Source organism: Triticum dicoccoides, chromosome 3A (assembly GCF_002162155.2).
Source record: "Triticum dicoccoides isolate Atlit2015 ecotype Zavitan chromosome 3A, WEW_v2.0, whole genome shotgun sequence".
NCBI lineage: Eukaryota > Viridiplantae > Streptophyta > Magnoliopsida > Poales > Poaceae > Triticum > Triticum dicoccoides.
In genome coordinates this window covers 663,356,631-663,423,318 of record NC_041384.1, presented here as the reverse complement: position 1 = coordinate 663,423,318, position 66,688 = coordinate 663,356,631, and the positions used below count along the sequence as shown (strand labels likewise).

The 66,688-nt window shown below is 45.5% G+C and overlaps 5 protein-coding genes across 5 annotated transcripts; 3 read left to right on the top strand and 2 right to left on the bottom strand.

Moving 5' to 3' along the window:
* Positions 1-14,948: 14,948 nt before the first annotated feature.
* LOC119272645 lies at positions 14,949-16,216 on the bottom strand. The gene is made up of 3 exons (XM_037554091.1): positions 15,636-16,216; positions 15,346-15,522; positions 14,949-15,275 (listed from the first exon to the last, which is right to left on the bottom strand). Exons 1-3 carry the CDS (start codon positions 15,696-15,698, stop codon positions 14,991-14,993), a joined length of 525 nt encoding a protein of 174 aa, XP_037409988.1. The 5' UTR covers positions 15,699-16,216; the 3' UTR covers positions 14,949-14,990.
* A 6,076-nt stretch (positions 16,217-22,292) lies between these two features.
* Positions 22,293-23,075, top strand: LOC119272807. The gene has a single exon (XM_037554192.1). The coding sequence runs from the start codon at positions 22,293-22,295 to the stop codon at positions 23,073-23,075; it is 783 nt and encodes a 260-aa protein (XP_037410089.1).
* A 4,494-nt stretch (positions 23,076-27,569) lies between these two features.
* On the top strand, positions 27,570-39,321 carry LOC119270064 (1-aminocyclopropane-1-carboxylate oxidase homolog 1-like). The gene is made up of 2 exons (XM_037552031.1): positions 27,570-28,834; positions 39,098-39,321. Exon 1 carries the CDS (start codon positions 27,753-27,755, stop codon positions 28,827-28,829), a length of 1,077 nt encoding a protein of 358 aa, XP_037407928.1. The 5' UTR covers positions 27,570-27,752; the 3' UTR covers positions 28,830-28,834; positions 39,098-39,321.
* Positions 37,969-39,274, top strand: LOC119270063 (1-aminocyclopropane-1-carboxylate oxidase homolog 1-like). The gene has a single exon (XM_037552030.1). It carries the CDS (start codon positions 38,013-38,015, stop codon positions 39,090-39,092), a length of 1,080 nt encoding a protein of 359 aa, XP_037407927.1. The 5' UTR covers positions 37,969-38,012; the 3' UTR covers positions 39,093-39,274.
* A 677-nt stretch (positions 39,322-39,998) lies between the features above and the next one.
* Positions 39,999-43,802, bottom strand: LOC119270062 (selenium-binding protein 1-like). The gene is made up of 8 exons (XM_037552029.1): positions 43,716-43,802; positions 43,435-43,597; positions 42,257-42,452; positions 41,957-42,184; positions 41,452-41,683; positions 41,260-41,367; positions 40,894-41,166; positions 39,999-40,477 (listed from the first exon to the last, which is right to left on the bottom strand). The coding sequence occupies exons 2-8, from the start codon at positions 43,595-43,597 to the stop codon at positions 40,193-40,195; spliced, it is 1,485 nt and encodes a 494-aa protein (XP_037407926.1). The 5' UTR covers positions 43,716-43,802; the 3' UTR covers positions 39,999-40,192.
* Between the last annotated feature and the right edge of the window lie 22,886 nt (positions 43,803-66,688).

The window sequence follows — 66,688 nt, the reverse complement described above, 5'->3', positions numbered from 1 at the left end:
GTCTCGATCCGCATAAAACAATAGATACTTTCGGAGATACCTGTAGTGCACCTTTATAGTCACTCAGTTACGTTGTGACGTTTGATACACCCAAAGCACTCCTACGGTATCCAGGAGTTACACGCTCTCATGGTCGAAGGAAGAGATACTTGACATTGGCAAAGCTCTAGCAAATGAACTACACGATCTTTTGTGCTAGTCTTAGGATTGGGTCTTGTCCATCACATCATTCTCCTAATGATGTGATCCCGTTATCAACGACATCCAATGCCCATAGCCAGGAAACCATGACTATCTGTTGATCACAACGAGCTAGTCAACTAGAGGCTCACTAGGGACATATTGTGGTCTATGTATTCACACGTGTATTACGATTTCCGGATAATACAGTTATAGCATGAATAAAAGACAATTATCATGAACAAGGAAATATAATAATAATACTTTTATTATTGCCTCTAGGGCATATTTCCAACAGTCTCCCACTTGCACTAGAGTCAATAATCTAGTTCCCATCGCCATGTGATTAACACTCACAGGTCACATCGCCATGTGACTAATACCCAAGAGTTTACTAGAGTCAGTAGTCTAGTTCACATCACTATGTGATTAACACTCAATGAGTTTTATGTTTGATCATGTTGCTTGTGAGAGAGGTTTTAGTCAACGGGTCTGAACCTTTCAGATCCGTGTGTGCTTTACAAATCTCTATGTCATCTCCTAGATGCAGCTACCACGCTCTATTTGGAGCTATTCCAAACAACTGTTCTAGTTGGAGCTATTCTAAATTATTGCTCCATTATATGTATCCGGTCTCTCTACTCAGAGCTATCCGGATAGGTGTCAAGCTTGCATCGTCGTAACCTTTACGACGAACTCTTTTACCACCTCCATAATCGAGAAAATTCCTTAGTCCACTAGTTACTAAGGATAACTTTGACCGCTGTCCTGTGAGCCATTCTTGGATCACTCTTGTACCCCTTGACTGACTCATGGCAAGGCACACTTCAGGTGCGGTACACAGCATAGCATACTGAAGAGCCTACGTCTTAAGCCTAGGGGACGACCTTCGTCCTTTCTCTCTATTCTGCCGTGGTCGAGCTTTAAGTCTTAACTTCGTACCTTACAACTCAGGCAAGAACTCCTTCTTTGACTGGTCCATCTTGAACACCTTCAAGATCATGTCAAGGTATGTGCTCATTTGAAAGTATTATTAAGCATTTTGATCTATCCTTATAGATCTTGATGCTCAATGTTCAAGTAGCTTAATCCAGGCTTTCCATTGAAAAACACTTTCAAAATAACCCTATATGCTTTCCAGAAATTCTACGTCATTTCTGATCAACAATATGTCAACAACATATACTCATCAGAAATTCTATAGTGCTCCCACTCACTTCTTTGGAAATACAAGTTTCTCATAAACTTTGTACAAACCCAAAATTTTGATCATCATCAAAGCATACATTCCAACTCCGAGATGCTCACTCCAGTCCTTAGAAGGATTGCTGGAGCTTTGCATACTTATTAGCATCTTTCGGGATTGACAAAACCTTCCGGTTGTATCACATACAACCTTTCCTCATTAAAATCGTCGAGGAAACAATGTTTTGACATCCTATCTGCAAGATTTCATAAATAATGCAGTAATCGCTAATATAATTCCAATAGACTCTTAGCATCGCTACGAGTGAGAAAATCTCATCGTAGTCAACTCCTTGAACTTGTCGGAAAACATCTTAACGACAAGTCGAGCTTTCTTAATGGTGACATTTACCATCATTGTCCGTCTTCCTTTTGAAATCCATCTGTACTCATTAGCCTTACGACCATCGAGCCGTTCTGCCAAAGTCTACACTTTGTATTCATACATTGATCCTCTCTCGGATTTTATGGCCTCAAGCCATTTATCGGAATCCGGGCCCACCATCGCTTCTCCATAGCTCGTAGGTTCATTGTTGTCTAGCAACATGACCTTCAAGACAGGATTACGTACCACTCTGAAGTAGTACGCATCCTTGTCATCCTACGAGGTTTGGGAGTGACTTGATCCTAAGTTTCATGATCAATATCATAAGCTTCCACTTCAATTGGTGTAGGTGCCACAGGAACAACTCCCTGTGCCCTGTCACACACTAGTTGAAGAGACGGTTCAATAACCTCATCAAGTCTCCACCATCCTCCCACTCAATTCTTTCGAGAGAAACTTTTCCTCGAGAAAGGACCCGATTCTAGAAACAATCCATATTGCTTTTGGATCTGAATTAGGAGGTATACCCAACTGTTTTGGGTTTCCTATGAAGATGCATTTTATCCGCTTTGGGTTCGAGCTTATCAACCTGAAACTTTTTCATATAAGCGTCGCAGCCCCAAACTTTTAAGAAACGACAACTTAGGTTTCTCTAAACCATAATTCATACGGTGTCATCTCATCGGAATTACGTGGTGCCCTATTTAAAGTGAATGTGGTTGTCTCTAATGCCTAACCCATGAACGATAGTGGTAATTCGATAAGAGACATCATGGTATGCACCATATCCAATAGGGTGCAACTATGATGTTCGGACACACCATCACATTATGGTGTTCCAGGTGGTATTAATTGCGAAACAATTTCCACAATGTCTTAATTGTGTGCCAAAACTCGTAACTCAGATATTCATCTCTATGATCATATCATAGACATTTTATCCTCTTGTCACAATGATCTGCTACTTCACTCTGAAATTACTTGAACCATTCAATAATTCAGACTTGTGTTTCATCAAGTAAATATACTCAACATTTACTCGAATCATCTGTGAAGTAAGAACATAATGATATTCACTGCATGCCTCAGCACTCATTCGACTGCACACATCAAAATGTGTTACTTCCAACAAGTTGCTATCTTGTTCCATCTTACTGAAAATGAGGCTTTTCAGTCATCTTGCCCATGTGGTATGATTTGCATATCTCAAGTGATTCAAAATCAAGTGAGTCCGAACGATCCATTTGCATGGAGTTTCTTCATGCATATACACCAATAGACATGGTTCGCATGTCTCAAACTTTTCAAAAACGAGTGAGTCCAAAGATCCATCAACATGGAGCTTCTTCATGCGTTTTATACCATTATGACTTACATGGCAGTGCCACAAGTAAGTGGTACTATCATTACTATCTTATTACTTTTGGTATGAAAATGTGTATCACTACGACCGAGATTCAATAAACCATTCCTTTAGGTGCAAGACCATTGAAGGTATTATTCAAAAATAGAGTAACCATTATTCTCCTTAAATGAATAACCGTATTGCGATAGACATAATCCAATCATGTCTATGCTCAACGCAAACACCAATCTCGGTGGTAGAGGGAGCGTGCGATGCTTGATCATATTAACCTTGGAAACACTTCCAACATATATCGTCAGCTCACCTTTAGCTAGTCTCTGTTTATTCCGTAGCTTTTATTTCGAGTTACTAACACTTAGCAACCGAACCGGTATCCAATACCCTGGTGCTACTAGGAGTACTAGTAAAGTACACATTAACATAATGTATATCCAATATACTTCTATCGACCTTGCCAGCCTTCTCATCTACCAAGTATCTAGGGTAATGCTGCTCCAGTGGTTGTTCCCCTTATTACAGAAGCACTTAGTCTCGGGTTTGGGTTCAACCTTGGGTTTCTTCACTAGAGCAGCAGCTGAATTGCCGTTTCATGAAGTATCCCTTTGTTCCCTTGCCCTTCTTGAAACTAGTGGTTTCACCAACCATCAACAATTGATGCTCCTTCTTGATTTCTACTTTCGCGGTGTCAAACATCATGAATATTTCAAGGATCATCATATCTATCCCTGATATGTTATAGTTAATCACGAAGCTCTAGCAGCTTGGAGGCAATGACTTTGGGGAAACATCACTATCTCATCTGGAGGATCAACTCCCACTCGATTCAAGTGATTGTTGTGCTCAGACAATCTGAGCACAAGCTCAACGATTGAGCTTTTCTCCCTTAGTTTGCAGGCTAAGAAAATCGTCGAAGGTCTTATACCTCTTGACGTGGGCACGAGCCTGAAATCCCAATTTCAGCCCTCGAAACATCTCATATGTTCCGCGACGTTTCGAAAACGTCTTTGGTGCCTCTACTTAAACCATTTAATTGAACTATCACGTAGTTATCAAAACGTGTATGTCCGATGTTCGCAACATCGACAAACGACGTTGGGGTTCAGCACACTGAGCGGTGCATTAAGGACATAAGCTTTCTACTGATCGCATAATCGCTACTATCAACTTTCAACTATATTTTCTCTAGGAACATATCTAAAACAGTAGAACTAAAGCGCGAGCTACGACATAATTTGCAAAAGGTCTTTTGACTATGTTCAGGATAATTAAGTTCATCTTATGAACTCCCACTCAGATAGACATCCCTCTGGTCATCTAAGTGATTACATGATCCGAGTCAACTAAGCCATGTCCGATCATCACGTGAGACGGACTAGTCATCATCGGTGAACATCTTCATGTTGATCGTATCTACTATACGACTCATGCTCGACCTTTCGGTCTCCGTGTTCCGAGGCCATGTCTGTACATGCTAGGCTCGTCAAGTTAACCCTAAGTGTTTTTGCTGTGTAAAACTGTCTTACACCCGTTGTATGTGAACGTAAGAATCCATCACACCCGATCATCACGTGGTGCTTAGAAGCGACGAACTGTAGCAACGGTGCACAGTTAGGGGAGAACACTTCTTGAAATTGTTGTAAGGGATCATCTTATTTACTACCGTCGTCCTAAGCAAACAAGATGCATAAACATGATAAACATCACATGCAATCAAATAGTGACATGATATGGCCAATATCATTTTGCTCCTTTTGATCTTCATCTTCGGGGCTCCATGATCATCATCGTCACCGGCACGACACCATGATCTCCATCATCATGATCTCCATCATCGTGTCTTCATGAAGTTGTCACGCCAACGAATACTTCTACTTCTATGACTAACGCGTTTAGCAATAAAGTAAAGTAGTTTACATGGCGTTCTTCAATGACACGCAGGTCATACAATAAATAAAGACAACTCCTATGGCTCCTGCCGGTTGTCATACTCATCGACATGCAAGTCGTGAATCCTATTACAAGAACATGATCAATCTCATACATCACATATCATTCATCACATTCTTCTTGGCCATATCACATCACATAGCATACCCTGCAAAAACAAGTTAGACGTCCTCTCATTGTTGTTGCATGTTTTACGTGGCTGCTATGGGTTTCTAGCAAGAACGTTTCTTACCTACGCAAGACCACAACGTGATATGCCAATTGCTATTTACCCTTCATAAGGACCCTTTTCATCGAATCCGTTCCGACTAAAGTGGGAGAGACTGGCACCCGCTAGCCACCTTATGCACCAAGTGCATGTCAATCGGTGGAACCTGTCTCACGTAAGAGTACGTGTAAGGTCGGTCCGGGCCGCTTCATCCCACAATACCGTCGAAACAAGATTGGACTAGTAACGGTAAGCATATTGAACAACATCAACGCCCACAACTACTTTGTGTTCTACTCGTGCAAAGAATCTACGCAATAGACCTAGCTCATGATGCCACTGTTGGGGAACGTAGCAGAAATTCAAAATTTTCCTACGTGTCACCAAGATCTATCTATGGAGAGACTAGCAACGAGGGGAAGGAGAGTGCATCTACATACCCTTGTAGATCGCTAAGCGGAAGCGTTCAAGTGAACGGGGTTGATGGAGTCGTACTCGTCGTGATTCAAATCACCGATGATCCTAGTGCCGAACGGACGGCACCTCCGCGTTCAACACACGTACAGCCCGGTGACGTCTCCCACGCCTTGATCCAGCAAGGAGAGAGGGAGAGGTTGAGGAAGACTCCATCCAATAGCAGCACAACGGCGTGGTGGTGGTGGAGGAGCGTGGCAATCCAGCAGGGCTTCGCCAAGCACCATGGGAGAGGAGGAGTAGGAAGAGAGGTAGGGCTGTGCCAGAACTTCGTGTATAGCTCCCATGCGCCTCCCCACTATATATAGGGGTGGAGGGGCTGGTTTCTTGCCCTCCAAATCCATTGGGGCGTTGGCCAAGGTGGGAGGAAAGAAATCTCATTATTTCCTTCCCCACCGATTGTTATCCCCCTTTTTAGGGATCTTGATCTTATCCCTTCGGGATATGATCTTATTCCTTCTAAGGGGGGATCTTGGTGCGCCTTGACCAGGGGTGTGGGGCCTTGCCCCCACTACCCACGTCCATGTGGGTCCCCCCATGCAGGTGGGCCCCACTCCGGAACCTTCTAGAACCTTCCCGGTACAATACCGAAAAATCCCGAACATTTTCCGGTGGCCAAAATAGGACTTCCCATATATAAATCTTTACCTCCGGACCATTCCGGAACTCCTCGTGACGTCCGGGATCTCATCCGGGACTCCGAACAACATTCGGTAACCACATACAAACTTCCTTTATAACCCTAGCGTCATCAAACCTTAAGTGTGTAGACCCTACGGGTTCGGGAGACATGCAGACATGACCGAGACGTTCTCCGGTCAATAACCAACAGCGGGATCTGGATACCCATGTTGGCTCCCACATGTTCCACGATGATCTCATCGGATGAACCACGATGTCAAGGACTTAATCAATCCCGTATACAATTCCCTTTGTCTATCGGTATGTTACTTGCCCGAGATTCGATCGTCGGTATCCAATACCTTGTTCAATCTCGTTACCGGCAAGTCACTTTACTCGTTCCGTAACACATCATCCCGTGATCAACTCCTTGGTCACATTGCGCATATGATGATGTCCTACCGAGTGGGCCCAGAGATACCTCTCCGTTTACACGGAGTGACAAATCCCAGTCTCGATCCGCATAAAACAATAGATACTTTCGGAGATACCCGTAGTGCACCTTTATAGTCACCCAGTTATGTTGTGACGTTTGATACACCCAAAGCACTCCTACGGTATCCAGGAGTTACACGATCTCATGGTCAAAGGAAGAGATACTTGACATTGGCAAAGCTCTAGCAAACGAACTACACGATCTTTGTGCTATGCTTAGGATTGGGTCTTGTCCATCACATCATTCTCCTAATGATGTGATCCCGTTATCAACGACATCCAATGTCCATAGTCAGGAAACCATGACTATCCGTTGATCACAACGAGCTAGTCAACTAGAGGCACACTAGGGACATATTGTGGTCTATGTATTCATACGTGTATTACGATTTCCGGATAATACAGTTATAGCATGAATAAAAGACAATTATCATGAACAAGGAAATATAATAATAACACTTTTATTATTGCCTCTAGGTCATATTTCCAACACAATTATATAGTTGTGACATGATATGGCCAATATCATATAGCTCCATTGATCTTCATCTTCGGGGCTCCATGATCATCTTGTCACCGGCTTGACACCATGATCTCCATCATCGTGTCTTCATGAAGTTGTCACGCCAACGACTACTTCTACTTCTATGACTAACATTTAGCAATAAAGTAAAGTAGTTTACATGGCGTTATTCAATGACACGCAGGTCATACAAAAAATAAAGACAACTCCTATGGCTCCTGCCGGTTGTCATACTCATCGACATGCAAGTCGTGAATCCTATTACAAAGAACATGATCTCATACATCACAATTCATCATTCATCACAACTTCTGGCCATATCACATCACATGATCAATCGCTGCAAAAACAAGTTAGACGTCCTCTAATTGTTGTTGCATCTTTTACGTGGCTGCAATTGGGTTCTAGCAAGAACGTTTTCTTACCTACGAATAACCACAACGTGATTTTGTCAACTTCTATTTACCCTTCATAAGGGCCCTTTTCATCGAATCCGCTCCAACTAAAGTGGGAGAGACAGACACCCGCCAGCCACCTTATGCAACTAGTGCATGTCAGTCGGTGGAACCGGTCTCACGTAAGCGTACGTGTAAGGTTGGTCCGGGCCGCTTCATCCCACAATACCGCCGAAGCAAGAAAACACTAGTAGAGGCAAGTAATATGACAAAATCCACGCCCACAACAAAATTGTGTTCTACTCGTGCAAAGAGAACTACGCATAGACCTAGCTCATGATGCCACTGTTGGGGAACGTTGCAGAAAATTAAAAATTTTCCTACGGTTTCACCAAGATCCATCTATGAGTTCATCTAAGCAACGAGTCAAGGGAGAGAGTTTGCATCTACATACCACTTGTAGATCACGAGCGGAAGCTAGCCAAGGGGATGGTGATGATGGAGTCGTACTCGAACGTGATTCGGATCACCGATGTCCAAGTGCTGAACGGACAGCACCTCCGCGTTCAACACACGTACGGGACGGGAGACGTCTCCTCCTTCTTGATCCAGCAAGGGGGAAGGAGAGGTTGAGGAAGATTGCTCCAACGGCAGCACGACGGCGTGGTGCAGTTGGTGCAGCAATACTCCGACAGGGCTTCGCCAAGCATATACGGAGGAGGAGAGGTGTTGGGGAGGGGAGGGGCTGCGCCTTGGCTTGTCTTGAGCTCCCATGCGCCTCCCCACTATATATAGGGGTGGAGGGGCTGGTTTCTTGCCCTCCAAGTCCATTGGGGCGTTGGCCAAGGTGGGAGGAAAGAAATCCCATCATTTCCTTCCCCACCGATTGTTATCCCCCCTTTTTAGGGATCTTGATCTTATCCCTTCGGGATATGATCTTATTCCTTCTAAGGGGGGATCTTGGTGCGCCTTGACCAGGGGTGTGGGGCCTTTCCCCCACTACTCACGTTCATGTGGGTCCCCCCATGCAGGTGGGCCCCACTCCGGAACCTTCTAGAACCTTCCCGGTACAATACCGAAAAATCCCGAACATTTTCCGGTGGCCAAAATAGGACTTCCCATATATAAATCTTTACCTCCGGACCATTTCGGAACTCCTCGTGACGTCCGGGATCTCATCCGGGACTCCGAACAACATTCGGTAACCACATACAAACTTCCTTTATAACCCTAGCGTCATCGAACCTTAAGTGTGTAGACCCTACGGGTTCGGGAGACATGTAGACATGACCGAGACGTTCTCCGGTCAATAACCAACAGCGGGATCTGGATACCCATGATGGCTCCCACATGTTCCACGATGATCTCATCGGATGAACCACGATGTCAAGGACTTAATCAATCCCGTATTCAATTCCCTTTGTCTATCGATATGTTACTTGCCCGAGATTCGATCGTCGGTATCCAATACCTTGTTCAATCTCGTTACCGGCAAGTCACTTTACTCGTTCTGTAACACATCATCCCGTGATCAACTCCTTGGTCACATTGCGCATATGATGATGTCCTACCGAGTGGGCCCAGAGATACCTCTCCGTTTACACGGAGTGACAAATCCCAGTCTCGATCCGCATAAAACAATAGATACTTTCGGAGATACCTGTAGTGCACCTTTATAGTCACCCAGTTACGTTGTGACGTTTGATACACTCAAAGCACTCCTACGGTATCCAGGAGTTACACGCTCTCATGGTCGAAGGAAGAGATACTTGACATTGGCAAAGCTCTAGCAAATGAACTACACGATCTTTTGTGCTAGTCTTAGGATTGGGTCTTGTCCATCACATCATTCTCCTAATGATGTGATCCCATTATCAACGACATCCAATGCCCATAGCCAGGAAACCATGACTATCTGTTGATCACAACGAGCTAGTCAACTAGAGGCTCACTAGGGACATATTGTGGTCTATGTATTCACACGTGTATTACGATTTCCGGATAATACAGTTATAGCATGAATAAAAGACAATTATCATGAACAAGGAAATATAATAATAATACTTTTATTATTGCCTCTAGGGCATATTTCCAACAACTATTGGGGAACGTAGTAATTTCAAAAAAATTCCTACGCAGACGCAAGATCATGGTGATGCATAGCAACGAGAGGGGAGAGTGTGATCTACGTACCCTTGTAGATCGACAACGGAAGCGTTTGGTTGATGTAGTCGTACGTCTCCACGGCCCGACCGATAAAGCACCGAAACTACGGCACCTCCGAGTTTTAGCACATGTTCATCTCGATGACGATCCCCGGACTCCGATCCAGCAACGTGTCGGGGAAGAGTTCCGTCAGCACGACGGCGTGGTGACGATCTTGATGTACTACCGTCGCAGGGCTTCACCCAAGCACCGCTACAATATTATCGAGGACTATGATGGAAGGGGGCACCGCACACGGCTAAGAATATGATCACGTGGATCAACTTGTGTGTCTAGGGGTGCCCCCTGCCCCCGTATATAAAGGAGCAAGGGGAGGAGGCCGGCCGGCCCTATAGGCGCGCCAAGGAGGAGTCCTCCTCCTAGTAGGAGTAGGACTCCTACTAGGAGGGGGAAAGAAGTGGGGAGGGAGAGGGAAAGGGGGGCGCCGCCCCCCTCTCATAGTCCAATTCAGACCAGGGGGAGGAGGCGCGCGGCCCACCTTTGGCTGCCCCTCTCTCTCTCCACTAAGGCCCATATGGCCCATTACTTCTCCCGGGGGGTTCCGGTAACCCTCCGTCTCTCCGGTTTTCTCCGAAATCACCCGGAACACTTCCGGTGTCCGAATATAGCCGTCCAATATATCAATCTTTATGTCTCGACCATTTCGAGACTCCTCGTCATGTCCATGATCACATCCGGGACTCCGAACTAAATTCGGTACATCAAAACTCATAAACTCATAATACAACTGTCATCGAAACCTTAAGCGTGTGGACCCGTATGTTAGAGAACAATGTAGACATGACTGAGACACGTCTCCGGTCAATAACCAATAGCGGAACCTGGATGCTCATATTGGCTCCTACATATTCTACGAAGATCTTTATCAGTCAGACCGCATAACAACATACGTTGTTCCCTTTGTCATCGGTATGTTACTTGCCCGAGATTCGATCGTCGGTATCTCAATACCTAGTTCAATCTCGTTACCGGCAAGTCTCTTTACTCATTCCGTAATACATCATCTCGCAACTAACTCATTAGTTGCAATGCTTGCAAGGCTTATGTGATGTGCATTACCGAGAGGGCCCAGAGATACCTCTCCGACAATCGGAGTGACAAATCCTAATCTCGAAATACGCCAACCCAACATGTACCTTTGGAGACACCTGTAGAGCACCTTTATAATCACCCATTTAAATTGTGACGTTTGGTAGCACACAAAGTGTTCCTCCGGCAAATGGGATTTGCATAATCTCATAGTCATAGGAACATGTATAAGTCATGAAGAAAGCAATAGAAACATACTAAACGATCGGGTGCTAAGCTAATGGAATGGGTCATGTCAATCAGATCATTCACCTAATGATGTGATCCCGTTAATCAAATAACAACTCCTTGTTCATGGTTAGGAAACATAACCATCTTTGATTAACGAGCTAGTCAAGTAGAGGCATACTAGTGACACTTTGTTTGTCTATGTATTCACACATGTATTATGTTTCCGGTTAATACAATTCTAGCATGAATAATAAACATTTATCATGATATAAGGAAATAAATAATAACTTTATTATTGCCTCTAGGGCATATTTCCTTCAACTGGGATGTGTCGAAAGTTGCTTGGGTGCCTGTTCAGTCTGATAATGAGTTAGGTGCCATGTTTGCAAATAATGCACAAACCATGTCATGCAATCTGGAAATCAATGTTATTCAGAGGCGTAGGCCCCCCTTTGGTTCAGAAAATAATTCAAACCCCCATGCTTCAAGGCCCTCTGATTCTAAAGCATCTGCAAAACCTAGGACTAACACAAGGGGAACAAGTAGCAGTTGCAGGCCACCTACAACCCCAAGTGCAAATGCTCAGTCTGAGCATTCTTGCAGTAAAACCCAAGCTAAACCTAGCATACCAGTTGAACCTGTTGTGGAGGAAGCAGAACCTGATGCAGCACTTTTGTGTGATGAAGAAGATGAGAAACTTTATCCAGGCTATGGCCAGCACAACAATGAGGAAGATCATGTAGATGAGGAGTACATTCCTGCTGAATTCTCTGATACAGATGAAGATGAGAAGCAGGAGGACCTGGACAATGGAGATTTTCAAGCTGAAGATGAGGACAGACCTGTCATGATGTATGACAGAGATAATCCCTCTATTGGGGAAGGTGTAGTTTTTCCATCAGCAATTGACTGCAGAAATGCAGTTGCAACTTTCTCAATTACCACTGAAACAGAGTACATCACTTTGAAAAGTGACCAAAGAAGGTTTACTGTAAAATGTGCCTCTGATAGATGTAAGTGGAGGCTGCATGCCTCTTTAATGAGGAGAAGCACATTATTTCAGGTACTAATGCATTTTCTGTTTTCCTTTTTATAATTATTGTTCAAAATTTATGTTTCATGTACTAATTGCTGTTTCTTTTTTAACAGATTAAGGTCAACCCTTACCCTCACAACTGTCCAAGTGTTAACAGATCTCAGAGATTGAGGGCTGCAAAGAGAAGATGGATAGCTGATGCTTCTATGGCTTGGATTAGAAAAAATCCAGGGATAGGTCCAAAGGAAATTCAGCACAGGTTGATAGAGAAGTATGGAGTGGAGGTGCCATATAGTAGGTGTTATTTTGGTAAAGAGATGGCACTAGATAAGATGTTTGGCAAGTACAGTGATAGTTTCAATCTGATTTATTCATTCAAGGCTGAAGTTGAGAGAACATCACCAGGCAGTGTAGTTGAAATTGACAAGCACACTGTGGAATACTCATTGAGAGGAAAGAAACTGCACAATGAGTGTTTCAGAGGAGTGTTTGTGTGCTTCAAGGCATGTCAGACATGTTTCTTGGAGGGGTGCAGGCCTTACCTTGCTGTGGATGCAACAACACTGAATGGTAGGTACAGGGGCCAGCTTGTTTCTGCTTGTGCCCTTGATGCACACAATTGGTTATTTCCAGTTGCCTATGGTGTCATAGAAGCAGAGTCAATTGAGAGTTGGACTTGGTTCTTCCAACAACTGAAGAAAGTAATAGGACATCCAGAAGGTTTAGTCATACATACTGATGCATGCAAAGGATTGGAGATAGCTGTTGATGATGTATATGCTGGGGTGGAGCACATGGAGTGTATGAGGCATTTGGCTCAAAACTTCAGCAAGAAATTCAAAGGCAAGTTCTATGATGAGAATTTGTGGCCATGCTCACTTACATACAACATTAAAAAGCACAACTATCATCTGAATCAGTTGCACAGTAGGCCCAAAGTTAAAGAATATTTAGAGGAGCATCACACAAAAATATGGGCTAGAGCACACATCAATGACATTTGCAAGGTAGACTATGTGAACAACAACCTTGCTGAAGCTTTCAACTCAAGGATTAAGAAATACAAGAGACTTCACATAGTTGACTTGTGTGACAAGATCAGGCAGTACATTATGCAAAAATTTGATATAAGGAACAGGATTGCCATTGATCATTTTGAAGGCCATCTCATTGTTCCATCTGTGATGAAGGCCTTAATGGCAAAAACAAAAGGTTTAGAGATGAGTTTGATTAGGAGAAGCCCAACAGAGGCTGAAGTTACTGCTACTGATAGAGAAAAAAGAGAATGGAGGTACCCTGTTGACTTACAGAAGTGGTCTTGTAGTTGCAGACAATGGCAAGTAACTGGTAAGCCATGTATCCATGCTCTGTTCTTTATCACTTCTCTTAGAGGTGAAGCCAGTGGAATAGATCAGTATGTGCACAAGTTTTATTCTGTTGAGAAATTCAGAGCTACTTATGCTGACAACCTTCCAGCTTTGGAAGGGAAGCAACAGTGGGAAATTGTGAATCCAGGATTTAAACTTTCTGCTCCAGTTCAAAACAGAGCACCTGGCAGGCCGAGGAAAACTAGAATTAGGTCCACTACTGAAGGAAAAGGACTAGGTCCTAGGAGGAAAAAATGTGGCAGGTGTGGAGGACGAGGACACCATGCCAACAAATGCAAAAATTCAGTTGATGCAGCCTTTGGTGAAGATGAACATTGCGGAGCTGAGAATGCAGAAGAGCCAGCAGTGCAAGTGGCAGCAATGGAAGTAGATGATGGAACAGATGCAGAAGATCCACCACAAGAGCAACCTATAGAGCCAACACCAACATCTACACAAGCTACTATAATCAGGTGATGTTTGTGTATGTTTTTGTATATATGTTTGTTTTCATGCACTATCATATGAAATGTGACATGCTTGCACTTTTCACAGCCCAAGAAAGAATTATAAGAAGGCAGCAGATAGAGGAGCTTCTCCAGCTAAGTAGCAGACAACAACAATTGAAGTTCCTGGTGTGCTAGCCCCCAACCCAGCAAAGAACACCAGGAGCAAAACAAGGCTAGCCCCCAATCCAGCTGAGAACACCAGGAGCAAAAAACTCAAGTTTTAGGTCTTCATTTGCACTTGCTGGTGACTGTTTGAGATGACTGTATGTTGAACTAGTATTTTCACTTGCTGTTGAACTACTGTTTGAGATGTCAGGATGTTGAACTAGTATTTTCACTTGCTGTTGAACTACTGTTTGAGATGTCAGGATGTTGAACTAGTATTTTCACTTGCTTTAATTTGAAGTTGTTTGATCATATGTGATGCTTGCTATGTCATGCTTTAATTTGAAGTTGTTTGATCATCTGCCAATATGAAGCAAATTGTCGTCGTCGACGACAATTTGGTCATCTCTCTAGTCATCTGCTAATATGAACCAAATTGTCGTCGACAACGACAATTTGGTCATCTCCCTAGTCATCTGCCAATAAGAACCAAATTGTCGTCGACGACGACAATTTGGTCATCTCCCTAGTCATCTGCCAATAAGAACCAAATTGTCGTCGACGACGACAATTTGGTCATCTCCCTAGTCATCTACCAACATGAACCAAACTGCAGAAATTTAGAACATCAAATAGCATTACATTAGGATTGGTACATTACAAAGTTCATCCATATCCTGCACTACAACAACAATAAACATACTTGCTTCACTTAGTGGCTTGATTCTGTGAAAACACTGATAAAGCCACAACTACAACACATACAACAATTCCACTAAACAACACTGCCCAAACATTGAGCATCTCATCTCTCTCCTTCAGTTTCTTGTTCAAAGCACGGTTCTTCTTTGATAGCTCCGTATTTTCCCTCTGCAATTTGTGGGACTTGATCCAGCTGCGTTCAATCTCTGCATGTAGATCTTCAAATGCAAGGGCCACACACAGTGGAGGAGGAGGGTCAACCCAAACCACCCACTTGCACTCATCTGGCAACTAATTAGATGAACAAAATTAGAAATTTCAAAATAACAACAACCTCCCAAATTGACAAGCAACTACTTACATGAAGAGGGCAACCCAAAAATCGTCGGCCCGTGCTAGCCCCTCCCCAAGCCACCCGACGAGCAGGAACTAGGCCATGTCCAGGGCAACGGTGCTTAGATCTAGGCTCCAAGCCGGAAAATGATTCGTCTGGGTGATGGTACTCCGAGACAAGCTCCACAATCCCCATCCCATCGATCTAAATCAGAAGAAGAGCAAAAAAATCCCCAAATCAGAGAAACCCTAGAATGAGGGGGTCAAATGGTTGAAACCCTAGAAAATCCCCAAATCCCCATAGAGTGCTCCACTTACCTCTACGGCAGTAGAACCAGCCGCCGTCGAGGAGTTTGACGACGGGAAGCTTGTCGTCCGCATCTTCTCCTCCCGCTCGGGCCTCTCCCACGGCGGCTCTCGATCCCGTTCTTCACGAGCTCTCCCACTCTCTGTTTGTTTCTGCACGAGAGCTCGAGGAGGACGAAGGGGTATCGGGGCTGGGGACACAGGGGCAAAAATGTCCAAAACGGAGCGCCGTATGTGGTCAAACGGCGCTGACCAAGCGGAGCCGTGACGGAAGGGCAAAAACGAAAGAATTCCAAAGTGGTGTGGACAGAATCGGTGACTTTCTCAAACTAGGGGTAAAACAGACGAGGGGGACACAACTAGAGGCATAAATCAAATTGTCCCTTAGAAATAAGCTAGCCTGATTCATTCCACCATGGATCAATCGGACACTACTCCCCTTAGTTATTAGCTACTCGCGGCTGCTGGTGTTGCTGGGCGCTCCGTCACTGCTGCTTCTTAGTCGCTGTTCGCCGCCACGCCGTCGAAGCTCTCGCGGTTGCTGGGCGCTCCCGCTCCGTCACTGCTGCCCTTGCACACGAAGAACACCACCACCTGCGCCACCAGGCCCGCCATCACCGCCGCCCACAGCGCCACCGCCATCACCACCCCCGCGGCCACCCGGTGCAAGACGCCGAGGCCCATCCTGTTGTCCACCACCAACACCCCCAAAGCAAGCTGTACGACCAGCACCGACATTACGCATGCGACGCGCCACACCGTGCCGATGCGCGCCGCCGCCGCTCCGGCGAGGTACCCGGCGCCGATCAGCAGCAGCATCGCCCGCGACAGCTGCGCGCTGCTCTCTTCACCCGGAGCAGCGGTGAGGAGGTAAGGGCGCGTGATCCAGGCGGCGGCACCGAAGAGGGTGGTGTAGCCGACGAGGTGGAGGAAGGCGCCGAGGCAGGTGGCCACGAGGCGCCAGGCAACCTTGGGGCCGGTCCAGACCAGGCCCGCGGTGCAGAGAGAGTTGCCCCGGAACACAGACACGACGTACCTGGCGAGGAACCCGGGGACGGCGCGGAGGTCGCGCGCGATTGAGCGGGCGTCGGGATCGTCGGTTACGCCATAGCGCGGGGCGACGGAGAAGATGCAGAAGGCGGCGGAGCCGAGCGACTGCACGAGGATGGCGAGGAGGCAGGCCGCCTCATCGAGGAAGAAGAGTTCCCAGTTCGTGGCGAAACGGACGAGGCCGGCGCCAGCGTCGGAGGAGGCGACACCGTCGGAGAGGAGCCTATAGAGGGCGCGAGCGATGGCGACGTGGGCGAGCAAGGACACGGAGAGCGTGATCACCATGCTGACCATGAAGGAGAAGCCCGGACGGCTGGAGCGGATGACGCGGACGGTCTCGCGGCAGATGCCGGCAAGCTCAAGAGCCCGGAGAGCGGCGTCCTCTCGGTCACGCTCCATGAACCGGTTGTTGCTGAGGAAAAGCGAGGAGCTGAGCAAAGGGGAAAAGCAACAGAGACGAGGGATAAAAAAAAGAGATCAGGCCAAGGGCTAATTCTAGTTGATTTGTTTATAGGAGAAACTCCACGAGGGCCGCGTGTTAGAGCCGAGACTCGAACCCGAGCAGGCTAGCACCGGCACAAGAGGTCATATATACACATTTGCTGTAAAATATGTGAAAATTAGTCAATATATAATTAGAAATGCGCAAATTTAGTTGAAGGTAACCACACAACTTTATAATGGTCAAATCTGAATTTTGAGATTTTTCTCAATTTTTTGTGGAAACTTTTTTTGGCCAAATTTGACCCAAAATGGCTCTGAATTTGATTTTTTTTCTACTTGGCAAAACTTGTTGAAACTTTCCCAGATTGGATATAATGGTTGCATGGATATTTGAGAAAAAAATCAACCTTTTTTGGAACGTTTTTTGGCAAAAATTTGACCCAAATGGCTCTGAATTTGAATTTTGGCTCTCATTTTTTCTCAGCTTGGCGAAACTTGTTGAAACTTTCCTTGATTGAATATAATGGCTGTTTGGCTTTTTGAGAAAAAAATTCAAAATTTCTGAGGACTTTCATTTTCTAGTTGAATATTTTTGCAGCATTATACTTAGCTAGCATTAGGCCATGACTTGGCGCTGACTAGGATGTTGACTGGTCAAACTGGTCAAAACAGTCAAAAACCACCCAGAGTTCCTTTTGTCCGGTCTTGAAAGTTCACGGTTGTAAATTAGATGGTTTCGTAGTTCAGAATTGTGTTTTAGACTTTGATGGTAGTTTGAGATTGTAGTATGACTTCTCTTTTGATTATATACGGAGTGAGATGGGGATGACCAAAGTTGAATGTTGATAAAAAGGCATAGAAAAGCAAAAACTTGTGAACTGATGGTCCATGTGTTATTCGTGTTCCAAGTGTCATCGTTTTCTCATGACTGCGTCTTCTTCTACCCCCAATGAAAATGGGAGGAGAGTCGACAAGAAGAGCAACGACGAGGGAGCCAAGACTAGAAGGGCTAGTTGTGGATAGGGGTTTTAACAGTTATCAAAGAAGAGTGTGTGCTCCATGTGCATCGAGACATGGCCTGCATACCGGCTATCGAGGCGGGTCATGTAGAGGGTGTGACAGAGAAGACGAGCGAACCGGTGGCTAAGGAACCGAGTAGGAGTCATGGAAAATTAGTGAAAGGACGGCCCCCGACAATGGAAGAGGTGCACCAATTTGTGTGCATTGTCCAATGTTGAAGGTTCGCCAATTTGTTCATTACATTGTGTGCATGATTCATGTAGACAATATTAAGCACCAAATATTACGAATCCGGCCGCCTTGTTATAGAGCAATGCAAATTAAAAAGAAACACTCTGATACGCGAAAACGGCACATCACTCTGATACGCGAAAACGGCACATCACCTTGACTGCTGAAACCAGAAAATGAGTAGTATAGGATTTCACCACAACGGATGAAACTTTTTATGGTATTTAGCCCTGGCCAGTAAGAGCATCTCCAGCCGTTCGGCCCTCAGGAGGCGCTAAAAATCGCCCTCTAGGGGCGCACCGGCGCAAAACCGCGTGCTGGGGCATGATGCCCCTCAGTCGCGGCGTCCATATTTTTTATATATTTAAATTCGGCACAAACACGACGCAAATTCAATCAAATTTCGGCGAGTTCATACATATTTAAAAATATTTTTAAAAAAGAAAAAAACTACTAGGCCCGCCGTCTCGCTCGTCGCGCCTCGCCGCCCGCCGCCCTTGCTCTACATGCCGAGGAGGCGGTAGAACTGCGTGTAGTCGCCGCCGCCGCCGCCGTCGTCGTCGTCACCTCCTCCGCGGCCGCCGTCCCTGCTGCACCCCTCCCCTGGTTGGCGCGGCGGGTTGGACGGTCCGGGGGCGTCCTTGTCGTCGAAGCTGTCGAGGATGATGACGCCGTGCTCGTCCTCGCGCCCACGCCTGCGGGCGGCAATCTCCTCCAGGGCCCGGCATTGCCGGACCGTCTCCTCGCGGAGGTAGTCGTCCCGCGCCCACCGCAAGGCGTCCTCGTCGGAGATGTCACGCCGAGCTATCTCCTCGTACTCCGCGGGAAGACCGGGCTCCGGCTTCGGCCTGACGAGGACGAGGCGGCCAGAGGGGGGTGGAGTCGGCGATGCGAACGCCGGAGCTACAGGTGCGGCGGCTGACCGGCGTGTCCTGGGGCTCCGGCTTGATGGGGTGGAGGCAGGGAGAGCCGCTGGACGAAGAGGAGGTCGCCCCCGGGTCCATGCGCCTCGGCGTCCACGAGCTCCCACGCCGGCGGGAGAAGGACGGGGGAGCGGGGTACTCCAGCCGTGGCGTGTTGCCGCCCTCGATGTACTCGAGGACGGCCTCCAGCGTGCGGCCTGGCACGCCCCACCATCGGCGGCGCCCGTCGGCGTTGAGCCTCTCGGAGGGCACGACGCCGTTGGTGGCCTCGAGCTGCTCGGCGTGGCGGCAACGAAAGTAGGTCTCCCACAGAGGGCTATCGGGGATGTACCGCGGCCCTTCCCTCACCGCCTGCGGCAGCGAGGTGCAGATACGCGCGATCTCCGCACGCCTCACCGCCCCGGTGGGCGGTGATGGCACCGGGACCCCGCCGGCGCTGATCCTCCACGCCCCGGACACCCGCATGTCCGGTGGGACCGGGTACTCGGCCTCGTAGAGGAGCCGAGCTTCATCTTCGTGAAGATTGCGGCGGCCGAAGCCGTTCGCCGCCGCGGCGTCGCCTGGGAAGTGCTCAGTCATGGGTGATGAACTGGAGACGGCGAGAGAGAGGAGAGGGAGGAACGGCAACGGCGAGAGAGTGCGAGTCTCCTCCTTCGGCGCGCTGGGGCGCGTCTTATATAGGCCGAGGCGCCGCCCGTACGCGTGCCGCCGTGTGTACGCGTGGCGGGCGAGAGACGCGCTTCATCCGGTCTTCACTGCGCCGCCCGTGAGGCATCAATGGCGCAGGCTGACCGGCGCGGCAGCGCGCGGCAGCTTTGGCATTGATTCGCCGCGGGAAACAAGGCGATGCGGACGACGAAGCGGCGACAAGAGAGATGAGTCGCTGGCGAGAAGGGCGCGCGGCTCCTTCGCGCCAATATGATTCGCCCGGCGACCCCGAGCGCGCCGGGTTCATGTTGGGTCCACCGGCGCTAATTTCGGCCCGAGACGGCGAAAAACGGATTATTGAAAACGCGACTAGACTAATTTTTCAATGTCGGTGGCCGAAAAGTGACCTGAGGGGTTTTGTTGAGGGCGCGCCTGAAGATGCTCTAACTAATACACCGTGTAAACTGGCTTCTTCGGAACGAGCCATCACGAATGACCTGTTCTGCTGGGCACAAGCCTAGAGAGGTACTAATGACACCCCACATGCATGGCCGGCCAGCAGCAGCGGCCATCATCGCGCTACTCACAAAACGAAACCAACCGGCTTGTGATAGCAGACGTGGACGGTGTCAGTTTCGAAGCTAAAAACGGCATGGCCTTTTGACTATGTGCACCACTTGGTGTTTGCAAGCCATCTTAGGAAGCCGGGAGGCCATATCCATGGACCAGCTCAGGGAGCTCACCGTCAGTCTTTCGGCGAGCGACCACTGATTAGTGGTTACTGTGGGCGCTGAAGAGTGAAGAGCGCCATCGCGACACTGTGGGCGGTGAAGAGCACCGTCGTGAAAAGAGAACACCCACATCGTACAAGATGGAAGCTCTTCCACGTCCCAACAAACCAAAAACTTGGCACGTCTCACAAGTGGGTGTATTGGGCTATGGGCCATTCGTAATGACGCTTCTGGTGAGACGAGCTATAAGTGAGGCACAACCCTAGATTCCGGTTGGAGGAGCTGAAGTCCAGGGGTGTGTGGCTCTAGGCAGTTGTCAAACATGCATTTAGGCTGGTCATAGTAGGGAGTAATTAATACTAGTGTCATACATATGATACTACACTAGTCTAAATTACTATTTTTATAGTGTAAAGTAATATAGTAGTAGTGTCATAGATGAGTTCATTTATTAGCTTGTAGACTTATCTTGTATTGGGAAGCACTATGTTACAGTAAAATATTATGTTACTACTTCTTATTAACTACTTGCCACATAAGTAAAAAAATTGGAGTGCGCTATGTTACTCGCTAAGTTACTCCCACTATGACTAGCCTTATATTCGTCGAGTAGTCATATGGATCAAGTCTGAAATATTTATGATGAAATATCTCAAAGACCTTTGTAGACTTATAATTTGTTCTTATGGAACACCTCAAAGATCTTTGTAGACTTATAATTTGTTCTTATTGTTAAAAATGTCAAATGTCCGAAGCTTAATGGTATATCATCGTAGTTTCATGGGGAAAATATCTGATACCAACCCTTACATGCTCCCATGATACCAATTAAAAAAAAGATGTTTCACGAATTCTAAAAAAAATCACAAGTGTTCACTAGACATGTGTCTACAATCCTAAACTTTTCAAATCAAAATTCAAAATACAGATGGAGAAACAAAAAAGAGAAATTCAGGTGTGAATAGTGTCTTTTTGTCTTCTTTTGACATTATTCATCATATATTTATCTTTTTTGTTTCTCAATGTGTATTTTAAGTTTGATCTGAGTTTCTTAGGGGTTTGGACACATGTAATCCGAGCATTCCCATTTTTATTGTTTTAAACATTTAAATTTGAATTTTTTAAATTGATAGCATGGGAACATGTAAGATTTGGTATCACTTGATACTTTCCTATAGTTTCTTACTAGCTTTTATTGATTATATGTGGTGATACATTGTAAATGTTGGTACCAATAAACTACGGTATATGAGAGCTTATGCCTCAATTTGTGGCATGAAAATGAAAAGAAGTTGAATGACAAACTACAAAAAAGATTGTTACGCACAACGGTTACACCGTCATGCGCTAGCAAACTTGTTCCACCTTAAGTATTTAACCAAAAACTACCATATTTCATGGAAACGTGTCGAAAAACTATCACTTTATAATTTTATGAGAAAAACTACCACTTTTTTTTCCTAATCCGTGCCAAAAAAACTACCAAGTCGCGAAATCGTTCGCTTCGCCCGTGCTAAGCACAAATCTGATCAGTTGGGCCCACGAACATGGTGCCACCGTGGCCATCCTTCGTGCTGGAGTTCACGGAAGCTTCCATGCTCTCCGACCGCCGCCAGCACGCCATGCTCCCTCTCGCCGTTGCAAGGGCCTGCCTTTCCTCCCCGGCGCCTCTGCCGAGACCCCAAACCCGAGCAGCGCCTCTCTCCCCCCTTCACCGTCGCCGCTCCACTGCCACGCTGCCCAGACCCGCCAGGATCCCCCTCCTCCGCCCGCTCGGGGCCACCATGGGCGTCGGCGCGTCCTCGCGGCCCGCGAGGGACCGTGTGATCGACTTTGGCAAGCACAAGGGCCAGATGTTGGGCACGCTGCCGCCGTCCTACCTGCACTGGGTGGTCGCGGAGCTCGACTATGGGGACACGCTGGTCTGGGCGCGCCTGGCGCGCGAGGTGCTCGACGACCCCGTCTACGTCGACCGCGTCGAGTGGGAGCACGCGCACCGCTTCCTCCAAGTTCGACTACGTCTACACGACAGCGACGGGCCGCTCCAGGAGATGGCCGAGCGCTTCGGCTGGGATCTCTTCGACGAGGACGGTTGGGGCCGCCTCGACTTCCGCCTCCTCAGCACCTCCTATGGTGGCCGCATCCCGAGGAAGGCCGACCGGCGCCAGAGCACCGACAGCGGCAACAACAGATCCCCCCACGGCGGCGGCGCCCTGTTCGACACCGGGGCGGCCGACCCGGACGGGCCGAGGGGGAAGAGGGACGAGAGGAGGGAGCGGATGCGGACGAGGAGGGAGGAGCAGGTGAGGACGGTGAAACTGGATGTGCTTGGCGTGAACTCCGGCGCGAAGGATGGCCACGGTGGCACCTGGTTCGTGGGCCCAACCGGTCAGATTTATGCTTAGCGCGGGCGAAGCGAGCGATCTCGCGACTTGGTAGTTTTTTTCCACGGATTAGGAAAAAAAATAGTAGTTTTTCGCACAAAATCGTAAAGTGATAGTTTTTCAACACGTTTCCATGAAATGTGGTAGTTTTTGGTTAAACACTCTTCCACCCGTTTCCATGAAATGTGGTAGTTTTTGGTTAAACACTCTTCCACCTTGGAGGTTAGCATCCAACTTGACAACTTCCTTAAAAATGTTTGTGATGATTCAAGACTCCAATTTGAAAGTGGTTAGTGATCTTTGTAGAAAACTAGTTGAGACAAAGAAATATACAAGTTTTACTTTAGTATTTCTTTTGATGAAACTAGCATTGATTTTGCCGGTCGCCACGCAGCAATTGAGAGAGCATTTTCTGCAATGAAATAGTATCAAGTCTAGTTTGCACAATAGAATAGCCGATGATTCCGTGTATTGTCATCTTGTTACATATATTGAAACCGACGTACTCCAGCCAATTAGTACCGTGCTGACGCTGGGTACATGCGAAAATATGCATGATCACAAATAGTTGCTACCAAAATATGTTTGTAATAAAGTATGACTTTTTACGTTCGTATTTAATTTTTATACAAAGTTTTCTAAAACTTGACGTCACAAGGTTTAGATCCTGGCATCACCATTCACACCTCCTCATATTGCTCCTAGCTATTCTCCTCTGCGTGTTTAGTTTTTCACAATGGGTGTTCAAAAACAAGGTGCTCTCGACAAACCGGTGGCATGTGCGGAGAGAAGAAAACGCCGACGTTACATCCGAAGAAGGTTGTGTATTGGATTGTGACCAAAAGACACCTCACCAATATTTTAGTCATGGTCATAAACTTGTTCTTAGTTTCGACCATGGTTTTTGGCATGTCAATGCCTCTTTGCACACCTAATTCATTTTCTTGCTAAATCATTGAATAGTAAAATATTGACCAAAACGTTATCAAGCCAAATGTATTTGGGAAGGCAAGCTTAGGCTAAAACCAAACACAACCGAAGACATTGACGCTTTAAGATGTGTGGTCCACGATCCATGAGAGTTTTTTTTTAAACCGGGCGAATCCCCTTTCCATTACTTGAACATAACGAAAATACAACCATGTTCAGAAAATAAGACGGGAAAGAGGAAAGCGGGTTCAAGCATCGCCGGGAAACCCACCATGAGCACTCGCCATCGAGATTACTCACCATGGGGCGAAAACCCAACGACACTATAAACCCAAGACCCCAACCATCTAACTCAGAGTTTTCAAAAGACCACTGCTCACATCAGAGCAACATGCCCCAAAACATCCTCACGCAGGAGGTATCTGACCAAAAGCAATGAAGCAAGACGCGGCACATTGTCTCCCTTCTTTTTCTTTCTTCAGCGCACTCTCCCATCCTGGTGCGCCGCCGCGCAGATCCTCATCATGCGAGGCATGTTGTCCTTCAGCAGAGCTCCTCCAGCCCTCAGTTTCGCCGCATCCTCCTCCTTCATCAGCCCTGCCCAATAACAAAAAAGTGCACATGTAGAAAAGATGCATTCAAACGGGGTCCTGAGAGGGGTGTGCTCAAAAGTAACTCGGTTACAGCAGGTCCAAATAGCCCAGCATATAGCTGCAATGCCAATTGTATAAAAGGTATCACCATCCGGGAAGAAAGCATAACACCAAACATATGCCTGCCACAAGTTGCCAGGGCACATATCAGTGCCAAATATGTATCCCACCACTCTCCAGGTAATCCTAGCAACGGGGCAGGTAAAAAAGAGATGCCGGGAGGTTTCTCTCCCCCCACAAAATGAACACTTGGGTTCCCCTTTCCATCCACGACGTTTCATCACATCTCTAGTCAGCACTGCATCTTGCGATAGCTGCCACATGAAAATTTGAATTTTCAAAGGGATACGAGCTTTCCATATCTAGCGATAATCGCAACCAGAAATGCTTTTTTCCAGATAAGAATATAGAGCTTTGGTAGTATAGTAGGGCTTAGAGCCCAGCCCCCATTTGATGCTATCGCTCTCTATAGGCACACAAGATTTTTCAACCATCAAAACCACTTTCTGCCATTGCTCATTAAGCTCATAATTCAGTCTTCTTTGGAAGAAGGTAACAGGATCAACCTCCAAATAGGCTTTCACAACACAATTAGGATATTTGCAGATAGCAAAGAGTTGAGGAAATTGCACAGCAAAAGGAACTTGATCGCCAACTGGATCTATCCACAGCCTAGCTTTGTCACCAGATTGTACGACCACTTTTAGATCAATCATATATAAATCTTTCACTTTCATAATGGCCTTCCAACATGCGGAATCAATAATTTTCCCCTTAACCGAGGCTACCGTGTCCCTACCAAGGTATTTGGCTCTGATAATATCTTGCCAAAGCCCCATTTCATCTCGAGCTTCCACCACCATTTCACCAAAAGGCAAATGTTTTGCCTGTGGAGATCTTTCACCCCAATCATCCTTTATCTTTGGATCTACAGATCCTGGACCATCTGACCAGGTAGTATCTTTTTCTGTTTTTAATTACTTGCCAGAAGAATCTCCTTCTGTGTTTATCCAACCTCTCTATGATGGTTTCAGATAAAAGGAAAATAGACATATAATAGTAGGCGATGCTGAAAATATTAGCATTCAATAGAGTCAGCCTGCCCCCCGAGGAGGCATTACTTCCTAGACCAGATTCACATCTTTTGACAAATTTTGCCTCAAGGTAGTCCCAATCCACACCCTTCATGTTCGAATAACTAATAGGGACCCCAAGATATTTCATCAGGAAGTGCCCAATCCGACAACCAAAAATATCAGCATATTCTTTTAGAATATTATCATCCCCTCCCACACTAAGGATTTCGCTTTTCTGAAAATTAATTTCCAGTCCTGGCATGAGTTCGAACATATACAGCAACAACTTCAAATTGAGTGCTTTTTCAGGATTATGTTCAATGCACATGATTGGGTCATCTGCATATTGCAGAATAGCCACTCCCTTATCTACCAAATCCGAGGCCAGCCCATCAATTAAGCCATTTGTTTGAGCTTGCAAGACCATCTTACACAGGCATTCAGTAGCAATGTTGAATAGGAAAGGGGACACCGGGTCTCCTTGCCTCACACCCTTGTGGCTCTAGAAGTAAGGTCCCGTGGTATTATTTAACTTCACACTAACCGTGCCATTGTGGAGAATTTTCTCCATCCAACTACACCAAGTTTTGCCAAAGCCTCTGATCTCAAGGCACTTTAGTAAGAAATCCCAGTTAACCTTATCGTAGGCTTTTTCAAAATCAAGTTTGATAATGATGCCAAATTTCTTCTTAATATGAGTATGATGCAAGACCTCATGTAAAGTCAGCACCCCATCCATGATACTTCTATGCTTAATGAAGGCATTTTGGTGCTTGCTAAATAGGATATCAGCATAAGGGGCAGCTCTGTTATCTAGCACCTTTGTGATCAACTTATATGGGCATCTAAGTAGACATATAGGCCTAAATTGTTGTATTTTGTTCGCACCATTGACTTTAGGAATAAGAGTAATGACCCCATAGTTTAGTCTTTGAACATCAACTGTTCCTTCATACATAGCATCAAATAGTTTCATAATATCACTTTTCACAATCTCCCAACAGTGTTGGTAGAACTCCGCTGGAATGTTGTCAGGACCGACCAGGGGCCCTGTTACTATTCATTCCAAACAAAGCATTTTTTACTTCCTCTTTTGAGAACGGCCTACACAAATTCTCATTGTCTTCAGCTTTCAATTTCTCCTCTTCCCCCCACATATTATGGTCCACCTGGAGCAAATTCCCAGGTGCCGGCCCAAAAAGATCTTTATAGAATTCAGTAGCATGATTTAAAAGATCCTTCGTCCCTTCTATGACTACATCCCCTACATTCAGAGAATGAATAGTGTTTTTCCTTTTATTGCCATTAGCGATTATCTTATAGTAAGCAGAGTTACTATCCCCTTTGAGTAACCACCTCTCTTTAGATTGTTGTAGTAAGAATAATTCTTCATTAACCAAAATTTCATTTAATTACACTAACAATTCAGTCTTCCTGCAAAACATGACTGGATCTATCATTCCTCCTTCTTCTTCCTTCTCAATAATGGCTAACTCTTCTCTTATGTTCTTTTTTCTAATCTTCTCATGCCCAAACTTGTTAGAGCCCCAACCGTTAAAGAACTTCTTGAAGCGTTTTAATTTGACATTTAACACATCAATAGGATCTGTAGCTTTAACATACTGGTTCCAAATCTTCTCCACCAAGGATAGGAAATCGTCAGATTTGATCAAATCTAAACTCTCTTTGCTGTGGGACTCTCAACATGGTTATCAGAGGACAGCAAAAGAGCATTATGGTCTGAAACGTCTCTAACAATCTTCCTAACATTAACTTGAGGGAAGAGGTCCTCCCAATCACTGCTCATAAGGACTCAATCTAACGTTTCCAGGGTCGGATGGGCTTGGTTATTAGTGCCAAGAGTTGGTTTGGTTTTCAGCGAATCCGGATAGACGTCGACGTACACACTGCCTGTCAGCAATCATGGAATGTACTGTACGATCAGTAAAGAGCCACGGCTACATCACTCACTACCACACACACGTACACAAACTGAATTCAAAGGATCGACACACTGCAGAAGCTAGCTCCAATCATCCATGGCCTCCGACCACCGCCTGGGCGCACTCAAGGCGTTCGACGACACCAAGGCCGGCGTCAAGGGCCTCGTGGACGCGGGAGTCACGACCGTCCCCGCCATCTTCCACCACGCGCCCGAATCCCTCGACGACGCGCCCCATCACCATGGCCACCAGTTCGCCATCCCAGTCGTCGACCTCGCCGGCCTCGCGACACCGTTCGGGAGAGCCTCGGCGGTCGGCGCGGTGAAGGCGGCCGCCGAGACGGTGGGCTTCTTCCAGGCGGTGAACCACGGTGTGCCGGAGGCAGCTCTGTCGGCGATGCTCGCGGCGCTGCGGGGCTTCAACGAGGAGACGGCGGATGCCAAGGCGCCGTACCACACCCGGGACGACAGCCGGCGGGTGAGGTACCATAGCAACTTCGACCTCTACCAATCGCCGGCAGCCATCTGGCGTGATACGCTGTACATGGAGATGGCTCCGGAGCCGCCGGCGCCCGAGGAGATCCCGCCGGCGTGCAGGGCCATCGCGCTGGAGTTCGCGGGGCTGGTGCAGGGGCTGGGGAGCACGCTGCTCGGGCTGCTGCCGGAGGCGCTGGGCCTCCGGCAAGGGCACCTGGAGGAACACACACAGTGCCTAGAGGGGCCGAGCCTCGCCTGCCACTACTACCCGGCGTGCCCGGAGCCGCACCTGACACTGGGCACCACCAAGCACTCCGACCCCGGCTTCCTCACCGTGCTCCTCCAGGACGCCGTAGGTGGCCTCCAGGTGCTCGTCGAGGATGACAAGCAGCAGCCGGCGTGGGCGGACGTGTCGGCAGTGGCGGGGGCCCTGGTGGTGAACGTCGGCGACTATCTGCAGCTCATGTCCAACGACAGGTTCAAGAGCGTGGAGCACCGCGTGGTGGCCAAGAGCGCGGGGCCGAGGGTGTCGGTGGCCTGCTTCTTCGGGGCGGAGGGGTCGACGAGGGTGCTTGCGCCGATCGTCGCTGACGGCGGCAACGCCCGGTACAGGAACACGACGGTGGACGAAATGGCCAGGCACTACAGGGCCAAGGGCCTCGACGGCGTCTCCTCACTCCAACACGTCAGGATCTAATGAATCTCACCCAAATGTATTTGTCGTGCTTATGACCGGACTTATTGTTTGGGCTTGAATCATGGTATGAATGAATGATCTGATTATCCAACAATTTGTTGATGTACAAGAGTTCGGGCTGTTGTTTTTCAACTAGGGGGTGTTGTTTTTTCAAATAAGATTGACTTCGTGCTTGTATCATTAGGGCATGTACAATGGTGCTATCTTAAGAGTGCCAAGTAGGATTAATGATGAGGTGGAGAAGAGAGAACTCACAAGAAAAGGTTTGTCTTCTCTTATTTAAGATAAGACAAGAGATGATCTCTTAGCACAATTTGTCTCACCATGTTTTAAGGAATGACTAGCTATTGAAGATAAGGTTAAGATATAACCCATTGTAGACATACTTTTTTGTCATCTCTAAATTACATGCAAGACTTAAGATAAGACTGTTTTATCAACCATTGTACATGCCCTTAGTAGAATATGGACAACTAGAAATAGACAGTGAGTTTGTATTATGTTTCTAGTAAATTTATTTTTGTGTCCCCTCGTTTGATCGATGCAGTTTTTATTTCCGATCCGGAGATTAGTATATTACTTCCTCTATCTCAAAATGTAAGGTGTTAGAGCATCTACAACCAGGTCTTTCATACCCGTCTCAAACATTCGAACAGGCTGTCCGGTCACTGCCCGGTCACAAAAATTCAATCCAACCGGACTTCTTAAACGGGCCTCAATCATCCGGACTGACCGACACCCCTCATATCCAGCCCAAATATAGGGCAGATATGGAGCGGCCCGGGCACGCCCGGGCGCATCCGTTTGACAGGTCCAGCCCACCACGGACCCCGCAAAAAAGCTCAATCCGGGCGGCGAGCTCAAACCTAGCTCACTCTCTCCCTCTCTCGCTCCGTCCGTCCACCCCTCTCCCTTTCCGGTTGCGATCCCATCCACCACCATGAGCAGATCCGGCAGCGACTCCGGCTCGGAGCTCGACTACGAGGAGGAGATGGCCCTCCGCATTGCGCTAGAGCGGTCCAAGGTCGAGACTGGCGGCAACTCCGGATCTAGAGCGTCGCCGCACCTCCCGGGCCGGTGCATCGCGGACGTGGAGCTGGATCCTCCCGACCCGCGCGCAACAACGCCCGGTCAACGCAGTCCGCGTCGTCTCCTTCTCCCGCCGTCCGCTGGGTGCTTGTGCCCGCGCCTCCGGGTCACATGCGAACTCCGGAGTTGGAGGCATGCACCGCGAGTGGAGGCGCGCACGGAAAAGGGAGGCGGCGGAGCAGTCCGCGTGTCACCGCCACGGGACGGAGACGGACGCCGACGAGGATGTGTGTCTCCTCGCCTGGGTGTACCTCCGCTCCCTCACGACGGCGGAGACGGACGCTCGTCGCCTCCGATGGAAGAACGCTAAGGTGCTCCGGCTAGCCATTGAGCAGTCGGAGCGCGAGGCGAAGGAGGCAGCGACGGAGAAGGCTCGGGTGGCAAGGCTAAAACGGGAGCAGGACAGGGCGGTCCGTCGGATGAAGGGGCTCATCGTCCTCTTCGACTCCGACTCCAACGACGACGACATCGGCACCTTGTCGTCGGACGACCAAGATCCTCCACCAGCCTCGGACGCCTATAGTTGCGCCTGTGACCGGAAGGGCAAAGGCCCAGCGAGGAAGTGGTTATTCTGCCCCCCCCCCCTCCTACTCAATGTTTATACAGTTTAAGTTGTAGAAGTTTATGAACTTGTCCGTGGATGAACTGTGATCTTTTGGATGTGGTGAAGTGTGTTTATGTCTGTTTGCAGTCGATCTTGTGTTTCTTTACGGCTCAATTTTGTTGTCCGTCGTCTGATCACGTAGAATAGATCAACGTGTGCATGTGTAGTATGGATATAAGACGCAAGATATGAGATACGCGAATGCGGGATGACAAATTTGAGGTGTGCCCGATCACTGCACGCGGATGCGCCCGGCGCGTCCGCGCGCGTTTGAGGGGCCGGATTTGTCATATATGGTTATAGATGCTCTTAGAAAGTAGTAGATTGCTAGCATGACATATCTTTTGTAGATTTTTTTTCAGGAAATATCTTTCGTAGATTGAAGCTGCTTAAAAGGCACACCAAAATACTGATGTTCTATCAACTTTCTCTGTCCTTCTAGAGGTTAGTGAATGGTTTAATAATCTGATGCTAATAATCAATTGTTATGATTAAACTGCAGAGGCTTCCTCTTTTTCCACATGGTTTTTATATCTGCTATCTAGAGTCATGCCTGGTCGTTATTTTTATTTTCCTCGGGCAAAATTAGTTATATGTTATTTGTATTTTTCGATAAAGGGCGGTTTTTATTGATTCATAATGTAACATCAAGGGGATACATGCACTATGAGCACACACCCGATCTTTGTATAACTAAGATGCACACAGCAAATATTAACACACACACACACAATCCTGCTAGCAGATAGCAAAGTCATACAAAACCAAAACTATGCCTGGGATGAAGAGAAAAAAAGAAGCAATCAAGGCAGTAAACGAGGAAAAACAACAGCGGCCATGGGCACCAACCACCACTTGACAATACAAGGACTACGATAAATGTCCTCCAAAAACAATGCCTTCAGGAAAGAAACGATACTCAAGTGTCGTCGTTGCCTGCTCCAACCACTGAAGGCTAGATCATGGGCTTTCATCTTGGAGATAAAGTCTGAGCACGATCCAAGCAATGTCTTCAACAAGATAACGATGGAAACCATCGCCATTGGCAGGTATAATAGACCAGGGTCACACCTAGGATTTTCACCCTGAAGCTCGAGACTGGGTACCTGAGAAGCACCACCAAAACCGAAGTCATCTTATGTTGTCGCTTCCACTTTTTGCTATTCCAGCAGCATTGCACACGCGATAAGGCCACTAACAAAAGTAAAAGGTCATCGGCATCGCCAAAATCCCTTGGGACGCTCTGGCAGCACCGCATCATCCTCACAAGCGGCAGCCGGTGATAGATATGTATCAGACGACACCACCATACGCCGCCTCTTGCTTTGCCGCCCTCACCAGTAATGTAAGTTCACAGCACGTCACCCGCGAGTCCAAACGGAGGACCGCCTCACGGGTACACAGATGGCTGCCATGGCACTGGCAAATCTTAGATCACGGGATCACGACTTCTGAGCGAACTAGACTCTGTCAGGTATGTTGCCGGTACAGCTACAACACGCATTACGGAGGAGAGCTGACACCACCGACACCATAGACGCGTGTGCGGCCCAAACGGCTACTATGCCTGAAGCCACCGGTGTGCCGCTCGGGGGCAACACTACTGCATGCGTGCACCAGACCGAATCCCATCGGGAGAGCGGCCACGAGGCCTCCCACTTGATCTTACCGGCAAGCGATGCATCCCGAATCGCTCCATCTTGCCGGTGAGTGGTGCATTGCCCTGACCACGTGATGCAACGAGAACCGCCTTCCAGATTGCAATGACGCCTATGTCCGGTGGTCCTCGCCCAGCTGTGGCCGCTGCCCCTTCTTGTGTACTGCTGCTGCCTGTTGTCGCTACTGCAAGTCTGTAATAGCCGCAGCAAGCAGTACGTACATCCATCTTTGCTCGTAGATTGATGCCGTGCCGCCATGAATTTCCGGTCGCTGCTGCTCACTGCTAGCCGCTGCCGCGGACCACCAGGGCCCCGCCGCCACCGTCGGCCGCATGGGCTTTGCCCCGCGGTGTCGTCCGGCAGCGGCGAGGGAGAGAGATCGGAGAGGGAGGTCGCAGAGAAATCGGATCGAGATCGCCTCCCGTGTCGCCCGTCCGGACGACGCGGTCTAACGCTATGCATAGTGTATGATCCTGTTTATTATCGTCCATAATTTTTGCTCTTATAGGGTTATGAAAATGCATGTCATGCTATTGTATCACAACATTCCTATACCAATAATTCGATGGCACTAGCTTCTCCACACGACAAAAAACTGGAAATAACTCTCGAACCAACACAACCAGTCCAGGAGTCCCCTGCCCGCAGCACGACCTTCTCTATCACAGCACAAGAAACTGGAAGAAATCGGAACCATTATGTTGTGGTTTACATGACCGTTGACAAGGCAGATCTCGCAACAACAGGATGGGCTCCGGCTGCGGGCCGGGAATATGATGTGAAGTGACCCTGATGCCGGTCACACATCCACAATGACAATATGTTGCGTAGCACAGTGAGGAGATTACGGCCGTTGTTGTCCATCCCTATGTGTTTGCTGTTTAATTTACAATTTCCTTGCGGGAGTTTAATTTACAATCTGAAGCTACCAAAATCTTTCTATTGAATTTTCTTTCATTTGATTAAACTGAAATATGTCTAATCAAAATTTTGTTATCACATATGTCGATAATCTTGTGGTTTTATGGGTGTTAAAACTTCATGTAGTCTTGGATTCGTCTGTTGATTTTGCAGCTTGAACATGTATATTTCATTCAGGACCAAAACCATTGCCGAAACACATTTTGTTTATTATTTAACAATTAAATATGCGTACTATATTCTCCGAGTTATTCAGCTATCTGGCGGGAGCATATGACACACATCATAACAAAAAATTGCTATCATTTTAGTTGACTCGAAATTGGATAATGAGAATGCTCTATGAAAATGGCGAAGACAACAAAGAACTTTGAGATTGTGTGATCTTAGACAAACTCATCTTACAGCATGGGGATTTCTAATATCATCATTTTTCTTTTCATCACATGACAAACGGACAAAAGCCAACTTATAATAGACAAATATTGCTTATATATAATTAGTTTAGATGGTTGTGTGCATCATAATAATGGAGATACCGAGGGTATCCTCATCTAGTAAAAATATATCAATAGTTTATACTAGTGCTTAAAACTAACCACGCGCGTGGAACAGGCGACCCCCCTCACCACCGACAACCGAGGTCGTCGACAGAGGGGAGCCGCCGCTGTCCAGATCCCTTTTCTTTCTTCAAAAATAACATTTTTATTTTTTAACACATGTCTATATTTTCATACACGTTATACATTTTAGTATACATCAAGAACATTTTATATACGTTGAACATTTCTCAAGTACATGATTAACATTTTTTCCAACATATGTTTTCATGCCTATTTTTTATACACATGTCCATTTTTCGTATATATCTAAAACATTTTTTTAGACATGATTATTTTTCATATACATGGTTTTGAATATATATTCTGAATATGTGTTAAACATATTCCAAATACATGTTATAACATTTTATTTAATGATATAAACCATTTTTAAAACTATGTGAACTTTTTTTTACTTTGTATAAACATTTTTTAAATATCATGAACATATTTTTTGAAACTCATTACATTTTAAAAAATGTAATAATTCTTTGAATGATACGATTTATTTGAATTACCTGAACATTTTTTACATTGTATAAATATTTTTAAATGTCACATACATTTTTCTGGAACGGGCACACATTTTGTAAAAGCTATACTGGGTTAACATTTTTTTAAACTACAGTAGTAAAGTTTTTATATTGGGTTAATATTTTTCAAATTCGTGCTTCTTTTAGGTAAATTTAAGTATTGGAATATATGGTTAGGGTAAACTTAAGAAAATATGAACAAAATATAAAAACGAACGCATGAAAAAACACAGAAGAAAAATAAACTAACCTTCATGAAGCTACTTGGGTCGGGCTATTAGTAACGACGCTTGTGGTGAGACAAGCTATAGTAAGGCACAACCACTCCTTTGATCGTACGAGGAGCTAGATTCCAGCTGGAGGAGCTGGAGTCCACGAGTGTGTTGCTCAGGAGCGCTTATACTCGTCGTATGGTTCATGTCAGCAACATCTAAGATGGAATACCTCAAAGATCTTTGTAGGCTTATCATTTGTTCATATTGTCAAAAGTGTCAAATGTCGGAAGCTTAATGGTATATCATCGTAGTTTCATGGGAAAAATATCGGGTGATATCAACCCTTACATGCTCCCATGATACCAATTAAAAAAATTAGATGTTTCACAAATTCTAAAAAAAAAATCACAAGTATTCACTAGACATGTGTCTACAATGCCTAAACTTTTCAAGTCAAAATTCAAAATACAGATGGAGAAACAAAAAAGGGAAATTCAGGTGTGAATAGTGCCATTTTTGGTTTTGTCTTCTTTTGACATCATTCATCTCATTTTCCTCAATGTGTATTTTTTTAAAAAATAAGACCAACCCAAGGGCTAACCCTTGTTGGCATTTTTTTTTACAAGAGAAACTCCGCGAGCACGACGCGTCAAAGCCGAGGCTTGAACTCGGCTGGGCTGGCAGCTACCCCAGCTGTCCAGCCAACGGGTCGACGCCCCGTCCTCCTCAATGTGTATTTTGAGTCTGATCTAAATTTATTAGGGGTTTGGACACATATAATCTGAGCATTCCCATTTTTATGATTTTTTAAAACATTTAAATTTGAATTTTTAAAATTGGTAGAATGGGAGCATGTAAGAGTTGGTATCACCTGATACTTTCCCGTAGTTTCTTACGAGCTTTTATTGATTATATGTGATGATAGATTGTGAATGTTGGTACCAATAAATTACGGTTTACAGGAGCTTATGCCTCAATTTGTGGCATAAAAATGAAAAGAAGTCGACTGAATGATAAATTACAAAAAAGATTGTTGCGCACATGGATTACCCCGTCATGCACTAGGAAACATGTTGCAGCTTGGAGATTAGCGGTGGAGGTAAGCGTCCAACTTGACAACTTCCTTGAAAATGTTTGTGATGATTCAAGACTCTCCAATTTGAAAAAGGTTAGTGATCTTTATAGAAAACTAGTTGAGCAAAGAAATATACACGTTTTACTTTAGTATTTCTTTTGATGAAGCTAGCATTGATTTTGCTGATCGCCACGCCCGCAATTGCGAGCATTCTCTGAAGAAATAGGCTTTCACCCCGTTATATAGATATAGCAACCACCTGATAGAACATTCCGATCAACGCTGAGGCTAACAGCACAAGCACGCCCAAACAAAAATACAAGAGAAAATAAGAGAAGAAATGCCAACAACGCCGGATTAACGAAAGCTACGGCACCCTGCGACCGCTGCGCCCACCGAAGATAACCACCACGCTCCAAAGCCACCGAGTTGCCGTGTACCAAGCACCACCTTCACGAAGGGATGCGACGATGACGACGCTGCTGCCCGGACGAATCCTAGGATTTCTCCCGGTACACGGAGGGTAGTGGGGGAGAGGGTCACCCGACGCCCTTCAAGAAGGATGGCGGCGCCCGCAGGCGTCACCGCGTCGGTGCCGGCAAGGCCCGAGATGGATTTCTCCCGACCCCTCGCGCCCACCACCCAGGACCAGCCTTCGGCTCCACCACACCCGCCGTCCACCAACATGCGCCAACACAGTCACGAGGACACCGCCGTTGACTCACCACGGCCAACGAAGTGAGGCCGGCCAGATCCCAAACGAGACACCCATAGACAAAGACCAGCAGCACCGCAACCATGAGGGAGGGAACAACCTCCACCGACTTAGGCGGTAGCAGACCGAGCGTAGCAGCAGATGCACACCAGACCAAATGTCCGGCCGAGCCCTGGACGGGCCCGTGAAGCTCCGCTGCCATGCTGCAGCAGTCGTGGCACAGCAGCCGCCGTCCCTGTCGCGAGGAGCTTGCCAGAACCACCGGAGAACAACCCACCGCAGCCCCCCCAGCAGGCCCACCCTAACCCAGATCGGGCCCGTGGGGCCTATATCTGGGCCAACCGGGCGCGGCCGGCCGCCGCCGCCATGGGCCATCACCGCCGCCAGGGGACAACGCCACCGCACCGCCGACGTCCAGATCCGCGCCGGAACGCTGCCGGTCGAAGCGCTCCGCCGCCAGGACCGCACGCCCGAATCGGGGTCCAGCGACGGGGGAAGAAGGGGGGCCACCACCGACGGACTGCGGGGCGCCGCGCGGGCAACGCCCAGCCGCGCCCGTCGGCGGCAGCGGCGAGGGGAAGGGGGCGGCGACTCGCGGGGAGGGGAGGAGAGGGGAGCCGCCCCGATCGCCTCGCTCGGGGAGGGTGACGCAGGGGGCCGAGCTCGGGGGAGGGGAGGAACGGAATTCGGCAACCTGCGAGCATTCTGTGCAATGAAATAGTATCAACAATGAAATAGTATCAAGTCTAGTTTGCACAATAGAATATATAGCCGATGATTCCATGTATTGTTATCTTGTTACATATATTGAAACCGATGTACTTCAGCCTATTAGTGCCGAAGCTGGGTACTTACCAAAATATGCATGATCACAAATAGCTGCTACCAAAATATGTTTGTAATAAAGCATTACTTTTTCCGTTCATGTTTAATTTGTGGGTGTGTCTAGAGCACATCTAGATGTGCTCTAGTTATTATACATCTAAGTGAGTGAATCAAGCATAAAGAGAAAAAGAAAAAAGAGAAAAAAAATATTCACACGAATCTCAATGTAAGATCAATGACATATGACTTAGATATGCAATACTTATGACACATCTAGATGTGCTTTACCAAAACTGTTAATTTGTATACAAAGTTTTTCTAAAACTTGATGTCACAAGGTTTAGATCCTGGCATCACCAATGACACCTCCTCGCATTGCTCCTAGCTATTCTTCTATGCATGTTCATTTTTTCGCAATGGGTGTTCAAAAACAAGGTGCTTCCGACAAACCGGTGGCACGTGCTAAGAGAAGAAAACGCCGACGATGCATCGGAAGAAGGTTGTGTGTTGGATTGTGGCCAAAAGGCACTTTACCAATATTTTAGTCATGACCATAAACTTGTTCTTGGTTTGGATCATGGTTTTTGGCATGTCAATGCCTCTTTGCCCACCTAGTTCATTTTTCTTGCCAGTGCTTGCTAAATCATTGAGTAGTAAAATCTTGACCAAAATATTAGCAAGCCAAATGTATTTGGGAAGGCAAGCTTAGGCTAAAACCAAATATACAACCGAAGAAATTGACGCTTTGAGATGTGTGTTCCACAATCCACAAGAGTTGGTTTGGTTTTCAGCAAATCCGAATAGACGTCGACGTATACACTGCCTGTCAGCAATCATGGAATGTACGATCAGTAAAGAGCCACGACTACATCACTCACTACCACACACACGTAGACAAACTGAATTCAAAGGATCGACACACTGCAGAAGCTAGCTCCAATTACCCATGGCCTCCGACCACCGCCTCGGTGCGCTCAAGGCGTTCGACGACACCAAGGCCGGCGTCAAGGGCCTCGTCGACGCCGGAGCGACGGCCGTCCCCGCCATCTTCCACCACGCGCCCGAATCCCTCAACGACGCGCCGCATCACCATGACCATCAGTTCGCCATCCCGGTCATCGACCTTGCCGGCCTCGCGACACCGTCCGGGCGAGCATCGGCGGTCGGTGCCGTGAAGGCGGCCGCGGAGACGGTAGGCTTCTTCCAGGTGGTGAACCACGGCGTGCCGGAGGAGGCCATGTCGGCGATGCTCGCGGCGCTGCGGTGCTTCATCGAGGAGCCGGCGGTGGCCAAGGCGCCGTACTACACCCGTGACCACGGCCGGCGCGTGAGGTACCAGAGCAACTTCGACCTGTTCCAGTCGCCGGCGGCCAACTGGCGCGACACCCTGTTCATGGATATGGCACCGGAGCCGCCGGCGCCCGAGGAAATCCCCCCGGCGTGCAGGGCAATCGCCCCAGAGTTCGCAGGGCTGGTGCAGCGGCTGGGGAGCACGCTGCTCGGGCTTCTGTCGGAGGCGCTGGGCCTCCGGCGAGGGCACCTGGAGGAGGACGCCGCGTGCCTAGAGGGGCTGAGCCTCGCCTGCCACTACTACCCGGCGTGCCCGGAGCCGCACCTCACGCTGGGCACAACCAAGCACTCCGACCCCAGCTTCATCACCGTGCTCCTCCAGGACGCCGTCGGCGGCCTCCAGGTGCTCGTCGACGACGACGACAAGCAGCAGCCGGCGTGGGCGGACGTGTCGGCAGTGGCGGGGGCCCTGGTGGTGAACGTCGGCGACTATCTGCAGCTCATGTCCAACGACAGGTTCAAGAGCGTGGAGCACCGCGTGGTGGCCAAGAGCGCGGGGCCGAGGGTGTCGGTGGCCTGCTTCTTCGGGGCGGAGGGGTCGACGAGGGTGCTTGCGCCGATCGTCGCTGACGGCGGCAACGCCCGGTACAGGAACACGACGGTGGACGAAATGGCCAGGCACTACAGGGCCAAGGGCCTCGACGGCGTCTCCTCACTCCAACACGTCAGGATCTAATGAATCTCACCCAAATGTATTTGTCGTGCTTATGATCGGACTTATTGTTTGGGCTTGAATCATATACCAGTACTCCCTCTTTAAAGAAATATCTAAACGCTCTTATAGTATTTCTTTACGGAGGGAGTACATCTTAGCAACGCAAGAATAAAATGCAATCGTTGTACTCTTCCCAATCGCGATATTGTGGTTTGTGGATTCAGTTGGAAATGCAGATAAGATTTAATTCCCTGAGGTGTTAACTAAAACATGTCTAGTACATCTATATTTTGATAAATGGAAGTCATGTATTGCGGAACGGAGGGAGTAGTTTTGATGACTGATTACCAAACACTGGCCTACGGATCTCGCTGATGGAACCAGACCTGAAGAAATCGACGGATAACGAAACTGGATAGTGCTTCCCACAAAAGCTTACATCTCATCGACACTTGGGTGATATATCTTGTCGGTGAACCAAATGGAAGGCGATTTGTAAGGGTAAGCTTCTGCCAGTTAAATTTGTTTGATAGGAGTACTATCTAATCTGTATGTACAGAGTTTAAATGCTTGTGTAATGTAAGCTAATGCACCATCATTCCCTCCCACATGTACTCCAGTTGGGAAGAAGATTGCCAGCTGACCAAACAGGCACTAGTAAGCTAATACCTTCGAACTACAAGGAGATCCACCCCGACTACCCTGAGGCAGTACGTCGGGTGCAGAGCAATCAACTGACGTACATAATTTTGGTTACAAGACCATGCATGCTGTTGGTTGCAAGAAATACTATTTGATTTTGGTGAAATAGCATTATATCTCTGGTTAATACTGTATATGGCTATTGCATGTGTTACTTTGCTTCCAGCTTAATCATTCTCGTTTAGAACATTTCAAGCAGAAGATATAAGGCCTACAAAAGCATCAGAAATTTCAGAATCAGAGGCAACTCTTATTAGGGCACAAGCTCCCATGAAGCCAATGTCAGAGGTTCTATCAGGAACTTATTCCAATTGATACCACATCACATACAACACCGCAGGCAGGGAAGAAACCATCTTAATTACAGTGAGCTTAACACCATGGATCTCCAGCTGCATATGCACCCTACACCCTTCGTCCTAGATCCATATGTCAGAGGTGCAGTCTCCCCCAGGATATCTCATTTCATGGGCCAATGAGGGACCTTCAGGCTCGGTGCCAAAATCCACGAAGAAGTCGGGGTTGACAGTCAGCCCTCCTTCCTCGGTGTCGACGTCGATCTGCAACATGTGAGATCCCTTCTTGAGAAGGTCAGGGCCATAGAACTGCTCGTCCCACCGGCTGAAGAGAGAGTTGGTTACATAGACCCTCTTGCCATCCAAGCTCAGCTGAATCATCTGCGGCCCACCTCTAAGCCGGTGCCCCTGAATACAAGACACATGGTATGTCAGAGTAATGTTGAGTGACTAGAAATAAATACTCCCTCCGTCCCAAAATTCTTGTCTTAGATTTGTCTAGATATGGATGTATCTAATACTAAAACGTGAGTTGATACATCCCTATTTAGAAAAATCTAAGACAAGAATTTTGGGACGGAAGGAGTATGTTCCAAATATTGCAGTTTCATTGGATCATTCGGTTTAGTTGAGAATAAGTATAGCAGCATTGCAAGCTGGATGTGTTCCAGTTGGTACTTGAATCACCCATCAGTTGAACTATATATAACCAGTATTGAATTGTAACTCTGGTTATTTTTTAATAAAAGATACAGAAGATATTCTGAAGAATGTAACTTATGTACCAAGCCATTAAGATTTAAGAGGAGTACTGTAGAGTTTACCTTGACTTGGGGCACAGCATACTGCTCTTCTTTGTCATCGTCGGTCACATAGACAACATCACTGCCCTTTTGAAGAAGCCCACCTACAAATACTTGCCCAGCCAACACAGGCTTTGCAGGGTCCTCAATGTTGTACTGCCTGATATCCCCATGAAGCCAGTTGACCAAGTAGAGATAACGGTCATCGAGAGAGATGACAAAGTCAGTTATCAATCCTGGCATTTCTGGCAGCATCCAGTTGCGCACCTTCAGTGGCTCTATGGATATAGCTACCTACAAATACAGGCACAAGAAGTGTAAATAAAATGAAAATAAACTTCATTATGTGTGAAAGAAGTAGGCATTAGCATGTCATTGCGGACAAACCTCATGGCTCCATGATCCATCTGCAGTTTTGAAGAATCTCACCATGTTGCTTGTCAAAGCACAGCCAACATAGCCAGTGTCCTTTGATGGGTCATGTAAAAACCTCACCTGCAGAGAAGATAAAAAGAGAACTATGGTTATAGGATAATTATTAGACCCCTATACTCTTGGTACTTGATAGTTGATACACACCTCCAGTGGAAGAAGACCTGTGCTGCCTAGATCCAGTGTCTGCTTGAGCTCACCACCAGGCCAGTCATACACATGCAGGTGCCTTCCATAGAGACCATCCTGGACATGCTGGAGATCGAAACCTGTCCTGAAAGCTGCCGGAGCTCCCCATGAAGAGCTAATCATCGTCTTGTGACGAGGCTGGTACCAGAAATCATAGCCAAACAAGGGGCTGTGACCTGGCTTTTCCCAACTACAAGTAGCAAATAGTTAAATCAGTACAGTTGGAGCCACTGAAAACTGTCTGTTTCGGAAAAGTAAGGCATCAATAATAGGAGTACTAAAGTTTTTCAAAGCTGAAATATTACTGAAGATTTTGTAATATGTAAATCAGGATGGAGTGGTTGGATGATTCTGATATGCTGAGATGGTTTCATGATGAAGTGACAATATGTTACAGCATGCATTTTGAGCATATGTTATGTTTCCATGTCAATGGTACCCAGATTGTGGGCAAAAAACTTACCGCCCTTTCACGTTAAACTCTGAATCCAACAGGAGAAAGCCATTGCCAGCAGCATTGCCCTCCTTGTCTCCCAGGCAGGAAATCATGATATCCCCAGTTGCAAGGCAATGGGATGTGTGAGGGAACCCAAGCCCGGTCTTCTCAGCAATGTCCTCAGCCTGGACAACCTTGTGCAGAGCAGGCGCCCTCGGATCCTTCGCAGTGTCGACCACATACACGCGACCAGACCTGTGAACAACCAGCAGATCAGCATTTCAAAACTGAGCTAAAATTCAACCGTTCATTCATCTGATTACTCACAGCAACGAAGGGAGAATCAAGAAGCGCCGGCTCGTGGATGGATCACCATGGCAGGAGCTGCAAGCGTTCCAGCCGGAGTGATGCAGCTCGTCGCCGATGTGGGTGGCCGGGAGCCTGTGGATCACCTGGGAGTAGGTCGCTGAATTGGGGTCGACGTCCACTGTAGCCAGGTAATCCGGCTTGTTGATTCCAGTACCTGCAAAATTCAGTTCAATCAGGCAATCAGCAAGACTTCACACAATCAGGCAATCAACCTGTACAAAGGCACACCCGTACATCTCTTCTCATGCTCACATGGTTTGTTCTGCCTTCAGAAACTGCCATGAAGACAGGCCATGTGAAGCTCAGAAACAGACAGGGACTGAACTAGACGGTTCTGAATGATCCACGACTCAGCCAACTTGGACACTTGTGTAACAGCAAATGGCAGTTTCTGCCATGGAGGGCACATGCATGCTGCGTGCATATGTACAGTAGTAGCAGTACATATCAGAATTAAAGCCGGTCTATATGGTTAGACACTACATTACACCCATTACATTAAGTTGGACGGGCTAAAAATACTCCAGCCCAGTGTCTACACCATAGCACGAAAAATTGCACATCTCTGACGAAAAGAAACTGCCATATGCAGAGTAATTGGAGATCTGAACCAAGGCTCTCTTTTCTTTTTTGCGTGGACCAAGGCTTATTATTAGGAAGTTAGAATAGCAAAGCATATGCCAATATTCTTCTTGTCCTCATTTAGTCATCTCTGACACCCATATTAGGAATTTAATATGTTTACTCATTTGATTCAAATATTACTAGGATTTTAATCCTGGAAGTCTCACTTTCTCGATTAGGAGTAATATGGAATCTGAGTACATTAGAAAGAGACTTCCAGGATTAAATTAAGTGGCATGTCCATCTCAGATTCTCAGTCCAGTCCAGGTTAAGTCAAGCCTGTGCAAGCTCCTGCTTCTGCCGCTGTTGTTGTTGTACTACTCTACGTCCCTATACTTTAATTATAAGAACCTGTAACGGAATCATAATTGCTCGCTGAGATCTAAGCGCCAACCGCAGTGCGGGTGTCAGCGGTGTGCGCGTGCGTTGGCCGTGCGTATGAGTGGCCTTTTTTCCAGTGTTGGAACTTGGTACTTGGAAGAGGAGGGTCGGGCGGAAGGAAGGATTGGTACCATTGTAGACGCAGGTGACGTAGAGGAGCCCCTCCCGCGGGCCCTTCTCCATGGCCTCCCTGGGCGTGGCGTACCCGGGGCCCTTCGCCGCGCAGCACCCCGCCCCGGCGCCGTTCGCCTTCGCCACCGCCGGCACCGCCGCGTCAGCCACCGCTGCGGCCATCTGTGATCTCAGGACGCCCAAATTAGTTAACCCCCTGCCTGAAGGAAAACGCCGCTCCCGGTGCCAGCCGCCGGAGAGCAGCTGACGGAGCAGGGAGCCGAGCTCAGTGCTGACTCACCGGAGGGTAGGAGTTCTCTTCTGCTGTGCGAGAGGGACGGAGGAAGGGAGCAGAGGAGAGGAGAGAGATGGTGGTGGGACTGCCCGCCCGGGAGACGGGGGTAATTATAGAGGGGAGGCTAACTTTGGCTGCCGCCACGTGGGCGGAGGGGATGCCGCGGGACGCGCCTCGCGATGCGTGCGGATGGCTATAGGAGGGAAGGGAGGCCGGAGGCGTGGCGAGTGAACCTGGGCCCGGGGCGTGGGCAGGGCGTCGTCGTATCTGGACGATAATGCGGGTGCCTGCGTGGCGGGCGGGATCGATCCGTCCACGAACTGGGGTTGGAGAAAGCTTGGACCGTCGATGGCGACGCAGCGAGCGGTTCGTGGCGGTGGCTCGGCGCGTCCCGATCCGGGGCCTCGCGGTCGCAGCCGTGAGCCGCCCGTCTTGGCCGGAGCCTGCGTGCGGGCCGTCCTGTGTGGGTGTGTGTCTGCGTGTGCAACGGACGCTGCAGCTTTGCATTTTTTCGAGCACGAAATTGGCACTTTATTTCGTAATACTACTCGTAACGTTCTTATATTTCTTCGCGAAGGAAGTATTTATCTAAATATGGATGTATCTAACACTAAAATGTGTCTAGACACATCCGTATCTGACAAATCAAAAACGAGCTTTTAGAGACGAAGAAAATACTAATGTACTCTCTCCGTCCGAAAAAACTTGTCCCAAACTTGTTCCTCAAATGAATGGAGTGCTAGATACATCCATTTGAGGAACAAACATTTTCAGACGGAGAGGGTACTTTTTAATATTAATCTATACTCCCTCCATCCCAAGTTATATTTGTATCTAAACAAATCGAACATAACATATGTATTCCTTCCGTTTCAAATTACTCGTCGCAGAAATAGTTATATCTAGAACTAAAATACATCTAGATACATCTATACTTGCGACAAGTAACTCGGAACGGAGGGAGTAATAGAGTACTGTATATCTCTATGCATGCATGGTCGGCCATTTTACGTTCCTGTCGTCTCGCCTTTCATGTTGAAAAATGAACACATCTGCTACCCAGGCCCGACCGCTCTGACAACTCGACGAGCCGATCTTACAGCCATTTGATTTGAGGGGTCTGATTAGACACTTTCTTCGTCTTTTTTATACAATGTCACTTTGTTTCTTTTTGTCAAAGCTTGACCTATAATTTTGGTCAACAAAATATGGGTTATATACTTATATGTCACAAAAAATGTATCATCGGAATTTTTTTAAAATGTGCATCCAATCGAGGGATGCTTTTACTGCAACGAATTCTTCGTGCCATGCGTTTTAGCAACCCCGGGTCGACGAACGCCATACTCGGCTCTACCAACCGAGGATGGCTATGCCAACCAGCGGCTCGATCGTTACGTGCTCTGCTCTACCACTTCTCATCTCTTGGTCAGTGGTCACACTTTGCGATTTGCCTCTGAGTCAGCGATGCATATCCCAGGCCGTACGTGGCCTGATAAGGATGCATGCCCTAAAACACGTCAGCCAATAACGCACGACCGAAAATTCCAAACTCACACGATGGAGATCTGGTACTAGTATCAGATTTAAGCTATCTGTCCGGATGGCACGGATCTGCTAGCTAGCTGCCCATGATCAAATCAAGGACTTTGCGCGCTGCCAGCTTCCACGTCCATCACAAGGCGAGTAAAATAGCCCTGCATGCATGGTTATCTCGATCTCTGCCTCGCTGGAACTCCGTATTCGGACGTATAACGGCTGCTCTATAGTTTTGTTTTATCACCATGCGTTGCGCGCGGCCGGCGCAGATGGACTATCGATGCATTATCTCCGCTCACACGGTCAGCTGGCGGTCTGGCTGGCATGATTCCATTGGGTAAAGAGAACACAATGATCGGGCTCGGAAAGCTGAGCCAGGTTTGTGTGGAGAAGAGCATGATTAGTGAGGACGGGAGCCATCTGAGGGGTAAAGCGCAGCAGTTGACCGAGTGAAGATTGCTGCGCTAGCTGCAAAATCATAGAAAATCCAGTTGATTGACATCTCATCTGGCTGTAAATAATATACGTACTGTACTAGTCACTGTGCGTGGCATACGGAAGATTATTTTACCGGCCTGCGTACGCTGATCAATAAGTGGGTGTAGACAAACAACGTGCCTCGCGAATGTGACGGCCGGAGCAGATTTTTCACAGCGAGCATGTCTACGGAACGTGACTGCGACATGGCTTCATGCATGCGTGTGCCTACCTTCGGCGTTCGTCCTGTCGAATTGGCAATAGCTTCATGTTTCCGCGAGAGCTGTCAAATCAGTGACACGAACAGAGGAGAAAAGTAAGTAGAAAACTAAGATGATGATTGGATACCGCCAAATTGGACCAATACTGTTCCGGACACGAGAATAGATTATGTTACGAGATCGACTACTTGCATGTATGCACCACAACATTTCTGGAGTGGGGAAGCCGCAAAGCAGAAGTCGGCAGCTTTTTTTCTTATCGTTATGCACCCAATAGGAGAGGAAATTTTTTGTTTTTGCTACTTTAGATTTTGCCAATTTTTCTTTGTCATTTTAAATTTTGATATTTCACTTTTGCCACTCTTAAAGCATCTACCGTCGGACTTTGCAAATTCGGCTCCTCAAATGCCCGCGGACGTGATTGAGCGCGTCCGCGGACAGTGACCAGTCATATCTCAAATTAGCCACTCTGCATCTGTCTCTCTCATATTTCATCCCTTAAATCCATACAAAGCATGTAAAGAAATCCTATGTACTACATATTACGTACTGTCCTAGATAGTCTTGTCGTCGGAGATGTCCATAATGACGGTGCCAGGCGACGGCTGGACGGGCGAGGAGGTGGGCTCCGGCTCATCCTCCTCCTGCTCGACCTCATCCATGTAGGTGAGCATCTTCGCTTCCTTCGCGGCCTGCTACGTCTCCATCTCCTGTCAGCGACAGTGTCTTGCCTCCGCAGCCGACTCCGCACTACATCACGGTAGACATTAGGAGGCATTTTTAAATGCCTTGAAATGGTAAGAAAATGCCTTCAAAGAGCTAACATCGCGTTTCTAAAAAACGCTAAGTATACTCACGAAGGGAAAGCTGTTTGTTGGCACTTTCGAAGAATGCCTCGGATGGTTAATGTGGAGGCGATTTTAGAAAGTGCCTCGAAAGGTCAGAACGCTTCCAACAAAACTTCAGAGCGACTCGTCAGCTGCAACGGCCAACAACACAGGCTGGGCGCTGGGCCACGTTGTACAGTAGAGCAGTCACACTCGATTCTGGTGTGTATTTTGCAAATTCGGCTCCTCAAATGCTTGCGGACGCGATTGGACACGTCCGCGGACAGTGACCGGTCATGTCTCAAATTAGCCACTCTGCATTGTCTCTCTCATATTTTATCCCCTAGATCCATACAAAGCATGTAAAGAAATCCTATGTACTACATATTACATACTGCCCTAGATAGTCTCGTCGTCGGAGATGTCCATAATGACGGTGCCGGGCGACGGCTGGACGGGCGAGGAGGTGGGCTCCGGCTCATCCTCCTCCTGCTCGACCTCATCCATGTAGGTGAGCATCTTCGCTTCCTCCGCGGCCTGCTACGTCTCCATCTCCTGCCAGCGACAGCGTCTTGCCTCCGCAGCCGACTCGGCCGACTGGAGGAAATCAAGGATGGCCTGTGTTAGAAATATGTCCTAGAGGCAATAATAAATTGTTTCTTGTCATATTTCCTTGTTCATGATAAAGTTTTATTATTCATGCTAGAATTGTATTGCCCTGAAACTTAAATACATGTGTGAATACATAAACAAATAATATGTCCCTAGTGAGCCTCTATTAGACCAGCTCGTTGATCAAAGATGGTTAAGGTTTCCTAACCATAGACATGAGTTTTCATTTGATAACGGGATCAAATCATTAGGAGAATAATGTGATGGACAAGACCCAATCGTAAGCTTAGCATTCGATCATATCACTATCACTTGAGTTTATTGGTATAGTTTTTTTCATGTCAAGTATCTATTCCTAAGCCCATGAGATCATGCAACTCCCAGATACCGTAGGAATACCTTGTTTGTTATCAAACTCACAAAGATACTCTACAGGTATTTCCGAATGTGTCTGTTGGGTTGGCATGGATCAAGACTGGGACTTGTTACTCCTTGTGACGGAGAGATATCTTTGGGCCCTCTCGGTAATACAACATCGTAAAGAGCTTGCAAGCAATGTGGCTAATGAGTTAGTCACAAGATCTTGTATTACGGAACGAGTAAAGAGACTAACCGGTAACGAGATTGAACTAGGTATGGAGATACCAACGATCGAATCTGGTCAAGTAACATATCATCGAACAAAGGGAATTGCATACGGGATTAACGGAATACTTGACATCGTGGTTCAACCGATAGAAAATCTACGTGGAATATGTAGGAACTAATATGGACATCCAGGTTCTGCTATTGGTTATTCATTGAAGAGGTGTCTCGGTCATGTCTACATGATTCTCGAACCTGTAGGGTCCGCACGCTTAACGTTCGGTGATGCTAGAGTAATATTGGGATATGCATGTTGGTGACCGAATATTGTTCGGAGTCCCGGTTGAGATCCTGGACGTCACGAGGAGCTCCGAAATGGTCCGGAGGTAAAGATTTATATATGGAAAGTTGCTTTCAGGGTTCCAGAAAAAGTTTCAGTATTTCGGTATTGTACCGAGAAGCTTACAGAAGGTTCCGGAAACTTTCAAAGGAGTCCGAAAGTCCACCAAGGTTCCACCATGTCCCAAGGGTCGTCATGGGCTAAGGGGAGGCGCCCTAGCCTTATTGGGCCAGGCGCACAAGTCCCTCAAGGCCCATGTGGCTGGGAAAGGTGGAAAGTCCACCTGTGTATGGAAGGGAGGGGATTGGACTAGGAGTCCAACTCCTCCCCCTTGGTGCGCCAGCCCTAGGGCTTGGAGGGTTGGCCACCATGCCCCTCCACCTATATATAGGGGAAGGGGCACCCCAAGAGGAGACACACGCCCTTGCCCCCCCTCTCTCTCCCGTTCTTCGTAACTCCTCCGTCTTTTCGTTGTTTCGGTAGCGCTCGGTGTAGCCATGCCGGAATCACTCTACCACCATCACCGTCACGCCGTCGTGCTGCCGAAGATCCCATCTACTTATCCTCCATCACTTGCTGGATCAAGGAGGAGGAGACGTCATCGAGCCGTACGTGTGTTGAACGCAGAGGTGTCGTCCGTTCGGTACTTCGTCGATTTGGATTGCAATTGGATCGTGACGAGTACGACTACATCAATCGTGTGATATACGCTCCGCTTAACGGTCTACGAGGGTACGTAGACACACTCTCCCCTCTCGTTTCTATGCTTCTCCTAGATAGATCTTGGGTGTTCGTACGAACTTTTTTTATGCTTCGTTCCCCAACAGTGGCATCATGAGCTAGGTCTATGAGTAGATGTATATGCACGAGTAGAACACAAAGAGTTTTGGGTGTTGATGCTCAAATTGCTTACCTCTCTTGTCTTATTTGTATTCGACGGTATTGTGGGATGAAGCGGCTCGGAGCAACTTTACATGTCCTCACACATGAGACCGGCTCCATCGACTGACAAGCAACTTGTTTTGCATAAGGTGGCTAGTGGGTGTGTGTCTCACCTACTTTAGTTGAATCTAATTTGATGAAGACGGTCCTTGTAGAAGGCTAAAAGGCGGCTTTATTATCACCGTTGTGGCTTTGCGTAGGTAAGAACGGTTCTTCCTAGTTGCCCATAGCAGCCACGTAAAATTTGCAACAACAAAGTAGAGGACGTCTAACTTGTTTTTACGGGGCATGTTGTGATGTGGTATGGCCAAAAACGTGATGTGATATATGTTGCTATATGAGATGATCATGTTTTGTAATAGGTTCATGACTTGCATGTCGGTGAGTTCGGCAACCGGTAGGAGCCATAGGATTGTCTTTAATTTATTAATCGCCATGTAATTGCTTTACTTTATCGCTATGCGTTAGCAATAGTTGTAGAAGCAATAGTTGGTGAGACGACCACGTGACGACACGATGATGGAGATCATGGTGTCATGCCGGTGACGATGGAGATCATGCCACATATTGATTGCATGTGATATTTATATTTTTATGCATCTTATTTTGCTTAGGACGATGGTAGCATTATAAGATGATCCCTTCACTTAATTTCAAGAAATTGTGTTCTCCCTAAGTATGCACCATTCCAAAAGTTCGTCGTTTTGAAGCACCTCATGATGATCGGGTGTGATAGACTCTACGTTTGCATACAACAGTTGTAAGCCAGTTTTACACATGCATAATACTTGGATTAAACTTCACGAGCCTAGCATGTACAGACATGGCCTCGGAACACAGGAGACTGGAAGGTCGAACATGAGCCATATAGTAGATATGATCAACATGGAGATGTTCACCATTGATGACTACCCCATCTCACGTGATGATCGGACATGTGTTAGTTGATTTGGATCATGTATCACTTAGACAACTTGAGGGATGTTGATTTAAGTGGGAGTACATTAGTAATTTGATTAACTGAACTAATTATCATGAACTTAGTCTTAATTGTCTCTGCAAAATTTGTGTTGTAGATCAATGGCCCGCACTGTAGTTCCCCTGAATTTTAATGCGCTCATAGGGAAAGCTAAGTTGAAAGATGATGGAAGCAACTATGCGGACTGGGTCCATAACTTGAGTATTATCCTCATTGCTGCACAGAAGGCTTATGTCCTTGATGCACTGCTAGGTGCCGCACCCTTGATAACCCACAAGTATAGGGGATCACAACAGTTTTCGAGAGTAGAGTATTCAACCCAAATTTATAGATTCGATACAAGGGGAGCCAAAGAATATTTGAAGGTATTAGCAGCTGAGTTGTTAATTCAACCACACCTGGAGATTAATTATCTATAGCAACATGATCAGTTGCAAAGTAATATAATAGTTTTGATACTAGTAGCAGTAGCAGTGGTAACGGTAACAGTGATAACAATAGTTTCGTAACAAGTGCAACAGTAACGATAGCAGTAGTAACTTAGCAAGAACAATATAGGATAAATTCGTAGGCATTGGATCGGTGACTTGTTGGATGATGTTCATCATGAGACAGTTATAACCTAGGGCGATACGGCACTAGCTCCAGTTCATAAATATAATGTAGGCATGTATTCCGTAAATAGTCATACGTGCGTATGGAAAGAACTTGCATGACATCTTTTGTCCTACCCTCCCGTGGCAGCGGGGTCCTATTGGAAACTAAGGGATATTAAGGCCTCCTTTTAATAGATAACCGGAACAAAGCATTAACACACGATGAATACATGAACTCCTCAAACTACGGTCATCGCCGGGAGTGGTCCCGACTATTGTCACTCCGGGGTTGCCGGATCATAACACGTAGTAGGTGACTATAACTTGCAAGATTGGATCTTAATGATGATAACATAAACGGTTCAGATCTGAAATCATGGCACCCGGGCCCAAAGTGACAAGCATTAAGCATGGCAAAGTCATAGCAACATCAATCTTAGAACATAGTGGATACTAGGGATCAAGCCCCAACAAAACTAACTCAATTACATGATGAATCTCATCCAACTCCTTACCGACCAGTGAGCCTACAAGGGAATTACTCACTCCCGGTGGGGAGCATCATGGAATTGGTGATGGAGAAGGGTTGGTGATGACGAAGAACGAAGATCCCCCTCTCTGGAGCCCCAAACGGACTCCATATCTAGCCTCCCGATGAAGAACAGGAGGTGACGATGGCTCTGTCTCGTGGATCGTGATAATTCTTTCTCCCAGATTTTTTTCTGGAAAAATAGGTATTTATGGAGTTCTAATCAGGGTTTGCGGGGCCACCAGGTGGGGACAACCCACCTGGGCACGCCAGGAGGGGGCGCGCCCTGGTGGGTTGTGCCCACCCAGGTGCCCCCTCCGGTAGGTCTTGGCTCCAGAAATTCTTGTTTATTGTATAAAAATTCCTCGCAAAGTTTCCTTCCATTCCGAGTACTTTTATTTCTACACAAAATCAACACCATGGTAGTTCTACTAAAAATAGCGTCAATCCGGGGTTAGTTTCATTCAAATCATGCAAATTAGAGTCCAAAACAAGAGGAAAAAGCGTTAGGAAAAGTAGATACGTTGGAGAGGTATCAACTCCCCCAAGCTTAAACCTTTGCTTGTCCTCAAGAAATTTAGTTGATAAACTGAAAGTGAAAAAGAAAAACTTTTACGAACTCTTTTGCTCTTGTTTGCATAAATAAGCTTAAACAGCACCCAGGTTTTCAGCCAACATCATAACTAACCATGCCGACAATAACTCTTAAAGATTATATTAACTCATACCAATGACATAATCAGCTAGCAAGCAATAATAAGATATCTCAAACGACAAAATGTTGTCAAAACAACATGATATAATATGACAATAGTGGTATCTCGCTAGCCCTTTCTGAGACCGCAAAACATAAATGCAGAGCACCTCCAAAGTTCAAGCATCGACTAAACATTGTAATTCATGGTAGAAAAGATCCAGTCATGATGCACCCAACATTAGCTACACACAATGCATAAGTCATGACAACAGTGCTCTCAGGTTCTGGAGCTTATTTTATAAGGTGATGACACACCATAAAAGTAAATAGATAGTCCCTTCACAGAGGGAAGCGGTGATTTGCAGAGATGCCAGAGCTCAAGTTTTTAAAACAGAGGTAAATGATATTTTGAGACATGCACCCTTCTCATTTACTTCACGACTATTAGTTATCAATATCTTCCATGCTAAGCACGCTAGTGGGGGTTCCCAAGCGATAAAAGTAAAGATTTTGACTCCATTGGGAGTTTTTGTTTGATTATTTGTAAGCCTTTTCTGTTTGTAGTTTGGGACTGGGCATCCCTATTACCGCCCTTTTCTCGTGCGATGGCGAGTGAATAAACACTCTACCTAAGAATAACCCGCTTAGCATGGAAGATACCGACTACCTCCTGTCATTCCATGAACGATCCAGGCACACAAAAATGATTTTTTTAGAAGTTTTTAGAGGTGGCACATGAAAATTTACTTAGGATGGCAGGGTAATACCGCATATAGGTACGTATGGTGGACTCATCTAGAATAACTTTTGGGTTCAAGGTTTTTGATGTACAAGCAGAATTTCCACTTAGTACAGGTGAAGGCTAGCAATTAGATTGAGAAGCGGCAGCTAGAGAGAAACAACAGTCATGAACATGCATTATGCATAAGTAACATTGGACACTAGCATGAGTAGGATATGAACACCATGAACATAAATATCATAGAGTCTATGTTGGTTTTGATTCAACTACATGCATGAACATGTGCCAAGTCAAGCCACTCAAACATTCAGAGGAGGATACCATATCATCATACTACATCACAATCATTTTAACGCAATGTTGATATCCAAGATAAATCATTATCCACTCCCAGCTACTTATGCATGGCATGAGAAACTATAATCTCTAATTGTCATTGCAAACATGTTTAATCATAATGGGCTGAATCATGGATACTAGGTTAAGCATATTTACACGAACAGAACAAGTCGAGTTCATATCAGTTTTTCTCTACCACGGCCAGTTCGTCGAATATCGTCATTATTGTCTTTCACTTGCACGACCGAATGATATGAAAATAATAATAGTGCAAGAGTGTCGTGGACTAAGCTGGAATCTGCAAACATTTTATTCAACAGGAGAAGACAAGGTAAAATGGACTCTTTATTAGATCAACAGTTATTCATATGAGAGCCACTCAACATTTTCATCATGGTCTTCTCCTCGGTAAGACTCGAATAAGAAGAAAAGAAACTCAGAGAAACACACTGAAATATTTTTGGAGTTTTTGGTTTTCTTGAACAAGCAATTAAAAGGGAAAAGCAAAAATGAGAAAAACTATTTACACAAGGAAGCTCCCAACAAGCAAAAGAAGAACAAGGAAATCTTTTTGGGTTTTCTTTTTAATACTACAGCTAAATGCATAGAAAGTAAACTAACTACAACTAATTTTTTTGGTTTTTCTAAGGGTTTTTCAAACACACAAGAAGAAAGTGAGAAAATAAAATCAAGCATGGATGATACAATGAAAAAGTGTGAACACCGACAAATGGAATAAGTGAGCATGAATGTAATGTCGGTGAGAAACATGTACTCCCCCAAGCTTAGGCTTTTGGCCTAACTTGGTAATTAATCAAAAGCCTGGGTAGTAGTTGGGGTACTCGGGAGCGGGCATCCACTGGTCCAACTGCTGAGGCTCTTCCTCCTCCTCTGCAGCAGCCTGATCGTTCTAATAGGCGACGATTTGTGCAGACATAATCCTATATCCGCCCCTGGCAACAGGATCAAACAAAGCAGGAGCAGGCAATGGAATAACATCACGAGTGATGACGCTGAAAACCAGGTTATATAGAACTGAAGGAAATATTCCCTAGAGGCAATAATAAAGTTATTATTTATTTCCTTATTTCATGATAAATGTTTATTATTCATGCTAGAATTGTATTAACCGGAAACATAATACATGTGTGAATACATAGACAAACATAGTGTCACTAGTATGCCTCTACTTGACTAGCTTGTTAATCAAAGATGGTTAAGTTTCCTAACCATAGACATGACTTGCCATTTGATTAACGGGATCACATCATTAGGAGAATGATGTGATTGACTTGACCAATTCTGTTATCTTAGCACTTGATCGTTTTAGTTTACTGCTATTGCTTTCTTAATGACTTATACATGTTCCTATGACTATGAGATTATGCAACTCCCGATTACCGGAGGAACACTTTGTGTGCTACCAAATGTCACAACGTAACTGGGTGATTATAAAGGTGCTTTACAGGTGTCTCCGAAGGTACTTGTTGGGTTGGGGTATTTTGAGATTAGGATTTGTCACTCTGATTGTCGGAGAGGTATGTCTGGGCCCACTCGGTAATGCACATCACTATAAGCCTTGCAAGCATTGTAACTAATAAGTTAGTTGCGGTATGATGTATTACGGAACAAGTAAAGAGACTTGCCGGTAACGAGATTGAACTAGGTATTGAGATACCGACGATCGAATCTCGGGCAAGTAACATACCAATGACAAAGGGAACAACGTATGTTGTTATGCGGTTTTACCGATAAAGATCTTCGTAGAATATGTAGGAGCCAATATGAGCATCCAGGTTCCACTATTGGTTATTGACCGGAGACATGTCTCGGTCATGTCTACATAGTTCTCAAACCCGTATGGTCCGCACGCTTAAAGTTTCGGTGACGATTGTATTATGAGTTTTTGTGTTTTGATGTACCTAAGGTAGTTCGGAGTCCCAGATGTGATCATGGACATGACGAGGAGTCTCAAAATGGTCAAGACATAAAGATCGATATATTGGATGACTATGTTCAGACACTGGAATGGTTTCGGGGAGTTTCGGACATATACCGGAATACCGGGGGGTTACCGGACCCCCCTGGGGAGTTTAATGGGCCAAGATGGGCTTTAGTGGAGAAGAGGAGGGGCGGCTAGGGCAGGCCGTGCGCCCCCTCCCCCTCTAGTCCAAATTGGACAAGGAGGGGGGCGGCGCGCCCCTTTCCTTCCTCTCTCTCCTTCCCTTCCTTTCCCCTCCTACTTCAACTAGGAAAAGAGGGAGTCCTACTCCCGGTGGGAGTAGGACTCCTGGGAGTAGGACTCCTCCCTGGCACGCCCTCCCCTGGCCGGCCGCCTCCTCTGTAACATCCCGGACACACCCGCCGGTGGTCGTTACTTCTGGCGAGATCTAGACTGGCCCCACAGATCAATACTAGTCTTTTCTGTGCACTTTGTCCTTACTCGTGCGCACCCGGGAGCAACTTCCTGGTCGGTCACCCATCCTGACACTACTCCAAGCTGAGCACGCTTAACTTTGGAGTTCTGTCCAAATGGGCTACCGGAAAAGAAAGAATTCCTTATTGATATGAGTAGTCTATCATTCCTAATAAGCCAGGCCATCAGATACACCCCCACTCAGAGAAACCGACATCCTCGTCGGGCCACAGGAACGTTCCCTCTTCCGCGAGGGTCGGCTCTGATACCAACTTGTAACGCCCCGGACACACCCACCGGTGGTCGTTACTCCTGGCGGGATCTAGACTGGCCCCACAGATCAATACTAGTCTTTTCTGCGCACTTTGTCCTCACTCGTGCGCACCCGGGAGCAACTTCCCGATCGGTCACCCATCCTGACACTACTCCAAGCTGAGCACGCTTAACTTTGGAGTTCTGTCCGAATGGGCTACCGGAAAAGAAGGAATTCCTTATTGATATGAGTAGTCTATCATTCCTAATAAGCCAGGCCATCAGATCCTCCCCCCTGGTCCTTTATATACGGGGGCAGGGGGTCACCTCTAGACACAACAATTGATCTCTTGATCTCTTAGTCGTGTGCGGTGCCCCCCTCCACCATATTCCACCTCGATCATATTGTAGAGGTGCTTAGGCGAAGCCCTACGTCGGTAGCAACATCATCACCGTCACCACACCGTCGTGCTGACGGAACTCTCCCGTGAAGCTCTGCTAGATCGGAGTTCACGGGACGTCATCGAGCTGAACGTGTGTTGAACTCGGAGGTGCCGTACGTTCGGTACTTGGATCGGTCGGATCGTGAAGACGTACGACTACATCAACCGCGTTGTGCTAACGCTTCCGCTTTCGGTCTACGAGGGTACGTAGACAACACTCTCCCCTCTCGTTGCTATGCTTCACCATGATCCTGTTTGTGCGTAGGAATTTTTTTGAAATTACTACATTCCCCAACAGTGGCATCCGAGCCAGGTTTTATGCGTAGATGTTATATGCACGAGTAGAACACAAGTGAGTTGTGGGCGATGCAAGTCATACTTTGGTTCGGCGGTATTGTTGGATGAAGCGGCCCGGACCAACATTACGCGTACGCTTACGCGAGACTGGTTCTACCGACGTGCTTTGCACACAGGTGGCTGGCGGGTGTCAGTTTCTCCAACTTTAGTTGAACCGAGTGTGGCTACGCCCGGTCCTTGAGAAGGTTAAAACAACACTAACTTGACGAACTATCATTATGGTTTTGATGCGTAGGTAAGAACGGTTCTTGCTCAGCCCGTAGCAGCCGCGTAGCAGACACATTGATATAGATCAAGATGATGGAGATCATGGTGTCATGCCGGTGACGATGGAGATCATGACGATGCTATGGAGATGGAGATCAAATGCACAAGATAATGATGTCCACATCATGTCACATATTTGATTGCATGTGATGTTTATCTTTTATGGATCTTATTTTGCTTAGTTCGACGATAGCTTTATAAGATGATCCCTTACTAAAATTTCAAGGTATAAGTGTTCTCCCTGAGTATGCACCATTGCGAAAGTTCTTCGTGCTGAGACACCACGTGATGATCGGGTGTGATAAGCTCTACGTTCAAATACAACAGGTGCAAAACAGTTGCACACGTGGAATACTCAGGTTAAACTTAATGAGCCTAGCATATGCAGATATGGCCTCCAAACACTGAGACAGAAAGGTCAAGCGTGAATCATATAGTAGATATGATCAACATAGTGATGTTCACCATTGAAACTACTCCATCCCACGTGATGATCAGACATGGTTTAGTTGATTTGGATCACGTGATCATTTAGATGACTAGAGGGATGTCTATCTAAGTGGGAGTTCTTAAGTAATATGATTAATTGAACTTAAATTTATAATGAACTTAGTCCTGATAGTATTTGCATATCTATGTTGTAGATCAATAGCTCGCACATAGCTTCCCCATTTATTTTTGATATGTTCCTAGAGAAAAATAAATTGAAAGATGTTAGTAGCAATGATGCGGATTGGCCGTGATCTAAGGATTATTCTCATTGCTGCTCAGAAGAATTATGTCCTTGATGCACCGCTAGGTGACGGACCTATTGCAGGAGCATATGCAGATGTTATGAATGTTTGGCAAAGCTCGGTATGATGACTACTTGATAGTTTAGTGCACCACGCTTTACGGCTTAGAACCGGGACTTCAAAAATGTTTTGAACACCACGGAGCATATAAAATGTTCCAAGAGTTGAAATTAGTATTTCAGACTCATGCCCATGTCGAAAGGTATGAGACCTTTGACAAGTACTTTGCCTACAAAATGGAGAATAACTCAGCTAGTGAGCATGAGCTCAGAATGTCTGAGTGCTACAATCACTTGAATCAAGTGGGAGTTAATCTTCCACATAAGATAGTGACTGACAGAATTCTATAGTCACTATCACCAAGTTACTAGAACTTCGTGATGAACTATAATATGTAAGGGATAACGGAAACGATTCCCAAGCTCTTCGTGATACGGAAATCGACGAAGGTAGAAATCAAGAAAAGCATCAAGTGTTGATGGTTGACAAGACCACTAGTTTCAAGAAAAGGGGAAAGGAAAAAAGGGGAACTTCAAGAAGAACGGCAAGCAAGTTGTTGCTCAAGTGAAGAAGCCCAAGTTTGGACCTAAGCCTAATACTAAGTGCTTTTACTGCAAAGGGACTAGTCACTGGAAGCGGAACTGCCCCAAGTATTGGCGGATAAGAAGGATGGCAAAGTGAACAAAGGTATATTGGATATACATGTTATTGATGTGTAATTTACTAATGTTTATAGCAACCCCTCGGTATTTGATACTAGTTCAGTTGCTAAGAGTAGTAACTTGAAACGGGAGTTGCAGAATGAACAGAGACTAGTTAAGGGTGAAGTAACGATGTGTGTTGGAAGTAGTTCCAAGAATAATATGATCATCATCGCACACTCCCTATACTTTTGGGATTAGTGTTGAACCTAAATAAGTGTTATTTGGTGTTTGCGTTGAGCATGAATATGATTTGATCATGTTTATTGCAATATGGTTATTCATTTAAGTTAGAGAATAATTGTTATTCTGTTTACATGAATAAAACCTTCTATGGTTATACACCTAATGAAAATGGTTTGTTGAATCTCGATCGTAGTGATACACATATTCATAATATTGAAGCCAAAAGATGCAAAGTTAATAATGATAGTGCAACTTATTTGTGGCACTGCCGTTTAGGTCATATTGGTGTAATGCGCATGAAGAAAATCCATGCTGATGGGCTTTTGGAATCACTTGATTATGAATCGGTTGATGCTTGCGAACCATGCCTCATGGGCAAGATGACTAAGACTCCATTCTCCGGAACAATGGAGCAAGCAACAGACTTGTTGAAAATAATACATACTGATGTATGCAGTCCGATGAGTGTTGAGGCTCACGGCAGGTATCATTATTCTCTGACCTTCACAGATGATTTGAGTAAGATATGGGTATATCTTCTTGATGAAACATAAATCTGGAACATTTGAAAAGTTCAAATAATTTCAGAGTGAAGTGGAAAATCATTGTAACAAGAAAATAAAGTTTCTACAATCTGATCGTGGAGGAGAATATTTGAGTTAAAACTTTGGTCTTCATTTGATACAATGTGGAATAGTTTCGCAACTCACGCCACCTAGAACACCACAGCGTAATGGTGTGTTGCATTAGCCCAACACACTCATATTGCCATGTTTCATGCATGCATCATATTGTTGCACATTGTTTGGTGATGGTTGTGTATCGGTGTCCTTTGCGATAGGTTCTGCCTCCGAGGAGTACCGTGGTTACCCTAACGAAGAACCGTATCAGTGCATCGAACCATCAGGCAAGCAACCAACCATTTGATCATATCGATACAATCCCATGTTCTCGCTCCTGCTCTCTTTTACTGCATTAAGACAACGCGTTTCAAACTGCTGTGTGCTACGGTAGTTGAACCCATTTCCTCTGCATGACCTGTCATTGCCACAGTAACTAGATGAAACCCACTAGCATGTGTAGGAGTTGTTTGAGCCATATGTATGTGTTGTAGATATGGTGCAATCTATGGTGTCTCTTACCGATTTACCACTATCGTTTTGGGGTTATGCATTAGAGATAGCTGCATTCACATTAAAAAGGGCACCATCTAAATCCGTTGAGACGACACCTTATGAACTGTGGTTTAGCAAGAAACCTAAGCTATCGTTTCTTAAAGTTTGGGGTTGCGATGCTTATGTGAAAAAGTTTCATCTTGATAAGCTCAAACCCAGATCGGAGAAATGTGTCTTCATCGGATACCCAAAGGAGATAGTTGGGTACACCTTCTATCACAGATCCGAAGGCAAGACATTCATTGCTAAGAATGGATCCTTTCTAGAGAAGGAGTTTCTCTCGAAAGAAGTGAGTGGGAGGAAAGTAGAACTTGATGAGGTAACTGTACCTGCTCCCTTATTGGAAAGTAGTTCATCATAGAAATCTGTTCCTGTGACTGCTACACCAATTAGTGAGGAAGCTAATGATGATGATCATGTAACTTCAGATCAAGTTACTACCGAACCTCATAGGTAAACCAGAGTGAGATCCGCACCAGAGTGGTACGGTAATCCTGTTCTGGTTGTCATGTTACTTGACCATGACGAGCCTACGAACTATGAGGAAGCGATGATGAGCCCAGATTTCGCGAAATGGCTTGAGGCCATGAAATCTGAGATGGGATCCGTGTATGAGAACACAGTGTGGAATTTCGTTGACTTGCCCGATGATCGGCAAGCCATAGAAATAAATGGATCTTCAAGAGGAAGATGGACACTGATAGTAGTGTTACTATCTACAAAGCTAGACTTATCGAAAAAGGTTTTGACAAAGCTCAAGGAGTTGACTATGATGAGATTTTCTCACTCGTAGCGATGCTTAAGTCTGTCCGAATCATGTTAGCAAATTGCCACATTTTATGAAATCTGGCAAATGGATGTCAAAACTACATTCCTTAATGGATTTCTTAAAGAAGAGTTGTATATGATGCAACCAGAAGGTTTTGTCGATCCTAAAGGTGCTAACAAAATGTGCAAGCTCCAGTGATCCATCATGGACTGGTGCAAGCATCTCAGAGTTGGAATATATGCTTTGATGAGTTGATCAAAGCATATAGTTTTATACATACTTGTAGTGAAGCCTGTATTTACAAGAAAGTGAATGGGAGCACTATAACATTTCTGATAAATATGTGAATGACATATTGTTGATCAGAAATAATGTAGAATTTTCTAGAAAACATAAAGGAGTATTTGAAAGGAGTTTTTCAAATAAAGACCTCGGTAAAGCTACTTACATATTAAGCATCAAGATCTATATAGATAGATCAAGACGCTTGATAAGTTTTTTCAATGAGTACATACCTTGACAAGATTTTGAAGTAGTTCAAAATGGAACAGTCAAAGAAAGAGTTCTTACCTGTGTTACAAGGTGTGAAATTGAGTAAGACTCAAAGCCCGACCACGGCAGAAGATAGAAAGAGAATGAAATTCATTCCCTATGCCTCAGCCATAGTTTCTATAAAGTATGCCATGCTATGTACCAGATCTATTGTATACCCTACACTGAGTTTAGCAATGGAGTACAATAGTGATCTAGGAGTAGATCACTGGACAGCGGTCAAAATTATCCTTAGTGGTATAAGGATATGTTTCTCGATTATGGAGGTGACAAAAGGTTCATCGTAAAGGGTTATGTCGATGCAAATTTTGACACTGATCTAGATGTCTCTAAGTCTCAATCTGGATACATTTTGAAAGTGGGAGCAATTAGCTAGAGTAGTTCCGTGCAGAGCATTGTTGACATAGAAATTTGCAAAATACATACGGATCTAAATGTGGCAGACCCATAGACTAAACTTCTCTCACAAGAAAAACATGATCACTCTTTGGGTATTAATCACATAGCGATGTGAACTAGATTATTGACTCTAGTAAACCCTTTGGGTATTAGTCACATGGAGATGTGAACTAATCACATAAAGATGTGAACTAGATTATACTCTAGTGCAAGTGGGAGACTGAAGGAAATATGCCCTAGAGGCAATAATAAAGTTATTATTTATTTCCTTATTTCAGGATAAATGTTTATTATTCATGCTAGATTTGTATTAACCGAAAACATAATACATGTGTGAATACATAGACAAACATAGTGTCACTAGTATGCCTCTACTTGACTAGCTCGTTAATAAAAGATGGTTAAGTTTCCTAACCATAGACTTGAGTTGTCATTTGATTAATGGGATCACATCATTAGGAGAATGATGTGATTGACTTGACCAATTCCATTAGCTTAGCACTTGATCATTTTAGTTTACTGCTATTGCTTTCTTCATGACTTATACATGTTCCTATGACTATGAGATTATGCAACTCCCAATTACCGGAGGAACACTTTGTGTGCTACCAAACGTCACAAAATGATCCATTAACTTCATACCGCTCAAAATGATCCATTAATAAGGTTGATCAGGTCTTATTAACAACCACTTTCGATTAGCATGAAACCGAAGAACTTTCATAAATCACTAAGTTACCTCAACAGGGATATGAATGTCCCCAACAATAAGCATTTCATATTTCTTTTTGACAGTAGGTAGAGGTATTTTAAAACTTCCAATAGTGATTGTCAGAGATTTTTCAATAACATTTATACCATTCACTTGGAATTGTTTCTTCGGAAAGTGCACCGTATAATCATTACCATTGATATGAAAAGTGACCTTGCTTTTATTGCAATCAGGCCCTGCAGTATTCAAGAAGGGTCTACCAAGGATAATCGACATGTTGTCGTCCTTGGGCATCTCAAGTATAACAAAGTCAGTCAAAAAAGTAACATTAGCAAAAACAATGGGCACATCCTCACAGATACCGATAGGTATGGCAGTTGATTTGTCAGCCATTTGCAAAGATACTTCAGTAGGTGTGAGTTTATTCAAATCAAGTCTTTTATATAAAGAGAAAGGCATAACACTAACACCAGCTCCTAAATCACACAAAGCAGTTTTCACATAATTCTTTTTGATGGAGCAAGGTATAGTTGGTATTCCCGGGTCTCCAAGTTTTTTAGGTACTCCATCTTTAAAAGTATAGTTAGCAAGCATAGTGGAGATTTCAGCTTCCGGTATTTTTCTTTTATTAGTGATAATGTCTTTCATATACTTTGCATAAGGAGGCATTTTAAGGATATCAGTCAAGCGAGTACGCAAAAAGACTGGCCTCGGCATTTCAGCAAAGCGTTCAAATTATTCATCATCATTCTTTTTAGTTGACTTAGGTGGGAAAGGCATTGGTTTTTGAACCCACGGTTCTCTTTCTTTACCGTGTTTTCTAGCCACAAAGTCTTTTTTAACATACCTTTTATTCTTAGGTTGTGGGTTATCAAGATCATGGTTCTATCTCAACATCATTGTCTGGTTCTTTTTCATTATTAGGTTGAGAGTCCTCATTAACATCAGCATTATCTTTTTCATTATCACTAGGTGAATGTTCATTACCAGACTAAGTTTCAGCATCGGAGATAGAAGTTTCATTATCATTATCAGGAGGTTTTTCTATTTCGGGTTCACTTGGAGCATGCAAAGTCCTATCATTTTTCTTTTTCTTTTTAGAAGGACTAGGTGCACTAGTGTTGTTCCTTTGTGAATCTTGTTCAATTCTTTGTAGGTGTCCCTCAGGATAAAGTGGTTCCAGAGTCATTGCACATCCTCTAGTTACAACTCTAACAGCAAAGTCATGTATATTATTATTCATTTCATCAAGCAATCGTCTAGTTACAACTCTTTGAGACTTAACACCTCTAACGTCATTTGAGATTCTAAATAACAAGTCACTTAAGCAAGCAATCATATCAGAATTGTATTTCAATTGTTTCATAACCTTTGCATTGAAGTGATCTTGTTTTCTAATATAGTTTTCAAACTCATAAAGGATTGGCTAGGGTGCATATTGTGAGGATTGTCATTATCATTGAACTTCATAAGAGAATTTACCTCTACCACCTTAGGAGGTGGTGGTGTATTAAGCCCATGTATTTCTTCAATAGGAGGTAAAATTTTGACATCCTCAGCTTTAATACCTTTTTCTTTCATAGATTTCTTTGCCTCTTGCGTATCTTCAAGACTAAGATATAATATACCCCTCTTCTTCGGAGTGGGTTTAGCCGGTGGTTCAACAAGAGTCCAATCATCATAATTTTTAATATATTATTATTCAATAATTCTTCAGCTTGACCAACAGTTCGTTCCCTGAAAACACAGCCAGCACAAATATCTAGGAAATCCCTAGAAGTATCGGTTAGTCCATTATAGAAGATATCAAGTATTTCATTTTTCTTAAGAGGATGATCAGGCAAAGCATTAAGTAATTGGAAAAGCCTCCCCCAAGCTTGTGGGAGACTCTCTTCTTTAATATGAAAAAAGTTAAATATTTCCTGCAAGGCAACTTGTTTCTTATGAGCAGGATTTTTTTTCCAGAGAAGTAATAAATCATATCCTGGGGACTACGCACACAACCAGGAGCAAGAGTATTGTACCAAGCTTTAGCATCACCCTTTAGTGAGAAAGGAAATAATTTGAGAATAAAGTAATAGTGATTTTCTCATCATGAGTAAAAAGGGTGGCTATGTCATTCAACCTAGTAAGATGTACCACAAACAGTTCCGGTTTCATAACCATGGAAAGGACCAGATTCAACCAAAGTAATTAACTCTAGGTCGACAGAGAATTCATAATCCCTATCATCAATAAAGATTGGTGAAGTAGCAAACTTAGGATCATATTTCATTCTAGCATTCAGAGATTTTTCTTTATACTTGCATAGTAATTTCTCTAGATCATCTCTATCCTTACAAGCAAGAATATCTCTAGTTGTCTCCTCATTCATAACATAACCTTCCAGTACCTTAGGCAATTCATATCAAGGAAGGCTAGTCCGAGCAGGTGTTTTAGGAGATTCAGTTTCAAGATCATCATCAGATTCCACAACATCATGTTGTATTACTCTAGCAATTTGTTTATCAAGAAATTCACCAAGTGGCACATCATCATTATCAAGCAAGGTACTAGCATCATCATAAGAATTATCCATAGCAGAAGTAGCATCATCAATAACTTGCGACATATCAGGATTGATAGCATGTGGTGGTATTGTAAGATTACTTATAACAGAAGATGAATCTAAAGCAGAACTAGATGGCAGTTCCTTACCTCTCCTCGTCTTTGAGGGAAAAATCTTAGTCTTAGCATCCTTCAGATTATTCATCATGATAATATGATAATAATCCCAAGTGACTCACCAAATATAGCTATGCTCCCCGGCAACGGCGCCACAAAAAGGTCTTGATAACCCACAAGTATAGGGGATCACAACAGTTTTTGAGGGTAGAGTATTCAACCCAAATTTATAGATTTGACACAAGGGGAGCCAAAGAATAGTTGAAGGTATTAGCAGTCGAGTTGTCAATTCAACCACACCTGGAGATTAATTATCTACAGCAATGTGATCAGTAGCAAAGTAATATGATAGTTTTGATACTAGTAGCAGTAGCAATGGTAACGGTAACAGTGATAGCAAATGTTTCTTAACAAGTGCAACAGTAACAATAGCAGTAGTAACTTAGCAAGAACAATATAGCATAAATTTGTAGGCATTGGGTTGGTGACTTGTTGGATGATATTCATCATGAGACAGTTATAACCTAGGGCGATACAGCACTAGCTCCAGTTCATCAATATAATGTAGGCATGTATTCCATAAATAGTCATACATGCTTATGGAAAGAACTTGCATGACATCTTTTATCCTACCCTCTAGTGGCAGCGGGGTCCTATTGGAAACTAAGGGATATTAAGGCCTACTTTAATAGAGAACCGGAACAAAGCATTAACACATTGTGAATACATGAACTCCTCAAACTATGATCATTACCGGGAGTGGTCCTGACTATTGTCACTCCGTGGTTGACAGATCATAACACATAGTAGGTGACTATAACTTGAAAGATCGAATCTAGAACATGGATATAATGATGATAACATAAACGGTTCAGATCTGAAATCATGGCACCCGGGCCCAAAGTGACAAGCATTAAGCATGGCAACATAATAGAAACATCAATCTTAGAACATAGTGGATACCAGGGATCAAGCCATAACAAAACTAACTCGATTACATGATGAATCTCATCCAACTCCTCACTGACCAGCGAGCCTACGAAGGAATTACTCACTCCGGTGGGGAGTGCTACCTCTTGAGCATGCGTTGGTTTTCCCTTGAAGAGGAAAGGGTGATGCAACAAAGTAGCGTAAGTATTTCCCTCAATTTTTGAGAACCAAGGTATCAATATAGTAGGAGACTACACACAAGTCCCTCGTGCCTGCACAAACAATTAAGAACCTTGCAACCAGCGCGATAAAGGGGTTGTCAGTCCCTTCATGACCACTTTCAAAAGTGAGATCTGATAGAGATAATAAGATAAACATTTTTGGTATTTTTGTTGTATAGATTGAAAAGTAAAGATTGCAAAAATAAATGGCGACAGAAATAACTAGTTGACGGTAAATTAATATGATGGATAATAGACCTGGGGGCCATAGGTTTCACTAGTGGCTTCTCTCAAGATAGCATAATCTACGGTGGGTGAACAAATTACTGTCGAGCAATTGATAGAAAGTGCATAGTTATGAGAATATCTAGGCATGATCATGTATATAGGCATCACGTCCATGACAAGTAGACCGACTCCTGCCTGCATCTACTACTATTACTCCACACATCGACCGCTATCCAGCATGCATCTAGAGTATTAAGTTCATAAGAAAAGAGTAACACTGAAAGCACAAGTGCTCCCTGGGTGGTTTTGGTAATTAATGTCAACATATCTCTTGTTGGACTAACACTTTTACCTAGTATGTTTTAGATAAGTTCAACAATGGAGAACCCCTTCAAGATGCTAAGGACAAAGGATTGGCTCAAGCTTCAAGATCAAGACTCTACATTTTCTATTTTAGTGATCCAAGATCACATTGAGTCTATAGGAAA

What these genes read in the sequence shown, in the direction of transcription:
- LOC119270063 (XM_037552030.1), top strand. Translation starts at nt 38,013, where the DNA reads ATGGCCTCCGACCACCGCCTCGGTGCGCTCAAGGCGTTCGACGACACC.
- LOC119272645 (XM_037554091.1), bottom strand. Translation starts at nt 15,698, where the DNA reads ATGCGGACGACAAGCTTCCCGTCGTCAAACTCCTCGACGGCGGCTGGT. An exon ending in CTGGTTCTACTGCCGTAGAG is followed by an intron (nt 15,523 to 15,635) that starts GTAAGTGGAGCA and finishes CTTCTGATTTAG; the next exon opens with ATCGATGGGATGGGGATTGT. An exon ending in TTTTGGGTTGCCCTCTTCAT is followed by an intron (nt 15,276 to 15,345) that starts GTAAGTAGTTGC and finishes TCATCTAATTAG; the next exon opens with TTGCCAGATGAGTGCAAGTG.
- LOC119272807 (XM_037554192.1), top strand. Translation starts at nt 22,293, where the DNA reads ATGCTCCCTCTCGCCGTTGCAAGGGCCTGCCTTTCCTCCCCGGCGCCT.
- LOC119270064 (XM_037552031.1), top strand. Translation starts at nt 27,753, where the DNA reads ATGGCCTCCGACCACCGCCTGGGCGCACTCAAGGCGTTCGACGACACC.
- LOC119270062 (XM_037552029.1), bottom strand. Translation starts at nt 43,597, where the DNA reads ATGGCCGCAGCGGTGGCTGACGCGGCGGTGCCGGCGGTGGCGAAGGCG. An exon ending in TTGATTCTCCCTTCGTTGCT is followed by an intron (nt 42,185 to 42,256) that starts GTGAGTAATCAG and finishes GGTTGTTCACAG; the next exon opens with GTCTGGTCGCGTGTATGTGG. An exon ending in GAGTTTAACGTGAAAGGGCG is followed by an intron (nt 41,684 to 41,956) that starts GTAAGTTTTTTG and finishes TGCTACTTGTAG; the next exon opens with TTGGGAAAAGCCAGGTCACA.